Source organism: Peromyscus leucopus, chromosome 3 (genome assembly GCF_004664715.2).
Source record: "Peromyscus leucopus breed LL Stock chromosome 3, UCI_PerLeu_2.1, whole genome shotgun sequence".
NCBI lineage: Eukaryota > Metazoa > Chordata > Mammalia > Rodentia > Cricetidae > Peromyscus > Peromyscus leucopus.
This window is the reverse complement of record NC_051065.1, coordinates 141,988,952-142,061,040: the sequence shown is the minus strand read 5'-3', so window position 1 is coordinate 142,061,040 and position 72,089 is coordinate 141,988,952. Positions and strand designations below refer to the sequence as shown.

The 72,089-nt window shown below is 39.4% G+C and overlaps 1 protein-coding gene across 1 annotated transcript; it reads right to left on the bottom strand.

Moving 5' to 3' along the window:
- Positions 1 to 45,715: 45,715 nt before the first annotated feature.
- Positions 45,716 to 53,978, bottom strand: LOC114701399 (early activation antigen CD69-like). The gene is made up of 5 exons (XM_028881486.2): positions 53,809 to 53,978; positions 49,569 to 49,691; positions 48,359 to 48,558; positions 47,960 to 48,063; positions 45,716 to 46,714 (listed from the first exon to the last, which is right to left on the bottom strand). Exons 1-5 carry the CDS (start codon positions 53,870 to 53,872, stop codon positions 46,606 to 46,608), a joined length of 600 nt encoding a protein of 199 aa, XP_028737319.1. The 5' UTR covers positions 53,873 to 53,978; the 3' UTR covers positions 45,716 to 46,605.
- Positions 53,979 to 72,089: the final 18,111 nt, after the last annotated feature.

The window sequence follows — 72,089 nt, the reverse complement described above, 5'->3', positions numbered from 1 at the left end:
CATGTAGGCTACGCCTTATGGGACCAAAGACCTTCTCACAATGAAGGGTATTTACTTGTTCATCTCTCTCAAAGAGACTGTAGGTTGAAGAGAGAAGGAAATCTGATTATAGTGATTGGCACTAAACAAATTACTGAAGTCACTATTTCTTGAAAGAGTAATTGAGAGGCTGGATAGATGGATCAATGGTTAGAAGTAATGGCTGCTGTTGTGAAGAACATAGGTTTTGTTGCTCATACCCACATGGAGTATTATAAATCATTCTACCAAATGGGAATATTGAATTTGTTATGCAGCATGGCTTATTTTCCTATTTTACATGTATGGTGTTTTGCCTACACATATATCAATGTACCAAAGGTGTGTCTAGAGGTTGCAGAGGGCAGAAGAAGATGTCAGATCCCCCCTGGAACTACAGCCAGAGGTGGTTGGGAGCTGCCATGTAGGTGCTGGGAATTGAACGTAGATCCACAATTATCTGTGACTCTAATTCCAGGGCTCTGCTGCTCTGCTCTGGCATCCTTGGGCACAGTACACATGTGGTACGCTTACATACATGCAGACAAAACACTTGAACACATAAAATTAAAATGAATAAAAAAATCTGAAAAAGTAAATGAGTGTTTCAGCTCATTTTATACTCCCCTCTTCAGTGCTGATGGGCTCAGCCATTCGCTAAGAAAAAACCTGTTTTAATCCCAAAATAAGGACTTGCTCTTATTTATGATGCAGTTTTCTGGTCACTTTCTTTATTCCAGACTAAGTTATTCATGCTACTCCCTAGGTGCCTCAAAAATATAATTCTCCTCAGAAATAGCTGTGACCAAACAAACACTACTTTTCTCTTCTCCATACTCACTTAAATTTTCAGAATGGCATCCAAATCTTCTTTTGCTCTGTTTTTGTTTAGCAAATCCCAAGTTTTATATTGGAAGAGAGAGAGCAAATTATATCCTGTTAGATAAACTATGACCAGAAATGTTTACTAAGTATCAGCTGATAAGCTTCATTTTATTTCCACAGCCCTCTACAACATTCATATGACAATGCACATTCTGAAATTATAGTTTTGCTACTTTGAGACTGCTTGCTAAATTTCTCTAAGCCATTCATTCAACTCAGAGTTCCAACAGCGAGGTATGGAAATTTAATAGAAAACAAGAAACTTTCCCTTTCCAATGCATTGCTCTGTCAGGACAGGTTTCAAATACTCACGGGAGTCTTCTCCGCCTTTCTTCTGGTACCTGACCGATGCTTTTCTCAGGCCCTGAAAAAGCAAGATGTTCCCAAGGGACTCTAATGCTCTCTCCTCAGCCCAGCTTGGCCCGCTGGACTTCTGTTCTCTGTGGGATCAGAAGTAACTGGCAGTGAGTGACTCGTACATATGTACACTATTAGGAAATGGGAGGGGAAAGAGAGCTGAGCTAGCAACCCCAAACCTCAGGACTCAGAAAAGTCCAAACCCTAATTGTGAGTCAGGTGAGAAAGGGGAAGAGAAGCAAAACCATAATAGTGTAAGGGAAAAGCTCCAAGTGCACAGGTGAGAAGTGGGGGGGGGGAGGCTTCATCAGTTCACTCAGCTGAGTGCCCAGGAAAGCTACAAATGATACCCTAGAGTCCTTAACTGCTCCATCACACCGGGAAAGCCATTATCCACCCTTCACTTAGTTACATTCTCATCTACCTTTAAAATAATTGTCCATTCTCACAGAGGAGGAGATAAAGTTTATTTGGGGACCCTTCATACACACATATTATTCGGGCTTTCATATGTAGACCCTTCTGATTATCTTCCTAAATCCCTGTCGTTTGAAAGTCAGCATCTAAAATCTTCTGTGTAAAAGAATGGGACAGACCTAGGCACTCTGCATAGATGTTACAGTTGTGTAGCTTGGTTCTCTTGTGGGACTCCTGACAGTGGGAGCAGGGGCTGTCTCTGAATCTTTTACTGGCTTTGGTATCCTATTCCTCGTGCTGCGTTGCCTTGCCCAGCCTTAATACATGGGGAGGTGCTTAGTCTTACTGCAACTTGATATGCCATGTGTGGTTGATATCCTTGGGAGGCCAGCCTTTTCCTGAACAGAAACAGAGGAGGAGTGGGTTGGGGGGTGGGAACAGAGGTGGGCTTGGAAGAGGAACTGGGAGGAAAGGAGGGAAGGGAAACTGTAGTCTGGATAAAAAAGGAAGAAATTAAGGAAGAAAAAAGGAAGGAAAGAAGGAAAAAAGGAAGGGAAAAAGGAAGGAAGAATTTCATTCTAAGTTAGGGAAAGGAAAAGTGATTATATCTCCAAGTTATTGCCCAACCCAGTATTTCCCTTCAGCTAGTGAATATGAGCAATACATTTTAAAATAGTAAAGAAGAACTGGAGAGATAGCTCAGCTGTGGCTCTTGCCGAGGATCTGGGTTCAATTTCCAGCCCCAGAGGATCTGCTGATCTCTGCACATACACATGCCTGGTGTACTGACATATGCGCAGGCAGAACACCACAGACAAAAACCAAAAAACCAAAAAAGTAAGCAGCACAGTGTAGCAAGCACGGTATCCCATTTGGTGAACTGTTTTACAATTTTGCTTCTTTATTAAAAGTTATTTATCTTATATTTTTGGTTGTGAGCCTAGCCTTTAATGGCTGATGGGGAAACCTGCAGAGACAACCAAACCAAACTAGTGGGAATTCATGAAAGTTGGATCAATGGCTGTGGAGCCTGCATGGGACTGGACCAGGCCCTCTGCATGGTGAGACAGTTGTGTAGCTTGATCTGCTTGGGCCCCCCCCCTGGTGGTAAGATCAGAATCCATCTCTGGTGTATGAGTGGGCTTTTTGGGGCCCACTACCTATGATAGGACACCTCCTGCAGCCTTGAGGCAGGGGAGGGGGGGCTTGGACTTACCTCTACTGGATGTGCCTCCCCATGGGAGGCCTTGCCTTCTTGTGGCGGAGTGGGGGGTGGGTTGGGAGGGGGAGGCTGGGGGGCGGGAGGAGGGAAGATCTTTGGTGTGTAAAATAAATGAAAAAATTCTTAATAAAAAAGTTAATTATCTATTAATATATAATTAAGCACTTAGGGCTGGAAAGATGGCTCGGTGGTTAAGAGTTCTTGCTGCTCTTGCAGAGGACCAGAATTGGGTTGCCAGTATCCATATCATGCTGCTCACAACAACCAATAATGCTAGCAATCAGGGGATCTGATGCCTTCTTCTGACCTCTGCCATAAGCACCTGTACCATAAGCACCTGCACACATGTATGCATATACAGAGACACATAAATAAAAGGAAAATAAAATAAGAGCTAAGCACAAATATACAAGCAATTTTTTCTAGAAAACTTTGAATTCCAAGGATCAACAAGTGCATAAATACATGCCTCAAGCACAGTGGTAAAACAATATTTACTGTCCTGTGTTGTAATCGGAGGCTTTTCTCTATCCCATCCCATTCTGAAGCTGTTTCTAAATAATCACTCAGGGGCTTATATTAATTATAAATGCTTAGCAGATGGCTCAGGCTAATTACTAACTAGCTCTTATTTATAAGTTAACCTATTTCTATTAATCTTTGTATCACTACATGGCCCATGGATCACCAGTGCTCTGTCATCTTGCTCCTTCTGCATCTGCTGGCATCTACTGCTGGCTCTGCCCTTCTTCTCCCTGTATCTCTGCTGGAATTTCCAACCTGGCTCTATCCTGCCTTGCTATAGGCCAAAGCAGCTTCTTCATTAACCAATGGTAATAAAACATAATCACAGCACACAGAAAGATATCCCACAGCACTGTGTCTTAAGCTCCACATGTGGAATATGGAAGTGATGTATTTTTTCCTATTACTCCCACAGATATCATCGTAAATACTAATTACTGTATTTAAAAACACAGCATTTATTAAAATATTCAACATATGGAGGGCTCATTTCACTACATAATTCACTACATGTTTCACTACAATGGATTGCTCAGTTGGTATATTTGAAAACAGAGGAAAAAAGCTTGAGTTTTGAGGAGGGTTTATACGAGCGAGAATTGTTGAAACCAAGGTTGGATAAAGCACAGGGACAAATAGCCAAACGAATGGAAACACATGAACTATGAACCAAAGGCTGAGGGGCCCCCAACTGGATCAGGTCCTCTGAATAGGTGAGACAGTTGATTGGCTTGATCTGTTTGGGAGGCATCTAGGCAGTGAGTGGTACCAAGTCCTGTGCTCACTGCATGAGTTGGCTATTTAAAATGAGTCATTCATTTTCCTGCTACAAAATCAAATGAGAGCAAATTTTGCATATAAAGGTCAGGCGCTGGGCCTGTCTTGCCCTACAGCATTGACATTTGGGTAATCAAGGATTCAGTCCTCCGTTTTAGTTAGTGGAGATAGAAGAACAGATGTCAGAAACCTTATTCATTGAGGCAGTTGGACTCTATCAGTACAACGGAGTTTGGCTCCACTGCTATGTTTGTCCCAGGTGACAATATGTGCTGTCACTGGCAGAAGTGTGACCCTTTTATCAGAGAGCAGCCTGTGTTTTTGTCCTTGGTAATAAGCTCATTATCCGCCCAGGCCCGTGCAAGATGAAGCTCTCCCCTCTCTATGAAGCTGTTTTCATCAGTAACTCAGAGCCCTCAGACTCAGTCATTACCTTCCACAGTTTCATTTGATTGGCCAGTTTTAAGAGAACTGACACACAGAGAATAAAGGAAAGGATAAAGCAGTCACTGCTCCAGGCCATGATCCATGATGTTCTGGAAATTGTGTGTGTGTGTGTGTGTGTGTGTGTGTGTGTGTGTGTGTGTGTGTATCGGGGGGCAGGCTTTGTGTAAACAAAGGTTTTACCAGCTTGGGGGAGAGGGCTTAAAACATTTTCATAAAAGTTTTATAAGGTGGGGGAGATAAAAAGATTTGAATTTCTTGTTGTAAATACAAGTTTTATACTTGATATATATATATATATATTTGAGAGAAAAGACTCACATTTAATGTTTTTTTACATAGAAGTAGAAATGTGTCCCCCAGTGACAACTCATGCCACACACTCAGTAGAAATAAGGAAACAGCTCTTCAGTGAAAGTTCGCATCTGACTCTGGCTAGTGCCCAGAGAGGAGCGGGTACCAAACAGAAGATTTTACTAACTCATGTGCACCTTTGGCTTACACATTCTACATACGCTGTCATCCTTAAATCTCTGTTAGGTTCCAGCTCCAGGTTACACTTTAAAAATTTAAGTAGAGACAGGAAACTGAAAATCTGGCCTCACAGCAGAGAAATTGCCAGAATTACTTTTTAGTATACCAGTGCTGTTCCTTTCAAATAGCTGTTACCTCAGATTTCTCTTGCTCATCTGGCAGAATTATACTTTTTTAGAAAGAAGATAATGGGGTGGGGTGGGGCCTTTATGGCATGAAGGACTTGCAGATGGTAGTCACTATGGGCTGCCCCCTTGAGTTACCCATTAGAGCAATGTTCTCTGAAAGAGAAATGGGCCTAATAGCTGGTTCTACATCAGGGTTATTTAATTTGTTATGGGAATGGAGTCTAATTGCTGTTCAGCCAATCCTAGCAAACCAACATTTACACTCTAGCCTCCTAAGTTTTTACTAATCTCCAACATGCCTGGATAGCATGCTACTTATTTTTGGAGTATTTTGAAGGCAACGCCCCCCTTAACAAATCTGTTTTGTGTGACTTAAAGTCACCGAAGCAAGTCTATTTGAAAATCCTTTATAACAACAATTCTCTTACTTTGAATTTCTTCCATATCAACATATGTGTGGAATTTAGCCTGAGACATTGCCCAAACAATATTCTGAAAATATTTCCTGACATTTGATGAGATTTGAAAAGCTATCATACTAAAAAGGCTGAATATTGCTGTCATCGTCAGGTCTATAATGCATGCTAGCAACTTTTTATAGGTTCTGGACTGGAATGGGAAAAAATGATATTTAAACCTGTATGCAAAGTGTTGTGTGACTATGAGTGCCTGGCACCTGACCTAACTCCTCAGATAAAGCCTGCCCAGTGCAAGAGCAAGCCTCTGTGAAACTCAAGGAGACCCTACTCTTCCTGACAGAGATAGAAATGTGAGCTTCTTCACTGGAAAGCAACCAGCTTTTGTCCGTGCTCTCCTCACCACCCTGAGGTTTGCAGCATAGACACTCTTGGGTCCTGTTTGTGTCTTATCACATAGTAATTTCTCAGTCTCAGACACAGTCTTATTTGCAGCCATAGATACAAGATGTATATGCCTTAGTTTACCAGTTCGTCTCTTCTAGATCTTAGTAGATGCTCTGTATATCTGTTTAATCATATTCTTAATTCATAAACTCCCCTGTCATTTTAGAATCTGTGTTTAACAATCTAAATCTCAAATCTCACTTGCTTTAAAGTCCTTTTAAATGCATATTTTAAATTGGAACTTGTCAATGCATAGACTACCGTTTGTATGAACCCTCATAGTTGGGAAGAGGTGCTTTTGTATCTGGCATAAACAATAAGCTTGCTAGCAAAAAGAACAGCTACTTGTATCTCACCTCCAGGATGAACCAATTACATGGAATGCTTAGGAGAGGGCTCTCAGTTTGGTTCATTCTTTATTTGTTTTATATTCTCCTCTGTCTACGAAATTCTTCGGAGATAGATTCCATGGTTTTACCCCATACTCATTCTCCTTTTTATGGGCAAATTACATTTCACATTAATGCTAGAAAAGCAAATGCTTTTGAAGATATAAAACCAGCTTTGCTTCATTTCATTTCAGTGTATAGATGGGGCCTGAACAGCAAAGTCTGCTTGTGTTAATTCTATAAATCACAGACCTCTACAATGTAGTTAAGATCCCACTCTCCTCTGGATGTCTGGTAGGAGATGGCTCACTGTGCAGGTTTGGGAGGAGAAAGTTTTTGAGAAATTCTGAGAAGGTAGGCTTATTATGCAACTTCTTTGGTCTTCAAATCCACAGTGAAAGAAGCTGTGATTTCTCCACAGCTTTTTCCTCTTTTCTCTGCTGGGAAGAGAACAAAGGGAATTTCCCAAGGGACAGCAGCAGTTTCTTAGTCTGCCACACACAGACTGGAAGCAGAAGTTTGATTTTTATCAGTTTTCAGAATAGAAGTTAATCTGTTCCCATGCACATCCCATCTCGTCCTCTTTCCTCACTGTTCACCAACCCATGAACAATGGCATTTCATGCCCAGGTTCCTCTGTTATATATGATTGCTTCAGAGTTAGAAACATCATTCGTCTAAAGGGGTATTATTTTATTAATTCTAATATTTATTTTATTTTAAATTGTGTGTGTGTGTGTGTGTGTGTGTGTGTGTGTGTGTGTGCAGGTGATTGAGGAGACAAAAGACGCCCCTTATTGCTGGTTAGAGGCAATTTTAAGCCCCTGGCCATAGGTGCATGGAACTGAACCCAGGTTCTCAGCTAGAGCAGTACACACTTTTAACTGCAGACACATCTCTCCAGCCCCTATTTTATTTATTGAACAAAACAGAAAATAACTACTGAGTATACACTGACTATAATGAATGGGACAAAATCATTTTTTAAATGTTGGGGTGTGTTTTCACCTGATTTTATCTAAATTTGCAGTAGAGTTCTGTTTATCAAGTTGGTCTTCAGAAAGATTGTGTCTTAAGGGAAGTTTCAAGACCACCATAGGCATGTGTACAGTGGGAAAGATCTTTACAAGAGAGATATTCCTGTCTCCTCCACTTAAGTCAAAGCACCTCTGGTTTCCATGTGGAATTAATTCCATTATCTAACAAGCTTAAACACCTATGAGTTAGAGGAAAATTAGAGTGATGAGGTTGGATCAGTTGTCAATAGAGTTAAAAGTACTAAAAGTATGTAGTAAATCCCAAGTCCATGAGGATCTGCTGGCCACAGCAGCATCTATCCTGGAGCACACTCTAGCTGTCTCCCACACATCTCATCCATTCTTCAGGAATCACTCTACCACCCTACTCCACAGATCACATCAATCATTTCCAAGAGTCAACTTCGGGAAGGCTTGAGTCAAGGAATGTGGAAGAGGAAAGAAAAATCTGGTCTGAGAAAAACCAAGACAGTGTGCAGAAGTGAGCTGGTTCATCAAAAGAGAGGGACTACAGCTCTGAGGTTGGGAAGCTTAAGCAAGTATCTGCCACCCAGAGAAAGCAATCCCTCAAACCTCACCATCTCAGGGGAACCTAGCTCTGCCCACACAAAGGTTCTCAAGTAGGCGAGATGTCCACATCCCTCCAGAGCCTGAACCACAGAAAGCCCTGGGGGTGGAAGGCTTAATTCCCTAACCACAGGGAGATGGATTGTACCTAGCCAAGAAGACCTAGAGTACCAGACCAGGAAGTTTGCAGGTCTTTCTCATCTGAAAGGTAATACAAACTCCAATTAACTAATCTGCTACAAGGTTCCCTTCCCTTGTGCTGTAGAACAAATCAATCCTAGGGAAATGATGATCTATCTTTTCATTAAGGGAAAAAGAATTTGGACCAACACAATATTTCAGATTACTACCCTTTGGTTTTCTGTTTTGTTGTTATTGATGTTGCTTTGTTTTGCTTTTGGTCTGTTCCAGTTGCTATTCAGGTTGACCTGGCTTCATAAGCAATTTGACCTTTAACATTTGCATCTTTAATATCCTTTTAAAGTTTTGTGTTTTTAGTGTTTTAACTATAATATAACATGGGCAGTTGCTTTTCTGGTCCTGACTATTTGGTGTTTATAGGTCTCTTGTCTGTGCATGGGAATCAGGCCTCTTGTGTCTAGATGGGCATTCCTTTCTCTAGGTTTGGAAAACTTTTTTCTGTGATTTTGTTGAAAATATCTCTTATACCTTTGTTATAGCATTCTTTTTCTTCTATCCTTATAATCCAAAAGTTAGGTGTACAGGATGTTCCACAGCTCTCTCACTTTGTGTTTCCTCTAAAAATTCAGCCTTGGCTTCACTGGGATCCAATTTGTCTTCCTTGTTTTCCACCCCTGACAATTTTCTACATGATATGTTCTGTTGCTGAGGATTTTCACTGAAGGTTTTATTTATCTTATTGAAGTTTTCATTTCCAGCATAATTTCAGTTTGGATTTTCTTCAGCAATTATATCTCTATTTTCATGTCTAGGATTGAGTTACTTATCTTACTTACCTTTTTATTTTTGTTCTTTTGTAATTTATTCATGTCTTCTTTGATTGTTTGAGGCACTGAAAGGAGAAACCAAAGAATATACTAAACAATGGAATCAATCCTCATGCTTCTAGATTGGAAGAATTAATATTGTGAGTATAATATGCAGATTCAATGCAATTCCAATCAAAAATAACAAACAGAACTGGTTTGTGAACAATCAAAAAATTCACATAGGAACACAAAAGACTGTGATTAGCCACATCTAAGGAGAGAGCACATTGCTGGAGGCATCATGATACCTGATCTCAAATTGCACTACATAGTTACAGTGACAAAGATAGCATAGTTCTATCACAATGACAGACATGTAAAGCAGGGGAACAGAACATAATTCAGAAATAAACACACTGGGAAAACTAGATAACCACTTGCAGACTATCTTTCATCCCTTATTAAACAAAACAAAGCAACAATAACAAAAACAAAGCAGACCAAATACCTTGATTTAAAAATGTGTAACACAGAAATTTCTAGAGAAAAAAAATGGAAGTACACTCCAAGAGATACATACAGGCAGGAAATTACTGAAAGGGACTAGAGATGGCTCAGTAGGTAAAATGCCTAATACTCAAGTGTGGGACCATAATTTAGATGTCCAGAAGCCATGTATGTAAAAGATAGATGGGCATAGAAGCCCACCTATGATCCCAGTCCTCAGAAGAAAGGGCAGGGGACCCCTGTTCAAGCTGGCTCACTAGACTGTAGTGGGGAGTTCTGAGTTCTGCTGGGGGACGTCTTTCTGTACACTGTGAATATATGTTGTTTCCATTGGTTAACAAATAAGCTGATTTGGCCTATGGCAAGGCAGCTTAGAGGCAGGTGGGAAATCCAAGGAGAGAGACAGGAAGAAGAAAGGCAGAGGCGGGAGAGACGCTGCCAGCCACTTCCAGGAGAAGCAAGATGTAAAAGTACCAGTAACCACAAGCCATGTGGCAAAGTATAGATTTATAGAAATGGGTTAATTTGAGATGTAAGAGCTAGCTAGTGAGAAGCCTGAGTCATTGGGCCATATAGTTTGAAAATAATATAAGCCTCTGTGTGTTTATTTGGGACCAAGCAGCTGAGGGACTCAGGTGGGAGAGATTTGTCCAGATAGCAGGGCCTGAGCAGGACCAGGTGGGACACAGGAAAACTTCTAGCTACAGAGTTCAGCCAGAAATTCTGCCTCTATTTGAGTAGAGAGCAATCAGAAAGACAACTGACTTCAACCTCTGTTCTCCATATACACACTCACCTGTACCCACATATGTGCCCACACACAACTGATCACAGGGACTCATGTGTGTACATACCATATACACATATATATGAAGAAAAACACCCAGAAACTAAAAACAATTTCTGAATAGTGCTCCATTAGCACATAAATACCCCAAGAATAAACAAATAGGACTACATGAAATTAAAAAGTTTCCACATAGCAAATAAAACTATCAGCAGAATAAACAGTCTACAGAATGAAAGAAAAAATCTTTGCCAGTGATAGTTCAGGATGGGGAAGATAGGTGGAATTTATAAAGAAGTGAAAAATTAAACACCAGAATTCCTTAAGTATCTAAGGAAATGAGCAGGCAATTCTTTATTGTTATTATTATTTGTTGTCATTGTTATTTATTTGTTTGTTTGTTTTTGAGATAGGGTTTCTCTGTGTAGCCCTGGCTGTCCTAGTACTTGCTCTGAAGACCAGAATGGCATTGAACTCACAGAGATCTGCCTGTCTCTGCCTCCCAAATGCTAGGATTAAAGGTGAGCACCACAAGCACACAGTGGGCAGATAGTTCTTAGGAAAAGAAGCAGAAATGAACAGTGAGTTGTTGAGAAATAAGAATATTCCTTTACACTGTATGAAGATGTGTTACTGTGATTGGCTTAATAAAGAGTTGAATGTCCAATAACCAGGCAAGAAGAGGTTAGGTAAGACTTCTGGGGGACAGAGAAGACTCCAGGAAGAAGAAAGGTGGGGTTGCAAGACAGACACACAGCAACATGAGCAGTATGGAGAGGTGAGGTAATAAGCCATACAACAGTGTGTAGATTAAAATAAATGAATTAATTAGAGTTATAAGAGCTAGTGGAACAAATCTAATCTAAGGCCAAGCTTTCATATTAATAATAAGTTTCTGTGTTATTATTTGGGAGCTGGTGGTATAGAGGTAGACTTGCTATAGTGAGTGTTTTGAAAAGTACTCAACATCATTAGCCAAAGGTAAATGAAAACTATAACAACCTTGAAATACCAAATCACTCCAACCAGAATGGCTGTCATAATGAAAACTGACAACAAATGCTGGTGAGGATGTAGAGAAAGAGGAGCCCTTATTCACTGCTGGTGGGAACAAAAACTAGATTGACTATCATGGAAACCAACATAGAGTTTCTCCAAAAATCAAATACAGAACTTTCATATCATTCAGCATTCATATGCTCAAAGTACTCCATATCCTACCACAGCGATATGTGAACATCTATGTACATTGCTGCTCTACAGTGGAAAGGAATGGAACCAGCCTAGATGTTTACCAATTGATACATGAAAGGATAATAAAAATATGGTTCATACACACAATGGAATTTTACTCAGCTGTAAAGAAAAATGAAATTTGGAGGAAGACAGGTGGATCTGGATATCGTTATCTTAAACATGGTGATGCAAACTCAGAAAGACAAACAGTACACGTTTCTCTCATATTTGGATCCTAGCTCACAATGTATGTGTGTATGTATAAAATGGTTGAGTGTGAACAAAAGCTAAAATCTAGAAAGAAGACCAAGATTATGGGGAAAAGAGAAGATGAGGAAGGAGGCAGAAAGGACGCTCAAAAGTAGTAATGAAAGTGTGTGAGTGGGTATACAAGAGGATGTAAGGGATGAGGGAAATGAGAGGGAAGAGAATTGTTATATAAGATTTCAAAAAAGTGCCGGGCGGTGGTGGCGCACGCCTTTAATCCCAGCACTCGGGAGGCAGAGCCAGGCGGATCTCTGTGAGTTCAAGGCCAGCCTGGGCTACCAAGTGAGCTCCAGGAAAGGCGCAAAGCTACGCAGAGAAACCCTGTCTCGAAAAAAAAAAAAAAAAGATTTCAAAAAAGTATGCCAATATGTAGTATAGGTAACCATTTGTCCCATTTACCAGGGAATTTCCTTAGACCTAATATTCCAGCCCTTTTTTGAGGACGAGGGGCAATATATTTTTCTCTGTAATGTATTTTCCTTCCCACTGAAATTACAGTGACATTGTCAGGGCTCAGGAAGAGTGGAATATTAGCCAACGGCCAGGAGGGGATTAGAACAATGGGGTATTCATCAGAATCATCTGGATTGCTCACCCAACTGAAGAGACAAGCAATAATCATATCAACTGGGCTGGTTTATAGCAGCTTTCTGCAAGTCCCAGGCTCTGATTTTGTAGGCCTACCTGGGGCTGACATGATCACCTTTGGAGCAGTTTGTAGTCTGCAGTGATTTCTGGATGGTGTCTACCAACTGAGTGGAACTCTGCCAAGACAGATATGGATTAGGGACAGAAGTTAAATGACTTAGAGGAAACACATATTTGGAACTTCCCCTTCAGGACTAGGCAATAGCAGGGAAGCTTAGGCTGTTGATTGACAGTACTTATCTGGAGTCAATTTGACATGTGAGAGGTGGATCTAACTCTTATGATTTTTATGACTCCCTAACTCTTACTACCATGTTTGTAATTTGTATTGAAATCCATATTGTAATAGTAGTTAGTGCTTTACTGGTTTATCAAACTCCATTGATTAATGCTGAAACTTTGAACATTTGAAATCATAGTATAACTATAGCATAGAGTAATTTGTACTTATACATCTTAAGTCATTGTTTTAGATCGTTGTGATTTATTTAGACTTTTGAAATCCTCAAATGTTTATAATTTAAATTATTTTTAGACCTTTATAATTTATGTAAACTTTAAAATTTTTATCCAGTTGTTTGCCATTAGATAAACATAAGTGGTTTATTACTAAGAGCAATTGTTTACAAAACAAGTTTCTTTAAACACTAAAAGTTACATCTGAAACTCATTCATCCTGTAACATGAAGCCTGTTAGTAAGGCAAACGTGTTTGTGAGTTTGCCCTTTTAATCAGATGACCTAATAGCTCTAGAAAAGAAAAACCTAGTCTTTATAATATGAAATGCATTGACCAGGCAGCAGTTGCTAAACTGATGAAGCTACAGTTATCTGTCAACACCATCAGAGATCCGAGAAGGATAAATTATAGAAGGAAGTATAATCTAAATGGCTTATGTAGCATTTGAAATGATAGAGCCTTATCCATTACCTAGTTGGTTGCCTTAGGCTCCAGTGGCCTTGATGGTTTCATTGGGGGCAGTGTTTGTAGGTCTTTGGCTGTCATATAGGACAGCATTCTTCAGCAACTACACAGGACAGCATTGACCTTTGGATGCCAGACCCAGGTTTGAGATATTTTCCTGTAGAGGAGGAACCTGAAAGACTGATCTTTCTTTGACAAAGCAGAGTAGGGCAGTCAACCCAACAGTGTCCACAGTTTGTTCAGGGTCCTGGCAGAAGAGGATGCAGTATGGTCCAGTGGTTAGCATGACCATAATCCAGGTGAAATCGTCATGCCCTATCTGTCTTCTTTGGAGACTTTATTGGGAACTCTATCTGTCATAGAAAGCTTTTTCCATTAAGTATTTTAAATGCAATATTCTTCAGATATCTAAAAAGTTTTAAGTGCTATCTGTTAAGAATACCTGATTTCAAATAAAGTTTACTTGTTTTTAGTTACTTGTCCTAGGTTTAACATTGAAAACATATACAGAAGACTAAATAAAGCTTGTTTCTGTAAACAAATTACATTTGTAAGAAATTTGATCATTTATAAGGTGACTATTAATCTGCATGTCTTAATTATCTTTAACAGTTTACAGTTAGTAGCTTTTTATAAGATTAGAATTTTACAGTTTTATTCTTGTTAAGTTTAACCTTAAAATACTTACATTTCTTGAACTGAAGTGTTTTTTTTTCCTGTATGAAAATAAAATTTTAAATCTTAAATGTAGTCCATAGGGAGACTGACAACTTTACTTTCCTGGTCCTTTCATGGTGCACCATTGCAGAACATCATAGTTTCTTGTATGATTAAGTTTATTAAAATAGCTAAAGCATAACAAGTTAGCAAATACAAGGAGTCTAGACTTTTAACAAATCTCTGTTAACTTGAATAGACCATAGATAAGGAGCGATTCTCTTCACCAGACTGCTTAGGTCATTGGCTTACAGCATCATAAGATAGGAATATCCCAGTTTCCACTGTTTAATAGTTGTGGCCCTAGTTTAGTTGGCCAGCAATTGTGCTGAGTTTTTGGGATTCCAGTGTAGCCTTGAACCTTTCTTGGGGTGAGCCATTAAACACAAGACCCATGATTGGGGTTGACATAATTCAGTTAACAAAATCAGTCAGAAGCAAAACTATAGGGGTTAAAAAAGCAAGATCAACACATTTGAACATTTGCCTCAAACTGTAAGCATTGATGGATTAGGTCTTCATTTAAGACTATCTCTGTAGCTTTCTAATTATTAACCTTGTGTTAAAGTTTTAAGTCAGGTTTTGATACAGATTCTACAGATTTTTAACCATACCCAATAAATTTATAAATCCTGAGGTATAACTCAGCAAAAGTTTTAGGCAATTAGATGAAACTGATCATCTAATTTTGCTCGCCTAACATAAGACAGAGACTTTCAACTCCAGAGCTAGCTTTGCAAAACAGTAGAACAGCATAAAACAATATTTCAACATCATGACAAGCTAATACCTGGAAGAAGTCAGGAACCTTCCAGAGGTCAAGCTGAGGCTCAAGGAGTCTTGGTGATAATTGGCTTTTGATTATTAGCTGTTTCCTACTATGAATTTCTCGTGTGCTATTGTAGCTTTTCCATCATTCTTTGGGTACAATTTCCCCTCTACTAAGAAATACTTAGGTAAGCTTCTGAGCAGTAACACAGCCAGGATCTCTAATTTCAGGCCTTTCTGTAATTATTGTCATTAACAACATCTGGCCAGAACCATCCCTGGAGGGATGAAAGTATCTCATCAGAGATACCTCTGTACTCTCTAAGAATAGACCTAAGCATCCAGACTATCTGTTTGAGAAGGCTGGCTGGTGTGCTAATTAAGCTTAATTTTCTCCTTTCCAAAGTCTTATCTCTAGCTTTAGATCCACTCATAACAATTAACTTAGAACTAAAGGGTTCTAGCTTACAGGTACATCTAGCTATGATGGAAGTTGCCTAGCCAAGTTGTCTAGCGGCTGAGCACACTTGCCATAAATGGCAACAGCAGAGATAGCTTGAAGAGATAAGAGTCAAAGCAATAAAAGGGCAGTTTTATTTTCAGAGAGGAGGAGATGGAGAAGAGAAAAGAGAATGGAATAACTAGAAGGGTAAGAACTGGAGAGGAATGAACTGAGATGGGGAAGAACTAGGGAAGACTGGAAGAGAGAGCTAGAGCAACAAGATGGAAGATGAGGAAGAGCCAGATGGGGAAGAACAAGATAAGGAAGAACAAGAAGAGAAAGAAGGAGATGAGAGAGGAGCTAAGATGGGAAAGAACTAGATGGGTAAGAACCTAGATGGGGCAGAACTAAGATGAGAGAATTAAGATAGAACTTAGGGGACAGCAGATAAATGTAGAGAGAAATCAGGCAAGAAAAAAGCTAGGCATGAGAACAGAAAAAAAGCAGCGTAGAGAGAAAACTGACTCAGAAGAATAAAGTATATGGACTAATGAGTTTCATGTAGGTAGATTCATTTCTTATCATCAAAGATTAAATTATCAGCTGGTTGTAGATTCTTCCTGGACCCTGGAAGGGGATTATCACCTAACATAAGACAGAGACTTTCAACTCCAGAGCTAGCTTTACAATACAGTAGAATAGCATAAAACAACATTTCAAAATTACTCATACTCCAAAGAAACTTGAACCCCTGCTTCAATTAAGTCAATCCACTGAACAGAAAACTCAGCAATAAGGAATTCTGAGCGTTGACGATCAAAGCAACCATGGCAAGCAGCGGTGGTGGATTTCGGCCTGGGTAGGGGGGAGTACACAAAGGGTGAACACAGGGTGACATGCTAGGGGTGGGGTGCCAGCACTGTCCCAGCCTGGCAGCGTGGGAGTGGTGGCAGCTAGATCTCCCAAGTCTACCTGTAACTGGCACGTAAACATGCAAAGAGAGAGTGAAAATGAAACCAATACACATTACTCGCCCCAGGAAGAACACACAAAGACAAAACAGAAGACAAGACACAGAACAAAATAACAACAATTTGGGGCACTCAGAGGTTCACCAGTTTGACCAAAGAAATTTTCTCAACAAATAGGAGGTTTTTTTCAGTTGTTTCCCCACACCACCCAGACACCTAGAAATCACCTGAGGCTTCTTACATGTCAAATTTCCCTGGCTCAGTCAGTCTTTCCAAGTTCCACTGAGGCTCCTAGTATGCCTGGTATTCCAGCTTGGCCCCCAGTGTTGTGAGACATCCTTATGGTTCCTTGACTCTGTTGTGCAGCCTAGGAATTGAAACCCTGTCAACGGGTGCTCAGGTGCCAGGCCTCTCTGGTTTTCTCAGCCCTCAGCATACCCAGGGCATCCCCAGGATCCCACAGCAGGTCAGAAAGATAACTGGTGGTTCTGTCAAAACTCCTGATTAACCAGAAATAACCAGAGGGCCATGGGACATCTCCTTTTGTCCTGGATGGAGAAATGCCAGGTCTTTCCAGATCCCTTACATCCCCAGATCAGGGTCCCATAGAACCAGAACAGAACCAGAAACCAGATGTTACAGAAGAAATTAAAAGCTTGTATAGAGCGATATCCACAGCAGACAGATACACAACAGAGTGGCAGGGACTCTGAGAGAAGTGGCAGAGAAGCCCAATTGGCAGAGTTAGGGTCCTTTATTATAAGTCCCTGAAGGTTTCATCACATGGGCACATAGACTCTCAGATTCCCCAGCAGGAGGCAGGGGTGGGGGTGGGGTGGGGAGCAGAATGTGTAACCTACAACCAGTATCATTTGATGCAAACCCAGTTCCCATGTGAGAAATCAGGGCTCATGGAAGTCTGTCCACTAGAGAGTCACAGGAAGTGCTTTCAATGTGGTATCTGTCAGAACCTGGAGAAGGAGGGGCTGCTGCACGGACTGTGACCTGATAACAGACAGGTCTGGATGCTAATGACTCATTCTTCCAGTGAACTCATTAGCATGCCTGTTTGGTCTTACATTTGTTTTGTGCTACAGGAGATGCACACTGTTTCTCAGCCTGGGCATTTGTACCTCATGCCTACAATCACTTGTGAGGGAGGATGAGGAAGGAGGAAGGCACTGTGTTTGTTTGTTTGTTTCCTCAATTAGCATCTGCAATGCCTCTTGTGTCCACTCTACTAAGCATCCTGTATTGTCTACTTTACTAAGCATATGGTATTATTCTTATTTAAGAAAATATAGTTGCCTTTGTCTCAGGTCTTTTGTTATGTTCCTATAATCTTTTAATTTCCTGAAAGATAAGACTGATAGAATTTTTTTTTGTCATTTGATTATATCTCTGACTTTGGACACATGCATTTCTAAAATACTTAGAATTACCTGAGTGTTGGGAGTGCAACTATCTATTGCTGTTCATATCCAACCCCTTTCAACTATACCTGAAGTTTCACTAATAAGGTGAATTTTGGTGTGTCCCTAAGTAGCTCATGGTAAAGGCTGGTCGCCAGAAGGCCTACCATGTGATGAGAGTATTGGCCATGTAAGTCTTACCCTTGTCCTCCAGGGAGGGAAGAAGGGTTGGAAATTGACTTCATTACTGACAAGGATCTAATCATCTTTATTCCCACAATGAATCCTTCATTAAACCTCTAAACAATGGGATTCAGGGAGCTTCAAGACAAATAGAGGGGTGTCTGTGTGTGTGTGTGTGTGTGTGTGTGTGTGTGTGTGTGTGTGTGTGTCTCCAGTGGGGCACACAGCTCCAAAGAGACTGGCCAGAGCTTTTTTTATATACCTTTTCATTTCTATTACTTTTTAATATTCTTTACAATAAATTGACAATAGTATGTAAACCTTTTCCCTTAAGTTCCATGAATTATTCTAGCAAATTACCATACTCAATAAGTGGAGTATAGAAACCCCATCAGTTTGTCAGAACTATGTGTCTTAATTAGGGTTTCTATTGCTGTGATAAAACACCATGACCAAAAGTAACTTGGGAGAGGAGAGAGTTTATTTTATCTTACACTTCCAGGCAACAGTCACTGAAGGAAATTAGGAAAGGAATGGAAATAGAGTAGAAATCTGGGGGCCTGAGTCCATGATGGGGAGTGCTGCTTAATGGCTTGCTCCTCCTTCTTGCTCAGCTTGCCTTCTGAGAGCACCCAGGACTGTCACTCCAGTGCTGGCATTGCCTACAGCGAGATGAGCTCTCCCATATCAAACATCAATTAAAAAAAAAAGAAATGTACTACAGGCTTTCCTCAGGCCAGTCTAATGGGGGCATTTTCTAAACTGAGATTCCCTTTTCCAAAATGACTCTAGCTTATGCCACACTGATATAAAACCAATTAACTTACAGTTAGCAACTGAAGTGGGCACAGATTTTTGGGCATGAATCTTAGGGTCTATGAAGTGCGAAGTTTGACACTATAGCATGAGTGATTAATGTAAAAATTTAATTAGGTCATTAGATATCTGGTTGGCGTCCATAGTTGGAGAATTGGTTACTGGTGTGGAAAAAAACAAAACAGAACAAAACAAAAATTCCACTCAGAAGTGTTCTGAGTGAAAATGCTTCACCAATGACTTTGTGGCCCATAGGAGAGTTCTGGTTCATGGAAATGTAGCTTGGGAAGAGAATGGAGGGTGAGGAAGTGCTGGTTCCTGGAAAGAACTGTTGGTTGATCAGATTCCCGAGAATGTGGTTCACTGGGCACATAGGATATGGAAAATAATAAAAAGCTGAACAACATTCTTTGACTATTGTTATCTAAAACAGTTAAGGTGGATGTTTAGAAAGTGCTTGGGTCAGTTCTTGATGTCAGACCAAGCTGAGATTTCGGTTAAACCTGACCACTAGCCCCAAAGCTGCCCACAGTGGAAAGTTTGTGCCGTGACAGCAAGAGGTAGCCTCTGGTGGCCAAGAAAGTAGTAGCTGTGGGAGGATGAACAGCTACTGAAACTGAAAGTGTGCTGCGAAAGAGTTGCATCATTGTAAACTTACTTATTTCTCACTCTTTGAAACAGGATCTAACTCAGCCCAGACTCATCTGGAACTCACCATAGCTCAGGTTGGCCTTCATCTGGCAGCCATCCTCCTGCTTCAGCTTCCCAAGCACTGAGATTACAGTGATCAGGCCTGGCTTGCATTTTTACAGCCAAATACTTCTGAAGAAATTTTAATAAAACAAACTGTGGAAATACATAATTCAAGAACAGTGTGTGTGTGTGTGTGTGTGTGTGTGTGTGTGTGTGTGTGTGTGTGTATGCAGATCTGAAGTTGAAATTGGGTATCTTCCTCAGTCACTCAACTAGACGTCTTGTTTTCCCAAGGCTCTGTCACTGAGGCTCACCCATTTGCTTTACCAGCAAGCCCTAGGAATCCTCTGCCTCACCACCTTAACACTAAAATTAGACAAAGACACCTTGAGAAGAGAAAATTATGAGCAAATATTTCTGATAAGCATAGGTATATAAACCCTCTGTAGAACAGCAGTAAGGAAATTCATTAACATATTATAACGATTATGCATCATAATGAAGTAAAATTTATCCCTGAGATATAAATTAGGCTTAAAAAATGGGATTTAATAACTGTATTACAGCACATTAACAGAATGAAAAATAAAATGATAAAAGATAAAACAATTATCTCAATGAATATAGACAGTTCACTTAAAGAATAACTTTGTTTAAAAATCTAAAAAATATTTATTTTATTTTATGTGTATGAGAGTTTTGCTTGCATGTATATATGTGCACTACATCCATACTCCTTCCATAAAGAGTGCCCTTGGAGGTCAAAAAGAAGGTTATATACCTTGGAACTGGAGTTATGAATGGCTGTTGCTGCAAGCCACAAAAATATATAAAGTAGGATTTCAGCCGATTATGACAAGCTAATACATGGAAGAAGCCAAGGGCTTTCCAGAGGTGAAGCTGAGGCTCAAGGAGTCTTGGTGATATTGGCTTTTGATTATCAGCCATTTCCTACTATGAATTTCTCATGTGCTATTGTAGGTTTTCCATCATTCTTTGGGCACAATTTCCCCTCTCCTAAGGAATATTTAGATAACCTTCTGAGCAGTAACACAGCCAGGACCCTTAATTTCAGGTCTTTCTGTAATTATTGTCATTAGCAGCATCTGGCCACGATGATCCATGGAGGGATGAAAGTATCTCATCAGAGATACCTCTGCACTCTCTAAGAACAGACTTAAGCATCCAGACTATGTTTAAGAAGGCCTGGCAGATGTGCTAATCAAGCTTAACTTCTCTTTTCTAAACTTATCTCTAGTTTTAGATCCACCCTTAACAATTAACTCAGAACTAAAGGGTTCAAACTTACAGGTACATCCAGCTGTGATGGAAGTTGCCTAGTCAAGTTGCCTAGCGACTGAACACACTTGCCATAAATGACAGGAGCAGAGATAGCTTGGAGACATAAGGGCCAAAGGGATAAAAGGGCAGTTTTACTTTCAGAGAGGGATGAGAGGGAGAAGAAAAAAGAGAATGGAAGAACTAGATGGGTAACAGAACTAGAGAGGAATGAATTGAAATGGGGAAGAACTAGGGAAGAATGGAAGAGAGAGTTAGAGCAACAAGATGGAAGATGAGGAAGAGCCAGATGGGGAAGAACAAGAAGAGATGAGAGAATTAAGATAGAACTTAGAGGATATCAGATAAATGGAGAGAGAAATCAGGCAAGAAAAAAGCTAGGCATGAGAGCAGAATAGAAGCTGTGTAGAGAGAAAACTGACTCAGAAGAATAAAGTATATGGACTAAAAAGCTTTGTGTACGTAGATTCATTTTTTATCATTAAAGATTAAATTATCGGTAGACGGGCCCAGCAGTGGCAGCCGACAGGGATACTCAGACCCGACGGCAGCCGGCAGAGACATTCAGGCCCAGCGGCAGCCCACAGAGGTAGATGGGCCCAGCGGCGGCCTGCTGAGGTAAACGGACCCGGCGGCAGCAGCCGACAGGGACATTCAGGCCCGGCGGCAGCCGGCAGAGACATTCAGGCCCAGCGGCGGCCCACAGAGGTACACAGGCCCGGCGGCAGAGACAAGCAGACGCAGGTAGGCCTGCGGCGGCCTGTGGAGGTAGACGGGCCCAGCAGCGGCCCGCTGAGGTAAACGGGCCCGGCGGCAGCGGCCGACAGGGACATTCAGTCCCGGCGGCAGCGGCTGACAGGGACATTCAGTCCCAGCTGCAGCCTGCAGAGACATTCAGGCCCGGTGGCGGCCTCCAGAGGCAGACAGGCCCAGCGGCAGCTGACAGGGACATACAGGCCCAGTGGCGGACTGCAGAGGTAAACAGGCCCAGGGACGGAGACAAGCAGACGCAGCTTGGAACAGGGACGCCCCTAACCCCAACATCTGGGGAAGAAGCTATCTCGGTGGGTCAGAACCAGAACGAATCTGAACACTCCGTCTGAGAACAACCCAGGGCCCAGCTGCTGATCCTGTGAAACCCAACAATTTGGAGGTGTTGGTGAGACTACCCTGCTCAGCTGAAACCCATCTGGGAGAGGATTCAGATGCCTACAGTTTAAAGTCTGAGGAATCAAGATCAGCTGAGGAGTTGACAAATGAACAAAACGTGACCTGGGAACACAGAAGAAGGCGCTACCCAGACACCAAACCAGATCACCAGAATCATAAGTATATAATTCACCGATCGAAATCAGCTGCCCCTGAAGAAATAGCCCAATAGCACCAATTTAACCAAGAACCACTACTAAACCAAGACTAAAAATTAGAACAAGAGAGGCACTCTCAGACACAGACACCACCTGCACCTCACAGAGGAAGAGATGAGTAGACGCCAGTGCAAAAATACAGGCAACAACATAAAGACCTATATGGCAACATCAGAACCTAGTGATTCTACACCTGCAAGACCTAAACATACCATGACAGAAGAAACAGAAGAAATCAACCCTAAAAATGACATTAAGAAGATGATAGAGGCCCTTAAAGAAGAAATAAAACATTCCCTCAATGAGGAAATAAAAACTTTCCTTAAAGAGGAATTGAAAAACTACCTTAAAGAGGAAATAAAAACTTTCCTTAAAGAGGAAATAAAAAACTCCCTTAAAGAGGAAATAAAAACTTCCCTTAAAGAGGAAATGAAAAACTCCATTAAAGAGGAAATAAAAAACTCCCTTAAAGAAATGGAAGAAAAAACGAACAAAAAATGGGAAGAAATCAAAGAAAGCCAAGAAAAAGCAATTAAACAGATGAAAGAAACATTCCAAGATCTGAAAAATGAATTTGAGACAATAAAGAAAACACATGCTGAGGGAATGCTGGAAATAGAAACCCTGACAAAACGAACAGGAACTACAGAAACAAGCATAACCAACCGATTGCAAGAAATGGAACAGAGAATCTCTGACGCTGAAGACATGATAGAGAAAATAGATTCGTCAGTCAAAGAAAACAATAAAGACAAAAAAGTCCTAACACAAAACGTCCAGGAAATTTGGGACACCATGAAAAGACCAAACCTAAGAATAATAGGGATAGAAGAAGGAGAAGAATACCAACTCAAAGGCACAGAAAATATATTCAACAAAATCATAGAAGAAAACTTTCCTAACCTAAAGAAAGAAATACCTATGAAGATACAAGAAGCTTACAGAACACCAAATAGGCTGGATCCAAAAAAAAAGTCCCCTCGCCACATAATAATCAAAACACTAAACACACAGAATAAAGAAAAAATATTAAGGGCTGCAAAGGAAAAGGACCAAGTAACATATAAAGGCAAACCCATCAGAATAACACCAGACTACTCAATAGAGACTATGAAAGCTAGAAGATCATGGACAAACCTCATGCAGACACTAAGAGACCACGGATGCCAACCCAGACTATTATACCCAGCAAAACTCTCAATCACCATAGGCGGAGTAAACAAAATATTCCAGGATAAAACCAGATTTAATCAATACCTGTCCACAAACCCAGCCCTACAGAAAGCACTAGAAGGGAAAATTCAACCCAAAGAAGCTAAACACATCCATGAAAAATCAAGCAATAGATAATCCTACACCAACATACACCACAGAAGGACAACACAACACAACCAAAAAAATAACAGGAATTAACAATCACTGGTCATTAATATCCATCAATATCAATGGTCTCAACTCACCTATAAAAAGACACAGGCTAACAGAATGGATAAGAAAACAGGACCCATCCATATGCTGCATACAAGAAACACACCTTAACTCCAAAGACAGACACTACCTCCGAGTAAAAGGCTGGGAAAAGGTTTTCCAAGCAAATGGACCTAAAAAACAAGCTGGTGTAGCTATCCTAATATCTAATAAAATAGACTTCAAACTAAAATCAATCAAAAGAGACCAGGATGGACATTACATATTCATCACGGGAAAAATCCACCAAGATGAAGTCTCGATTCTAAACATTTATGCTCCAAATACAAAAGCACCCACATTCATAAAAGAAACACTACTAAAGTTTAAAACGCACATCAAACCCCACACATTAGTAGTGGGAGATTTTAACACACCACTCTCACCAAAAGATAGATCTACCAGACTGAAACTTAACAAAGAAATAAAGGACCTAACAGATGTTATGACTCAAATGGACCTAATAGATATCTACAGAATATTCCATCCTAACACAAAAGAATATACCTTCTTCTCAGCACCCCATGGAACCTTCTCAAAAATTGACCACATGCTTGGACACAAAACAAATCTCAACAGATACAAAAAAATTGGAATAACCTCCTGTATCTTATCAGACCACCATGCCTTAAAATTAGAACTCAATAACAACAAAAAGTATAGAAAACCCACAAACTCATGGAAACTGAATAATGCCCACCTGAAACATCAATGGGTCAAGGAAGAAATAAAGACAGAAATTAAAGAGTTCCTAGAATTCAATGAAAATGAAAGTACAACATACCCAAACTTATGGGACACTATGAAAGCAGTGCTAAGAGGAAAATTCATAGCTCTAAATGCACACATAAAGAAGATGGAGCAATCCCATACCAAGGAATTAACAGCACAACTGAAAGCTCTAGAACAAAAAGAAACAAACTCACCCAGGAGAAATAGACGCCAGGAAATAATCAAATTGAGGGCTGAAATCAACGAAATAGAAAACAAGAGAACAATACAAAAAATCAATGAAACAAAGAGTTGGTTCTTTGAAAAAATCAACAAGATAGACAAACCACTAGCCAAATTAACCAAAAGGCAAAGAGAGAGCACCCAAATTCACAAAATCAGAAATGAAAAGGGAGACATAACAACAGACAATGAGGAAATCCAGAGAATCATCAGATCATACTTCAAAAACCTGTACTCCACAAAAATGGAAAACCAGGAAGAAATGGACAATTTTCTGGATAAATACCAAATACCAAAATTAAATCAAGACCAGATAAACCATTTAAATAGACCAATAACACCTAAAGAAATAGAAACAGTCATCAAAAGTCTCCCAACTAAAAAAAGCCCAGGACCAGATGGTTTCAGTGCAGAATTCTACCAGACTTTCAAAGTAGAACTAATACCAATCCTCTTCAAAGTGTTCCACACAATAGAAACAGAAGGAACACTACCAAACTCTTTTTATGAGGCTACAATTACCCTGATACCCAAACCACACAAAGATGCAACAAAGAAAGAGAACTACAGACCAATCTCCCTCATGAACATTGATGCAAAAATACTCAACAAAATATTGGCAAACCGAATCCAAGAATACATCAAAACAATCATCCATCACGACCAAGTAGGATTCATCCCAGGGATGCAAGGATGGTTCAACATACGGAAATCAGTCAATGTAATACACCATATAAACAAACTGAAAGAAAAAAACCACATGATCATCTCCCTAGATGCTGAAAAAGCCTTTGACAAAATCCAACACCCCTTCATGATAAAGGTCTTAGAAAGAATAGGAATACAAGGAACATTTCTAAACATAATAAAAGCAATTTATAGCAAGCCAACAGCAAACATCAAATTAAATGGAGAGAAACTCAAAGCGATACCACTAAATTCAGGAACAAGACAAGGCTGTCCACTCTCCCCATATTTATTCAATATAGTACTAGAAGTTCTAGCTAGAGCAATAAGACAACAAAAGGAGATCAAAGGGATACAAATTGGCAAGGAAGAAGTCAAACTTTCACTATTTGCAGATGATATGATAGTATACATAAGTGACCCCAAAAACTCTACCAGGGAACTTATACAGCTGATAAACTCCTTCAGTAAAGTGGCAGGATACAAGATCAACTCAAAAAAATCAGTAGCCCTCCTATACACAAATGATAAAAGGGCTGAGAAAGAAGTCAGAGAAACATCACCCTTTACAATAGCCACAAATAATATAAAATACCTTGGGATAACACTAACTAAACAAGTGAAAGACCTTTTTGATAAGAACTTTAAATCTCTAAAGAAAGAAATTGAAGAAGATATTAGAAAATGGAAGGATCTCCCATGCTCATGGGTAGGTAGGATTAACATAGTAAAAATGGCAATCTTACCAAAAGCAATCTACAGATTCAATGCAATCCCCATCAAAATCCCAACACAATTCTTCACAGACTTGGAAAGAAAAATACTCAACTTTATATGGAAAAACAAAAGACCCAGGATAGCTAAAAGAATCCTATATGATAAAGCAACCCTTGGAGGCATCACCATCCCGGACCTCAAACTCTACTATAGAGCCATAGTAATAAAAACAGCTTGGTACTGGTATAAAAACAGACATACGGACCAATGGAATCGAATTGAAGACCCTGACATTAATCCATGCACATATGAACACCTGGTTTTTGACAAAGGAGCCAAAACTATACAATGGAACAAAGAAAGTATCTTCAACAAATGGTGCTGGCATAACTGGATGTCAATATGTAAAAGATTACAAATAGATCCATATCTGTCACCATGCACAAAACTCAAGTCCAAGTGGATCAAAGACCTAAACATAAATCCAGTTACACTAAACTTAATAGAAAAGAAAATAGGAAGCACTCTTGAACGCATTGGCACTGGAGACCATTTCCTAAATAAAACACCGACAGCACAGACCCTGAGCACAACCATTAATAAATGGGACCTCTCAAAACTGAGAAGCTTTTGCAGGGCAAAAGACACAGTCAATAAGACAAAAAGACAGCCAACAGATTGGGAAAAGATCTTCACCAATCCCACATCTGACAGAGGATTAATCTCCACAATATATAAAGAACTCAAGAAACTAGACATCAAAGCACTGAACAGTCCAATTAAAAAATGGGCTAAAGAGCTAAACAGAGAATTCACAAAACAAGAACTACAAATGGCTGAAAGACATTTAAAGAAATGCTCAACATCCTTAATCATCAGAGAAATGCAAATCAAAACGACTCTGAGATACCACCTTACACCTGTTAGAATGGCTAAGATCAAAAACACCAATGACAACCAATGTTGGAGAGGATGTGGAGCAAAGGGAACACTCCTCCACTGTTGGTGGGAATGTAAACTTGTACAACCACTGTGGAAATCAGTATGGCGGTTTCTCAGAAAATTAGGAATCGAACTACCTCAAGACCCAGCCATACCACTCTTGGGCATATACCCAAAGAATGCTGATACATACCATAAAGATACATGCTCATCTATGTTCATAGCAGCACTATTTGTAATAGCCAGAACCTGGAAACAGCCTAGATGCCCATCAACGGAAGAATGGATGAAAAAAATGTGGTACATATACACAATGGAGTACTACTCAGCAGAGAAAAACAATGAAAGCATGAAATTTGCAGGCAAATGGATGGAACTAGAAAAAATCATCCTGAGTGAGGTAACCCAAACCCAGAAAGACAGTTATGGTATGTACTCACTCATTGGTGGATTCTAGATATAAAATGAACAATCAGACCACAACCCATAGAACCATAAAGGCTATATATATATATATAGCATGGAGGTCCCTAGGACGACTGTGGCTTATAATAAATTTCAGTTTTACTCAATTATTGAAAAAAAATAGCCAAATGAATAGAAACACATGAACTATGAACCAAAGGCTGAGGGGCCCCCAGCTGGACCAGGCCCTCTGAATAGGTGAGACAGTTGATTGGCATGATCAGTTTGGGAGGCATCTAGGCAGTGGGACCAAGTCCTGTGCTCAATGCATGAATTGGCTGTTTGAAACCAGGAACTTATGCAGGGACACTTGGCTTAGTCTGGGAGGAAGGGACTGGACCTCCCTGGACTGAGTCTACCAAGTTGATCACAGTCCTCGGGGGAGGACTTGTCCTGGAGGAGGTGGGAATGGAGGGTGGGCTGGGGGTAAGGGGAGGGGGGAGAATAGGGGAACCCATGGCTGATATGTAGAATTGAATGGTATTGTAAAATAAAAAATATATATCACAAAAAAAATTAAAAAAAAAAAGCCCACTGGAAAAAAAAAAAAAAAAAAAGATTAAATTATCAGCTTGTAGATTCTTCCTAGACCCTGGGAGGGGATTATCGAGGGGCTGGACCCCCATAGTTCCTTACAGGCTGTGAACTATTGTGTTGGTGTTGATAACCAAACCCAGGTTCTCTGCAAGAACAACAAGCACTCTTAACTGATGGGCCATTTTTCCAGGTCCCATCCTTTCTTTATAACAAGTCTGAAGTACTTGGCATTCACAGGCACTTTCCACAGCTCACCTAATGTAATCACTTCAGGAAAACCAAATTCTCCATGTAACAACTAAAAGAAGGTAAGATGTCAACCAAAGGCCAGCTATCCTTTGGTGATCCAGGGAAGTAAGGGACCCTTTAGAACAGTGGTTCTCAACCCCTTTGGTTGGGTCAAATATCAGAAACCTGTATATCAGGTAGTATTTACATTACAATTCAAAACAGTAGTAAATTTACAGTTACGAAGTAGCAACAAAATACTTTTATGGTTAGAGTCACCACAACATAAGGAACTATATTAAAGGGCATTAGGAAGGTTGAGAACCACTGCCTTAGGAGATCATGGCTTATGGAAGGAAAGTAGGCCATTCACTGAGGAGGAGGTGCTCTTGAAGGGGGATGTTGTGATCCTCATCCTTTCCCTGTCTGTGCTTCCTGACCACCATGATATTAGATATATCATTAAATCCATTACTATCCTTCCCTTGTGTGTTGTGACTATTGTATTACAATTAATCTATATTAGTCCATTAAATGGGTAACAGAATTTATTAAGATATAAATTGAGGAAATACACTCACTATTACAGAATGGAGTAGACAGCAGAAGTTGTCCACTAATCTGACTGGGAGCAAGTAAAAAGTAAACAATTTGAGTCAGGGATACAGCTCAATGCTAAGTGCTTCTTTGGCATGTGTAAGGTCCCAGGTTCAATTATCAGCACTGTGAAAACAAACTCCAATCCCCCACAAGAAAATCTAGTTTGCTTTTAGACATATTCTCTCTATGTATCTCTGCCTGTCCTGTAACTTGCTATGTATAGCAAGCAAGCTAGCCTTGAATTCACAGAGAGCTGTCTGCCTCTGATTCCCAAGTTCTAGTATTAAAGGAGTGCAACACCACACCTGTCCTTAAAAAACAAAATCAAAACACACTTTAAAATTTCCTTTGTTTCCTAAACTTCTTATCTGATGTCTTGTCATTCTGAGACCCCACCCCCCTTTTCCCTCTGCACTTTCCTCTTTTGTGACAGAATGCAACACATGATGTTTGTCCAGTGATGTCAGCAGTTGCTCCCGGTGTCTCAGAAAACTGTAAAGATAACATGGGAAATTCCTAAATGTCATTTTACATTTACACAGTCTTTGCTCCCCCCTTTACAGACATGCAATCCTTTACTTGGATGATCTGTATATTTGAAGAAAGAAAATATTCAAAACTGTTGTTTAGTGGCTCCATCTGCTGGAAGGAGTATGCACTACCTAGTTTTATTACAGGACACACAGGAGCAAGGGCAATTTAGACACAGTCCCTAGAAATTTCTGCAAAGACTGCAGGAAACTTAGCACATGCATAAACCATTTTAAGTTGTATTGTAAAAGTTCAGAGAAGGAGGAATTGTGACCCTTTGGGCTTTCCTTCTCTTTGTCACCTTGTACCTTCTGCCTCTCAGAAGGAAATTTCATTCACTGGGCAGTCTGGCTTCTGCACCCAGATCATCTACTCTAGTACCAGGCCCTGCCTTAGACCTTGCCCATCTACTGCCATAATGAGATTTTATGTAACTATGGGAGTGCTGGCATCTTCCTGGGAGATGGTGTTCCTCCAGCATAACAGTGTATTTGGAGGAACTCAGATTCATCTCTTGTGTTTCCACTTTCCTATCTATATTGGGTTTAGGAAGTTGTTATTCAGCTATTCCCTCCAAGATGGAAACTATTCAAAATACCTTCAGGAAGTCCCTGAAACTGATCAGATTCACTAGGCCCCTCCCTGCCACAGTAAGCAATAAAAGCTGAGAGACCCCTCAGATGGAAGAAAGCTGAGCTACAAAGAAGACAGACCCCAGAAAAGCTGGCCTGCCAAGAAGACAGACAAACTGAGCTGCAAAGAAGATTCTCAGAGGAGTAGAGCTACAAAGAAGACTCTGAGACAGGACCAGCTGCCAGGAAGGAGTAGAAACCAGCTGAGCTGCCTGGAGCAGGTTTAGACCAACTGAGTCACTTGGAAAGGGTACTCTCCAACCTGTTGAACTACCTGCAGGTACTGCAGTGTCTCCAGGTTCCCAGCTTTGTCAGCTGCCCCCCATTCTGGGGTGAGCTTTAGCAATGCATCTGTCTTTGAGTCATTTCTGTTCCTGTAAGTAACTTCCCACCTACACTCCTGAAAGTAGCCCCAATACAACTCATTGGTTCACCAAGTTGGACTTTGGTGGTATCCATACTTGGATTGTTCCACTCACCAGAGTAACGGTCCCTGGCTACCTGATAATCAATGGAGTTAGGACTTTGATGTCTCCCTGACAGCCTGCCCACTGGGATTCTAACTCCATGTTATGGCTAATCAGAATGAATAATGGGTACAGACATACTCAGCAACTAGCCGAGCCTATGACTTGACATCTGATCTGTGAAGTGAAAGCTACCACATAGGAGAGGCCTCTAGAATTACCTCTACCAAGCAGATAAATCAAGAGCAACAGTGCTGGAAAAATTGCAGAAGTTTGTATGACCATCAAGAGTGAAATAATACAGGGTGATGATTTCTTGCAAATTCTCATCAGTACACCATCCTCTCAAGCAAGGACCAGGGAAAATCACAGAAAAGAGAGTGGGAGCATAATGAAACTGCCACCCAGATAGACACGGCCACTGGAACCATGAACATACAGCAGCTAGGGTCCCTGCACAAGGCTAAGCCATCCAACTTCCCACCCTGGAGAGTGGAGGAGGTGGTGACCCCTAACCCTTCCCGAGGAGCTAATGATTTCTGAAGGAGGGGGTGTCACTTTCTCTAATGGTATAGCCAATGGGAGGATAAGTGAGAAAAAGAAGGATTCAGAAGGAAAAGAAGGGAGTACCGGGGAATAATGGGGTGAATCTAATCACAATACATTGCACTGTATAAATGTATGGAATTGTCAGGAGTAAAAAAAAAAATTTTTTTTTAAATTTTGGCTCACGGTTTGAGAGCACAGTCCATCATGGAGGGAGGGAAGGACAGCTGTAGCTGTGTCAGGAGGAGCTGAGGCAGCTGTCACATCAACAGGAAGCAGAAAGGGATGAATGCTTGTGCTCGCTTACTTCCTCTTTCTTAACACCAGCCCATGGCATGATGCTCTCTTCAGTGGGCCCTTTCTCCTCAGTTAAGCCTCTTCAGAAACACTCTTATAGGCCAATCACTAAGTAATCCATATCTCATAGTTCAGGACCTTCAAGACATCTGAACATGTTCGAATGCACTGTTGGGGAAGCTCTTCTTTGAAGATAATTTCACTACAATATAGTCTAAAATAACCAGATGAAACACCTTAGAGCTTATAAGAAATGATGAAAACCGATGACAGAGGTGTTCGGTTAGAAGAACAATGGTGTATGTGGGAGAGAACAAAAGGCAGAGTTGCCTTCAAGGCTACTACTGCTTTATGTCAGTGCTAGAATACAAAGACCAAGATGCTAGAACTGCTGAAGGCAATTCTGTGATTGGCCATTCTCCCATTAGTATTGAAAGGCCTCAGCAATAGCTTCCTCTTCCCCCTTGTGGTTGAACATACGACCTCCTCTGGGTAAGAAGGTACTCTTCCTTTTTCTGTTAGAAACCACATTAACTGGGCTGTGGATACCATTTCAGAACAGAGTGCTTACCCAGCATGCCCAAGGTCCTGCATTTAGTCTTTAGTATCCCTCCCCAACACACTTGGACTTTCATTAACTGAAGTCAACTAAAGCTATAAAGAAAAATCAACGAACACTTCTGGAAATGAGCCAAAGTGTCAATCTGTTGATAGGAAATTCAAAGAGCATTCTTAGTCACACAAAATTTTATCAACTCAAATAATCACATGTATTATAACTAATGATGTTTAAGTGATTTTAAGGAATAAAAAAAAGAAAAGTGTTCATTTGATAAGAGACCATCAAAAGTTAATCCGAAGGTTTGAAAATGGGTAGCTTCTTACAATTGAAAACTATAATAATAACCATTAAGATCAGATACCTGCAGTTCTAGCATTCAGGAGGCTGAGACAGGAGGATTATACGTTTGAGGCCAAGCTTAGAAAAAACTAATGGTATGATAATAATAACAATCTTATAATTAGAGGCAGTGCTGGGCTACATAGTAAGAATTTGCCTCAACAAAGCTAAGCAGATAAAACAAACCCCTCAATGGATGAGTTAGCAGAGTAGACAAGAATAAAGAGATCACATGTGAACTGGAAAGTACGTTGGAAAATGTTGCCAACAAATCAGCACAGATCAGCAGCAACAAGAGCAGCACGAGAAGTTAAAAGAAATGGAGAGGGAAAACGCTTGATGTTCATCTGATCTCAACAGCAAAAGGAAAGAGAACATAGAGAAAGCATTTGGAATGATGCCTGAACAGACATGTCAACTTTCATTTCACGCACCTCAAGCCTAATTATTAACATCAATTACATTCATATTTGGCATACTTTCTTAACGGATTCATCCTAGGCCTCTTGGAAAAGTGGTTTGCTTATCAAAACAGCAGAAGAGGAGTCGGACAATTTGATGGAACTTAAACTTGGATTTGTATTTACTGCCACCATATTTCTAAGCCCTAAGGACTACATCGTGTTTCTGCTTTGGGGATAATGTCCCATGAGATGCCCTCCTGGTCCCCTAGTTAAAGGAAAACATCAACGCAGGTGGTATAAGATTCCTTAAGACTGTTGTGACTGAGGGCTTGGAGATATCAGAATCCACGTCAGAGACTTAATGAAGCCCCAGAAGTTGTTTGTAAGTTTAAATTCTTTTACCTAATATTCTCAGAATGTTCAGAAGAATAGGGGTATGTAAATCTTTCTAATAGATGTATTGATGGGTGCTCAAAAGAAAAAAAATTAAGTAGTTATTCAACATATAGTGAAAATGAAATAAAACAAATACTCTAAGAAAACATGGAATCCACTGAATGGAGTATTTTCTTGCCTTTTAAAAGTATACAAATATGATCTGGAGAGCCAGATTTGTGGTTAAGAGCGTATGCTGCTCTTCCAGAGAACCCCAGTTGGGTTCCCAGCACTGACACTGGGAAGCTTATAACTGAATGTGACACCAGTTCCAAGGGACCCCACACTCTTCTGGACTCTTCAGGGTCTTACACACATGAGTACAAACCTCTTTCCACTCCCACACAATTCAACACAATAAAATAAATATTTAATGAGGAAACGTGTGCAAAAACAGTAACATGAAAGAGCAAGGGCAAGACTAATGTGAAATCACCATTTAACTTTTTCTGTGCTGTAACGATTAAAAATGAACTTTAAGGAGGGCTATTTAAAATATTTTGAAACTGCACATTCTCCAGTAGGAAAAAAAAAATCAAAACAATCATTTTATTGGAACATCTTTAAATCCACTTAAAGCTTAATACAAAAATTCGTTTTTCTTTTCGACCTTTGGTCTTGGGGTATTTTCCTAAGGAATGGCGCTGAGCCCTGAAACAGTGAGGTAACCATCTCCCACAGGGATATATGGAGGAAGGATCTCCTCATTCAGATAAATCTCAAGGAAAACTGACATGGCTATGTATGCTTGCTTATTCAGGAATCAAACCACACAAAAGAATGTTACTTATGGAGGAGGTAGCTCAGTCGTTAAGAGCATATACAGAGTTCAGTTCCCAGCAACAAAATGTCCTGCACCCCAACTACCTGTAACTACAGCTTCAAGTGATCCAATGCCCTCTTCTGGCCTCTATGGGTACTGCATGTATATACACAGCTGCCCCCAGCCCCCACATAATTAAAAATAAAAATAAATCTTAAAACATGTGGTCTGTGAAGGTAGTTGTTCCTGGCTGATTTTCCCCAGGACAACCCATCATTTATGATTAATTAACTACTTCATACACTCTACAAAATAGAACTGCAAAATCGAGAAGCAAGGCACAACATAAAATAGAATTTCCAAGTGGAAGAGCAAAAGATGTTCAACCTCAGTTGTAACAAAACAAGTACAAATAATTTGAACTACAAACATATGCCCCCTCGACTCAATCAATATTTATAAAATGTAAAATTATCAAATTTGGCAAATGTGTGGAACCATGGGAAGTCACATAGCACTCCTGTCAAAGTGGATTGAAATAACTACTCTAGAAATGTATTCAGTGCTGGGTGGTAGTGGCTCACACCTTTAATTCTAGCACTTGGGAAGCAGAGACAAGTGAATCTCTATGAGTTTGAGGCCAGCCTGATCTACAGAGTGAGTTCCATGGCAGTCAGAGCTGTACAGGGAAACCCTGTCTTGAAAACCACACCCTCCAAATGTATTTAGCATTAAGTATTATAATTGAGCAAACTGAGACCATATAATGAAGATATAGCATCAAAAGAAATTAGCATATACATAGCCCTAAGGAACTGAACAACAATAGCAACAGAAGCACTGTTTGAAATATTAAACAGCAGAAACCAATCCACATATCTATCAGTCTTTCCTAGTCACACAAGAAAACACTATGTAACAATGTACAATATTCTAACAACACAAGATGAGTATGTGTAGGATATCAGATACACTATGTTTAATTACCATGGTAATGTTACTATAGTGATGTACATAGCCATGTTTGTATTTAATACTAAGCAACATATAATTTCATTACATCCATTGATTTTAACCAACAGCAATGGTAGTTTACCCTTTTACACACATGAACACCATAAAGTAACTGTAACTGCTCACCGATAAACATGCAATGCTCACAACACATGCAGCCTGAGCTGACCGTATTGCAGGGAGGAACACTGGAGTAGCTGATGCATGACTTCAGGTGTCTAGAACCACATAAATAAAAATACAATCTTAAAAAGACTCCTTTTTTAAAAACAAATTGGCAATTGATAGATATTTCCACATATGCGTATGAGGTGCATATAATGAATTATACTGCACAGTGTGCAATGACCAAATAAAGCTAATTAACACAACCATCACTTTAAATCCTTTTCTTCTTAATGTGAAAGCATTGAAATTTACCCCCTTAGCCATTTTGAAATGTTCATATATCATTATTACTCATCGTCACCAATATATTTTCAACCTTATTTTGTGTATATAAGTATGTGAGCAGTTAGTTAAGGGACATGTGTGGCAGTTAGTTTTCAGGAACTGATTCTCTCCTTCCACCATATGACTCTTATTTCCACATAGTGTTTCTTCCACTAAATGGGTCTGGGGGATTGAACTCAGATCATTAGGCTTGGCAGCAGTCTCCCTTAGTTACTGATCCATGTCTGTAGCCAACCAATCATGTTTCACATGGAAACCTACGTAAAATAAACGTGCAGTGATTCTATGCTGCCACTAGAGAGCGCTGCAGTTTCGTGCACTTGAACATCAGAGGTGTTTTGAAAGCAAACTCATTTTTAGTATTTGTAATTTGTCACTGGAAAATACATTTGTGCTTTAAATAATGAAATTATTAATTTGGGAATCTATATTTGTGTTTGTTTAAATTAAATATTTTCTTATGATTTTATAAGATTTGAAGTTACAAAGAAACAGAAAACTATCACTTAAGGAAAAATGTAGCATTTTGTCTTTCTCAGCATATAAAAATATAAAGATATTTTAGTACATGTAATATTGAGCATGAGACCTAATCTTTCATATACACACATGTTCTTCATTATCATCTTTTTATTTATTTCTTAAAAATATTTCATTTTACATACTAACCACAGTATCCTCCCTTCCCCCACTCTCCCCGGCACCTCCCCCACCCCCACCTGCTCATCCACTTCTCATAGCATGTAAGGCCTCCCTTGGGGAGTCAACACAGGCTGGCATACCATACCAAGTTGGGGCAGGACCAAGGCCCTCCCCACTGCATCAAGGCTGAGCACGGTATCCTACTATAGGGAATGGGTTCCAAAATGCCAGTTCATGTACACAGGGTAAGTCCTGGTCCCACTACCAGGGGCCCCACAAACAGATCAAGCCACACAACTGTCACCTACATTCAGAGGGCCTAGTTTGGTCGTATGCAGGTTCCCCAACTGTCAGTCCAGAGTCTGTGAGCTCCCACTAGCTCAGATCAGCTATCTCTGTGATTTTTCCCATCATGATCTTGATACGCCTTGCTCCTATAATTCCTCTTCCCTCTCTTCAACTGAACTCCGGGAGCTCAGCCCAGTGCTTGGCTGTGGGTCTTTGAATCTGCTTCCACCAGTTACTGGATGTAGGTTCTATGATGACAATTAGGGTAGTCACCAATCTGATTACAGGGGAAGTCTACATTAGGCACCCTCTCCACAATTGCTAGGAGTCTTAGTTGGGGTCATTCTTGTGGGTTCCCTAGCATCAGGTTTCTTCATAATCCCATAAGGGCTCCCGTGGTTAAGATATCTCTTTCATTGTGCTCCCTCTCTGTCCCTCCCCTAACTCATCTCAATCCCTCATGTTCCCATCCCCCAGTCCCTCCTCTCTACCCTACTCCCAGTTTACTCAGGAGAGCTTAACTATTTCCACTTCCTGGAATGATCCATGTGTATCCCTCTTAGGGTCCTCCTTTTTACCTAGATTCTCTGGGGTTGAGGATTGTAGGCTGGCTATCCTTTGCTTTGCATCTAATATTCACTTATGAGTGAGTACATACCATGTTTGTGCTGTGGGATGTCTTGCTGTACGCTGTGAGTATATACTGTTGCCATTAGCTAGTAAATAACTGCATTGGCCTATTGCAGGGTAGGATAGAGCCAGGCGGGAAAATCCAAAGAGATGACAAGAGGAGAAAGGAGAGTGGGAGGAGACACCGAACTGCCATCCTAGAAGCAACAGGTAAGGGGACGCAGGTAAAGCCATGGGCATATGCCAAGACATAGATTAATAGAAATGGGTTAATTTAAGATGAAAGAGCTAAACCAGGCAGCGGTGGTGTATGCCATTAATCCCAGCACTCAGGAGGCAGAGCTGGGTGAATCTCTGTGAGTTTGAGGCCAGCCTGGTCTACAGAGCAAGATCCAGGATATCCCTCTACATGTTTGTCTTTTTGGGCCTGGGTTGCCTCACTCAGGGCGATTTTTTTTTTCTAGTTCCATCCGTTTGCCTACAGATTTCACAATGTCATTATTTTCTATGGCTGAGTAATATTCCATTGTGTAAATGTACCACATTTTCTTTATCCATTCTTCAGTTGACAGGCATCTAGGTTGTTTCCAGGTTCAATAATGCTGCTATGAACATATGAGCAAATGTCCTTATGATATGGCTGAGGGCCTTTTGGGTATAAGCCCAAGAGTGGTATTGCTGGGTCTTGAGGTAGGTTGAGTCCCAATTTTCTGAGAAACCACCATACTGATTTTCAGGGTGGCTATACAAGATTATATTCCCATCAGCGGTGGAGAAGTGTTCCTCTCACTCCATATCCTCTCCAACATAAGCTGTCATCAGTGTTTTTTATCTTAGCAATTCTGACAGGTGTAAGATGATAGTGTTTCGGAGTCGTTTTAATTTGCATTTCCCTGATGCCTAAGGATGTTGAACAATTCCTTAAATGTCTTTTGGCCATTTGAGATACCTCTGTTAAGAATTCTCTGTTTAGATTTGTAGCCCACTTTTTTTAAAAGTTGGATTATTTAGTATTTTGATGTCTAGTTCCTTGAGTTATTTATTTACTTTTGGAGATTAGCCCTCTGGCACATGGGGAGTTGGTGAATAGCTTTTCCCATTCTGTAGGCTGCTGTTTTGTCTTATTTACTGTGTCCTTTGCCTTATAGAAGCTTCTCAGTTTCAGGAGGTCCCATTTATCAATTGTTGCTCTCAGTGTCTATGCTTCTGGTTTTATATTTAGGAGGTAGTCTCTTGTGTCAATGCATTCAAGGCTGCTTCCTACTCTCTCTTCTCTCAGGTTCAGTGTAACTGGATTTATGTTGAGGTCTTTGATCCATTTGGACTTGAGTTTTGTGCATGGTGGTAGATATGGATTTATTTGTGTTCTTCTACATGTCAACGTCCAGTTATGCCAGCACCATTTGTTGAAGATGCTTTCTTTTTTCCATTGTACAATTTTGGCTTCTTTGTTAAAAAATTAGGTGTTCGTAGGTGTGTAGATTAATGTCAAGGTCTTCAATTTGATTCCATTGATCCTGGTGTCTGTTTTTATGCCAGTATCAAGCTCTTTTTATTACTGTAGCTCTAGAGTAGAGCTTGAGTCAGGGATTGTGATGACTCTGGAAGTTCATTTATTAAATGGGATTGTTTTGGCTAGCCTGGGTTTTTTGTTTTTCATATGAAGTTGAGTATTGTCCTTTTGAGAATTGGAATTTTGATGGGGATTGGACTGAATCTGTAGATTGCTTTTGGTAAGGTTGCCATTTTTACTATGTTGACCCCACCTATCCAAGAGCATGGGAAATCTTTCCATTTTCTGATATCTTCTTCAATTTCTTTCTTCAAAGACTTAAAGTTCTTGCCATACAGTCTTTCACTTGTTTGGTTTGGTTAGAGTTATCCCAAGATATTTTATGTTATTTGTGGCTATTGTAAAGGGTGATGTTTATCTGATTTCTTTTTATCCATTATCATTTGTATATAGGAGGACTACTGATTTTGATATTTTTTAAAAATTAATCTTGTATCCTGCCACATTATTGTAAGAGTTCCCTGGTAGAATTTTTGGAGTCACTTATATATACTATCATGTCATCTGCAAATAGTGAAAGTTTGACTTCTTCCTTACTAATTTGTATCCCCTTGATCTTTTTTATTGTCTTATCACTCTAGCTATAACTTAGAGTACTATATTGAATAGATATGGAGAGGGTGGACAGTCTTGTCTTGTTCCTGATTTTAGTGGAATTGCTTTGAGTTTCTCTTTGTTTAGTTTGATATTGGCTGTTGGCTTGCTGTATATTGCCTTTGTTATATTTAGTTATGTTCCTTGCATCCCTGATGTCTCCAAGACATTTATCTTGATGGGGTGTTAGATTTTGTCAAAAGCTCTTTCAGTATCTAATGAGATGATCACATGTTTTTTTTTTTTCCCATTCAGTTTGTTTATATGGTGGATTACTTTGACAGATTTTCATGTGTGGACAATTACTACATCTCTGGGATGAAGCCTACTTGATCATGGTGGATTTTTTTTTTTAATGTGTTCTTGGATTCAGTTTGCCAGTATTTTATTGAGTATTTTTCCATCAATGTTCATGAGGGATATTGTTCTGTAATTCTCTTTCTTAGTTGCGTCTTTGTATTGTTAGGGTATCAGGGTAACTGTAGCCTCATGAAAAGAGTTTGGCAATGTTCCTTCTGTTTCTATTGTGTGGAACAATTTGAGGAGTATTGGTATTAGCTCTTCTTTGGAATTCTGGTAGAATTCTGCACTGAAACCATCTGGCCTTGGGCTTTTTTTGGTTGGGAGATTTTGATGACTGCTTCTATTTCCTTAGAGCTAATAGGTTTATTTAAATTGTTTATCTGATCTTGATTTAATTTTGTTGTGTGGTACCTATTCAGAAAATTGTCCGTGTCTTTTTAATTTTCCAATTTTGTGAAGTACAGGTTTTTGAAGTATGACCTAATGGTTCTCTGAAATTCCTCAGTGTCTGTTGTTATGTCCTCCTTTTAATTTCTGATTTTGCTAATTTGGATATTCTTTTTCTGCCTTTTGGTTAGTTTGGATAGGGTTTGTCTATCTTGTTGATTTTCTTGAAGAACTAACTCTTTGTTTCATTGATTCTTTGTATTTTTCTCTTTGTTTATATTTTATTGATTTAAGTCCTCAATTTGGTTATTTCCTGTCATCTACTCCTTCTGAGTGAGTTTGCTTCTTTTTATTCTAGAGCTTTCAGGTGTGCTGTTAAGTCACTAGTGTGAGATTTCTCCACTTTCTATGTAGGAACTTATTGTTATGAACTTTCCTCTTAGCACTTCTTTCATATTATCCTATAAGTTTAGGTATATTGTGCATTTATTTTCATTGAATTCTAGGAAATCTTTAATTTCTTTCTTTCTTTATTTCTTCCTTGACACAGTGATGATTCAGCTGAGTTTTGTTCTGTTTCCATGAGTTTGTAGGTTTTCTGCAATTTGTGTTGTTGTTGAATTCTAACTTTAAGTCATGGTGATCCAATAAGATACAGGGGATTATTCCAGTGTTTTGTATCTGTTGAGGCTTGCTCTGTTACTAAGTATGTGGTAAATTTTAGAGAAGGTTCCATGAGGTACTGAGAAGAAGGTATATTTTTTTGTGTTTGGGTGAAATGTTCTATCGAGTCTGTTAGGTCCATTTGAATATTTCCCTTATTTCTCTGCTAAGTTTCTGTCTGGCAGACCTATCCAGTGGTTTGAGTGGTGTATTGAAGTCTCCCACTATTAGTGTATGGGGTTTGATGTGTGATTTAGGCTTTAGTAATGTTTCTTTTACAAATGTAGGTGCCCTGTTATTTGGGGCATAAATGTTCAGAATTGAGATTTCATCTTGATCGATTTTTTTCCTGTGATGAATATGAAATTTCCTTCTCAAATTCTTTTGATTAATTTTAGTTTGAAGTCTATTTTGTCAAATATTAGGATAGCTACACCAGCTTGTTTCTTAGGTCCATTTGATTAGAAACCAATCCTTTACTCTGAGATAATGTCTGTCTCTGAAGTTGAGGTGTATTTCTTGTGTGCAGCAGAAGGATGGATCCTAATTTTGTACCCATTCTGTTAGCTTTGTCTTTTTATAGGTGAATTGAGTCCATTGATATTAAGAGATATTAATGACCAGTGATTGGTAATTCATGTTATTTTTGTTTTTGTTGATAGTGTGTATATTGCCCTTCTTTGGGAAGATTATCTATTGCCTGTGTTTTTGTGGGTGAACCTAACTTCCTTGGGCTGGAGTTTTCCTTCTAGTACTTTCTGTAGGGCTGGATTTGTGGATGTGTATCGTTTAAATCTGGTTTTGTCATAGAATACCTTATTTTCTCTGTCTATGGTGATAGAAAGTTTTGCTGGTTATAGTAGTCTGGGCTCGCATCTGTGGTCTCTTAGTGTCTACAGAACATCTGTCCAGAACCTTCTGACACTCTGAGTTTCCATTGAAAAGCTGGGTGTAATTCTGATAGATCTGCTTTTATACGTTACTTGACATTTTTCCTTTGCTGATCTTAATATTCTTTCTTTATTCTGTATGTTTAGCGTTTTGATTATCATGTGGGACTTTTTATTTTTGTTCTAGTCTATTTGATGTTCTGTAAGCTTCTTGTACCTTCATAGTCATGTCCTTTTTTAGGATGGGAAAGTTTTCTTCTATGATTTTGTTGAATATATTTTCTGTGCCTTTGAGCTGGAATGCCTCTCCTTCTTCTATCTGTATTATTCTTAAGTTTGGTCTTTTCATGGTATCCCACATTTCCTGGATATTTTGTGTTAAGAATTTGCTGGATTTAACATATTCTTCGCCGGGCAGTGGTGGTGCACGCCTTTAATCCCAGCACTCGGGAGGCAGAGCCAGGCGGATCTCTGTGAGTTCGAGGCCAGCCTGGGCTACCAAGTGAGCTCCAGGAAAGGCGCAAAGCTACACAGAGAAACCCTGTCTCGGAAAACCAAAAAAAAAAAAACCAAAAAACAACAACAACAACAAAAAAAAAAACCATATTCTTCAACTGATGAATCTATTTCCTCTATCATATCTTTGATACCTGACATTCTGTCTTCCATCTCTTGTATCCTGTTGGTTATACCTGCAGCTGTAGTTCTTGTTCATGTACTTAGATTTTCCTTTTCTAGAATTCCCTCGGTTTGTGTTTTCTTTATTATCTCTATTTCAATTTTCAAGTCTTGAACTGTTTCCTTCACTTGCATGATTTATTTTTCCTGTCTTTCTTTAAGGGATTTATTGATTTCTTCCATTTTCTGCTTGTCTTTTCCTTGATTTCTTTAAGGGATTTTTCATTTCCTCTTTAAAGGCCTCTATCATCTTCATAAAATTATCTTTAAGTTCATTTTCTTCTGCTTCATCTGGGTTGGGATGTTTAGGTCTTGCTGTTGTAGGACCACTAGCTTCTGGTGATGCCATATTGCTCTTTATGATGCTGAATGTATTCTTACACTGCCGTCTACCTATTTCTTCTTCCAATCTGTACAGATGGAACCTGTGTCTCCAGGAGTCCCTCTTCCTCAAATCAGTGCAGGTGGGGGCTGTGGCTCTGGTGGTCACTGGTGCCATGGGGGATGGTTGTGGGGAAAGGATGCTGCTGCTGCCTGGTTTCTGGTGCTGTGGTGAGTGGGGGAGGGGTGCAGTATGTGCTTCCCGGGGCCTAGGAGTTAGAGAGCTGGGCTGTCCAGCCAGGAGCTCAGAGACTCGCCTCTAATCAGTACAGGGGACGGTTGGTAAGGGGACAAGGAAGGATCCTTCATTATCATCTTATAAGATATTTTATTTATTTATTATGATGTGTATGGTGTATATGTGTGAGCACACATTTGTCATGGTACATGGAACATCTTGCCAGCTCTCATTATCATAGTTTAATGTCAGGGTATCCTTTCCTCATATTTCAGAATCAAATTTATTTAACTGAATCATTACTTTTGGTGAAGAAGGTGGTTTCTGATTTTTACTGCTAGAAATTGACATTGCATATCAAAGAATAATTTTTTTAATTTTTCTTTCTCTCTCCAAAGTAGTCATATCACAGAAAATGTATTAATCATTTTTGATATTGTTTCCAAAAATTAAACTAAGCTAACTCACACCCCTTATAGCTGATTTTTTTTTTGACTGTACATTTTCCAACACAATCCCCCTAGATTTTCATGCTCGTTTTAATTTCAGTTACATATTCATGTTGTAAATCTTCTCAGGATAATGAAATTTGAGAGTCAGTTTATAAAACATCATTATCATTATGATGTTGATATTGTAGAAGGTTTTTTTTTCCACTTGTGGAGGTCAGAGGACAACTCTCGGGAGTCAGTTCTCTCCTTCCTCCTTGAGTTCTAGGGAGTGAACTTAGGTGGTCAGATTGCTCAGCAAGCCATTTCTTCCACCATGGTGGTACCTCATAGACTCAATACTGTAAAAACTTCGAATTACTAAATATTAACATTTCAATGGTACTCTTTCCCTTCAAGGACAGTTCATGTCTACTATTTATCCCTACGGCTGTATAGAATAAGCAGGAGGCATATTCCCTTTGAGAAGGAAGAAACTAAAATTCTTCTGGAAAATTCAAAATAAGGCACAGAACACTGATAGTGGACATATTATTGCAATCACTTAAGGTGAGTGTAGCTTATATATTTATTGTAAAATTAGACAGAAGTTTGACTATGGAAGATAAGAGTTCTATACTTCAAAAGGGTTTCAATGGCATCCTATACCATCTCTGTCACAACCATAATCACACAATTATTGATTTTATTTCCTGTTTCACAAGTAGATAAACTCTACACATTTTCATGCTGTATTTGTTGGATTTTCTCTTTTTCCTTTTTATTTACTCTCCTTTCATACAATACATCCTGACCACAGCTTCCCTTCTCTCTGCTCCTCCCAGTTTTCCCCCACACACACACCTCCCCTATCCTCCACATCCACTGCTCCTCATTTTCTCTTCAGAAAAGAGCAGGAGCCTAGTGATATCAGCTGAACACAGGATAACAGGATGTAATAAAACTAGACACACACACTCATTTATAAGTGGATATTAGTTGTTGGATATTTTAACTCTAGTACTACATGTTTGTTAAATGAGTCTTTAAATTCATTAGAAAACAAACAAGTATGCTATACAGAAGTAGACATGCTTGAAATACATGATACTTTATACAACACTAAAATTTTGTTGATATAGTGTTTCATGTGCAAATTTTTTAACATTTAATTATTAACTGACTGTTGTGAACTTGGTTCTGTTTTAAGGTCAATTTTGCATACTAAGCTTGTGATTAGTTTCAGCTTAATCTCTAATTCTAAAATAGGTAGCTAGTCAGTGGATGGCAGAAATGCAACTTAGGTCAGCTGGCTTTCATCCTGTGGTTTTGAAGAGTAACTTTTCCATTTATACATCCACACCATGCAAATTGCAAGACTATTTTTCAACATGACCCAAGATCAGGCTGCAGTTATTAATAATAGAACATTCAAGTGGTGAGGCCACCTATTTCATTCTGTAGCTGTGGAACCGAGGAGCTCAGTGGTTAATAAACTTCAACTTATTTTTCATTAAGAATTCTAAACCCAGCCGGCCGTTGGTGGCACACGCCTTTAATCCCAGCAGACTCAGGAGGCAGATCCAGGCGAATCTCTGTGAGTTCGAGGCCAGCCTGGGCTACCAAGTGAGTTCCAGGAAAGGCGCAAAGCTACACAAAGAAACCCTGTGTCGAAAAACCAAAAAAAAAAAAAAAATTCTAAACCCGTCTTCTTTTTCTATATGTCATGGGGGTGACCACAGTTTAAAGATACTGAAGAGGTTATCCATTTTCAAATGTCAGAAAAGGAGAGATTGCAGCATTCATTCATGAAACAGTTCTGGGATTGATTGAAGGTTTTCCTGACAGAAATAGCCTTTGAAGGACATCTATTACCCACTTGGTCAATCAACCCATGTAAATAGCTATAATGTATACAGTAAAAAAAAAGATGTTTTTAAAACAGAGTTGAAAGGATGGTTTCATAACATTGGATACATGGACCAAAGATTCAGAGCATGCAAAAATAAAATATATCATTTTAGCATGAATGTGTGAACATGTATTAAAAAGTATTATAAAGCTAGGATTTTGCTATGTGGAGCACTTTTAAAAAGGCATTCTACATGTTTTCTGTTTTCTAATACGATGTAACTTAGTTATTTTTTGAGAAATCCATGAATATATATATATATATAAAGTATTCTAATCATATTCCCCCACCACCCTCTCCTCCAACTCCCCCAAACTCCGTATCCTTTTCCTTTTTCTTTTTTTGTATCTCATGAGTCCAATCAATGTTGTCCATAAATGCATGAGTACAGGATCATTCACTGGAGCATAGTCAATTACTGGGGACGTACTTGGGATTAAAAACTGACTGTCCCTCCCCTGGCAGCCATCAACTGTCAGTAGCTCCTCAGGCAGGAGTGATGACTCCTGAACCCTTCTACCATCCTGCTGAGATGTGAGCAGGCTTGTCTTGTGCAGGAAAGCACAGCTGCTGTGAGTTCATGAGTACCGTGGTTCTCTCATGACCTGAAGACACTGTTTGGCCCCACCTCTCCTTGACCTCTGGCTCTAACAATTTTTCTATCCCGTCTTCCATGATGTTTCCTGAACCTTTCTGGGGAGAGTGTTTATTTTGTGGTTGAACACTCCACAGCCACCCATTCTCTACATTCTGACCAGTTTGGAGACTTGTATTAACCATTGCCCACTGCACAAAGAATCTTCTCTGATGAGGTCTGGGAGCTGCACTAATCTATGGGTTTAAAGATCCCTCTTGGAAAGTGGTGTGATGCTATAACACAACATAACTTTGAATACAATTTAGTGAGCGCCTCTGGAAACCACTGTGTTGATTCTTTTATTTTCACATACATAGATACATCTTAAAATTATACAGAGATTTAAAATACAAACAAATACATAAACACTTTATTGCACATAGGAAATACATTTAACAAAGTACGACATGGACTTGGACAGACACAAATACATTATTGACAAGATTGGAATTCCAGGGTCAATCCACATGGTGTAGGTCCTAACAGAGATCTGCCACAACACATATTGCACTTTTTCTTTCAATACTTTGAAATTTGCTTTACATATATTCCTCATATGTTATGCTTTTGTCTCTTTATTGAAAAGCACTATGGAGAAGATTTTTAAAGACAAAGAAATATGTACCACTGAAAATGAACTGTATACACTGAGTAAGTTAAAGAAAAGGTCACCCTTATTCTTTGGGGAAAACCTATTGACAAAATAATGTGGCAAAGTTCGTAAATAGAGGGAGCTACTGCAAAGCTTGGCTTCCTAAGCATTGGTCTACTTAAAAATACTTTTTGAGTTTAAGAAAATCATGAATAGTCAAACTTTCCTGTATCTACAGTCAGCCTTTACTACCATGCAAACTCTTTCCAATAGTGCAAATGCATGAAGGCATTGGCTGTCGCAGTCATTCAGCAATAAATAGTAACTCTAAAGCTAGTCAGTTTATTCATTCCAGATCTAAAATATAAAGTGCATCTATAAGGCTTCATAGTCGTCCTCTCCTTTTTTGTGATTATCAGTTAGTGAGTGACATTTTCAGCTCATGGTCAAGGGAAACCCCAATACAGATCTTCCTGGAGTCTCTCCCTTGTGTCCCAGAGTCCTGTGCAGAAGAGTCCCAGGATAATGTAAAGTGGGTCTGTGAGGTCTTTGTGGAAAATTTGACCATAGAGTAGCATCCAGTCACACGACTTTCCTGTGGATCTATGGCTCAGTCATCTATAGAGCGGTGCTTACTTGTCATCTGGAGGGCTTGCTGCAGACCCAGTGTAAGTTCGCCTCACAGTCCACAGTAGTAATGGCTGTGTTGTTCAGAGACACGCACCTCTCAGACCCTGTCAGGTTGAACCTGTCAAGCCATAAAGAGACTCAGATTTACTTCCAGTCCGCCATTTCCAGCCAGCTACGTGAGAATAAACTTTGTAATGATCTCTGCCTTTTCTATTTGTTCCTTGAGTAGGAAGCACAAACACAAGTCTTTAATGTGTAGAGACAGTCTGTTGTCTAACATGGGAAGGGAATCCTGATGGAGAAAGTAGATAGAGCTAAAGGCTTTATTTTTCTGATTTTAGTGGGTGTCCCAGTACAGGAGCAGTTCATTATCATTTTTTTTAGTTCATAGATCCTTCAAGAAGCACAGTTTTAGTAGAAAATTTGTTAATAAAGAAAAATGGAAAAAAAAAGAAGCAGCACAGTTTTAGGGGGCTTAGGGCATGATAAGATTCATAGCTCATTTCATCAAATACTGCTATTATATTTAAATCATAGGTAGTTCTTTTGTATTCCTTTGTAGCCGAGCTATAAGTATACAACTATGGGATACATACTAAAAATCTCTTTACCAGAAATACAATTTGGTTTTTGTTTTTCAAGAAAGGGTCTCCCTATATAGACCAGGCTGGGCTAGGGCTCGCAGAGATTCACCTGCCTCTGCCTCCTGAGTGTTGAGTCTAAAGGTGTACACCACTGTACCTCATTTAGAAATATAGATTTTAATACTGATATTGTATCAGTTATTATAAAAACGTTAAGAGAGTGAGAAATTCATTCATTCTGAGATTTTAGATGTTAAAGATCAACACTAAATTTATGGAATGCCTCTCAAATCTTTAAATCTAACTTAATGATGGGTAACAACAGTATCTTTATTGCTTGGGGGCGAATTTTCCTTAGGTTCATAGACATTTATAAATAGGCACTAAAATATTGTCCTCTGTCCCTGAACTAGGAAAGGAAGTGAGATAAGCTATTCTTTCCCAACAACTGTTGCATCAGCCATCATCAGAAGTGATCTTGGACTATGTCCAAGCTCATTAAGACTATTTGCTCACATTAGTGTTTGCCAAGACAAAGTTAAGTTATTAAAAGGAGTTTTTGAGTGAATTTTAATAATAAAGGGTGTCTCTAAATAATTCTAAGAGAAGTGATGAGAGTTGTGTGATGAAGAACTGAGCCTCCAGGACCAACAGAGTTTAAAAAAGAAAGGGGAAAAAAAGCAAAAATAAAGTAAGATAAAATAAAAATGAAAGAAAAGTTTTTGGCTTTTTAAACAAGTGTCAGCCTAGAGAGGACACCGAGATTTCTTGCAACTTACCAGTTGTTAAATTCTTTGCCGTTTGCCCATTTCCATGTCTGATTAGCTTCTTTGTTCAGCCCGATCCAGTGTTCCTGTCCACCAGCGTGTCGTTTCAGAAATACCTTAAAACACAATGAAGTTGTGTTACAAACTTAACTGAGCATCGTGGCTAAGCTAATCATTGTCAGCTGTGCTCCTCTTAATTACTGGTCTCTGAAACCAGGCAATCAAACCACACTGAAAAACTATACAGCAGACTTTCATTTTGACCTTTTAGATGGTTCATATGGCCCCCGTGACTAAATTTTCCTGCATGTGAGATTAGGTACCCCGTTTCCACTTAGAAAAGAACACAGCGAAACCATAGATGATCTAAATAAAATAGCAGCATTTGATGAAATCAGTTGCCAATCTTACCAGGTCTTTTTCGGAATCAATAACAGCAACAGTAGCTCCATCTTTAGAGCAAGAGTTTTGGGCCAAGGCCCAACTGTTGGTTGTGGTGGAGAAAAAGTAGCATTTCCTCTGGTATGCAACCCACTCATCCTCGCAGGAAGCAACATGACGGTCAGATGATGCTGGGCTCTTATACAGGCCCGGGCAATTGTACTGGCCCACTGTGCACAGAAAGATAATTTATTTTAGTAACAGAAGAGACCTAACCCTCTCCACAGGTAAACCTAGTCTAGGGGATGCTCTGCTCTTAGTAAAGAAAAAGACCTCAATTATCATCTGTCCAATGCCCAGTGTCCCTCATCACAGGAAGGGGCATGAGTGGAGGACTGTGTTCTCTTGGTCATTATACCAGAAAGTGTCAGGGAAGTGGGGAAATCTCAAAAATAACATTTGGGCTAAAAGGGGAAGTGTATTGTAAGTTCTAAGTGAGAACTTAGATCTAAATGCTCACACACAGGCATCAGAAGGCAGTCTTGGGTGCAGATTGTGAGATAAAAGAATGAAGGACTCATTTCAGGCAGAGGATAAAGTACATGGGGAGGTCTGGGAGGAGGTGGAGGAAGAAAAGTGTGATCACAAGATATTATATGATTTTTTTCCATTAAAAAATACAATAAGATGAATGGTTTGGGGGGTATTTCTTCAAATTCAACATTTCTTATTGGTAAAAGAGAGATGTGTCTTGGCATGCATGGGAGCACAGCATGACCCAGCCAGCTCTGGGAGTCCTGGCAGTCGTAATAATTCAGTTTCTAGTCTGTTGGGTTGAGATAAAAGACAAAAATATTGGCCACTTGTTGATCAATGTATAGGTTAGATACCTGTTTTTCTTGTCAACCATGAATGAAAAGTCCACATTTTTTCTAATTATATGTCTATTCACAAATTTGTGTGTGTGTGTGTGTGTGTGTGTGTGTGTAAACATGCTCTCTTCTATGTAATGTATAAATCAGACACTTCTTATATTTATAAAAATTGTTGCAGCTATCATTCAGGGAGCATGGATTGTATTTTTTGCTGATCATAAAACTGGCCATTTATGGTGTATGAGATGTTTCTAAGTCGATCAGGAGGCCTGATTAACTAGACCAGGGTAAGACCCATTCATTTCAGTTGTATGTGAATGCTTACTGCTAGCAGGCTTTGAGAGAATTCGTGAAGTATGACTCACCATTCAAGGCAACTAGAGCTATAATTAAGGAAGTAATGAAGAACACAGTCAGCACAGCACAAGGGATAGGAACTTGGATGGATCCTTCATGATGCTTCTCAAAACGTATACTGGTGCCATGGTCTGAAAAGGGAGGGAAGTGACTATTAATTCAGGATGTAAGATGGAGCACTTGATATCTCTTAAGAAATACAAAATTAAAAATAGTAATGTGTTGTCCCACTATAATATAACATAAAATGTTAATAGTCAATTTTACCAAATTCCGAGCACATTTGTAAAATGTTTTGCTGTTTAGAAATAAAGCAAAACAGCAAAATGTTGACATAATACACACTCTCTCTCTCTCTCTCTCTATATATATATATATATATATATATATATATATATATATATATATTTAGTGGGTATAATGGGTATATTTCACAGCTATAAAAAATTCAAGCATATCATTATTTTCTTGTTTTAAGTACAATATAAGATGTCTTAAGCACCCAGTTGCTGTAGTAGACATATAAAAGGAGCATTGTGGCTATAGTTCCTTAGTCTCCTTGGAGTTTGCTACTGTTTACAAGAGATGAAATACATGGGATAAATGTGAGCAATGCAATAAAGTGAAATGTTAAATTTATGCATAAATATCTAAAAGTAGAATAAAATAAAAAAATTTAAAAACTTGCTTATGATTTTTTGGTAATGCTAGTACAGATATGCAACAATTGGAAACTTTTATATATTAATGCAAAGAGAGTAATTGAAAAATACTTTGAAAATCATTTTTCTACGATGCTATTTATAAATAGGGACTGCAGAGATGCCTTAATGGTTAAGAGCATATACTGCTCTTGTAGAGGACCTGTATTTGGTTTCCAGCACCCATGTCAGGCAGCTCACAACCACCTATAACTTCAGCTCTAAAGGGTCCAGTGCCCTCTTCGGGCTTCTGAAGACACCTGTACACACATGACTTATACTCACACAGACACAAATAAAAAACAATGTTATGCACATACCACTGTATGATACGGACAGTCTTTTACACAGACACAGACAGACACACACACACACCACCTCCAAGAGAAATAAAACATGTTCTTAAAATGCCTTTAACAAGAATATTCATAGGATTATCACTAATACCAAGTCCTGAAAATAATCAAAATATCTATCAAGACAAGAATGAATAAATTCATTTTGGCATACCCATATAAAATAACTCTTAGCTATTAAAACAAACTCTGATGCATACAATATGATGAATCTAAGAAAATAATGTTAAATGAAAAAAATGTATTTGTTAAAGATTGCATGATATGTATTTCCATATAAGTGACACTTTAGAGTAGCCAAAAAAAGGTGTGGTGTCAGATAAGAGTCAGTGTTTGCATTTGTGCTTGTGGAAATGGGACCTACAAATGTCCTAGGGTGATGAGAATATTCAAATATTGATGGGATTTGTGGCTACCCAACTGTCATGTTATCACACTACTTCTGTGATGTGTTCATTCATTGCATATAAATTATACCACAGTTAGAATGATGATATAAGAATGAACAGTGAAACATTTAATTTTCTAAGAGAGATTAAAATAATAAAAGAAACACAACAGTGTTCTAAACATATATATTGAGCAGAATTTTTTCCTTTTACATTTCTGTATAAAGGTTGAGCAGAGTCACAGTTATCTTTAACTAATAAGAAATGTTTCTAGCCAAGCAGTGGTGGCACATGCCTTTAATCCCAGCATTTAAGCGGTAGAGGCAGGTAGATCTCCAAGAGTTAGAGGCCAGCCTGGACTATAGAGTGAGTTCCAGAACAGCTAGGATTATACAAAGAAACCATGTCTTGAAAAACAAAACAATAACAACAAAACTCCCAAACAAACAAGCAACAACAAGAGAAATGTTTTTATGTCAGAATTTGGATAGGTAGAAATATGTCTGCTCTAACATGTTAAATGACTAGAAAGAGAGAGAAGTCAGTCTTTGACTTCAGATTTTGGATTTCATTCTTTGCAAGATGAACCCTCAAGATTCAAAACAAGAATGCCCTTGTAAATTCCCAAATTCACCAGCATGATTTAAAAAAAAAAAAAAAGTTCACAGAAGCTGCAGTGTGAAATTGTTCCTTGAGTGACCTTGTAACTGACAGTGAAAATCGGTCTCCTCCATTGTAATCCAACATGCAGGAGGCTGGTGTAGGAGGATAGTGAGTTTGCAGCTAGCTTTGTCTGCCAGGTGAGAACCTGTCTCAATTTTTTTCTCATTATAAAAACATTTAACTTTTCAATGTGGGTGACTTTTTATAACTAAAGGAGTATTTCTGAAGACTGTATCTTGGAATTTGTAAATTATTTTTTCTTTTTTGTAAAACATTTCCTTACAGATAAGCTTGGAGAGGAGGCACAGTTTGGCTAGTATCATCAACTCGTGAATTTTCCAGGAGCTCCCTCCACCCCTTCAATGAAAATCTGTTTTCAGATCTTCCAAGAGAAGACTTTATCAATCCTGTCAGGGTCTATTTTCTCCTGCCTCCCTTTTTACACCCATACACTATTATCTTCAGAGGTGGTATTTGGCAGGTTGAGTAATAAGTTCAGAGATGGGTCTAGTTTCACTTTTCAACATATGGTAGTCAACCACACTGTTTGGACTCAATTCATCAACAAATCTGGCTCCAAAGCAAACACATGTACACCCAAAACAACACCTAGATCTCAGCTAGCTCAACCCAACCACCCACCTGGTGGATAGAGTGTGGAGACAAACTCCCACGTGATGCTTTATTTCCATCACTGAGGGTCATTGCTAACCACAGTTCAACCCATCACCTAGGCAACAAAACATCCCCCTAACAGCACACTTCTGAGGCCTGTGCATTAATGGAGAGCTTGAAAACAGATCCACCCATTTACCACTTTTCAATTGCCCGAGAGGAGCCTGCTGATTCCTTTGCTGCTAAGGTTATGGCAAAGAGAGCAAAAGTTAAACATACAAGGATAGATGGGGCTGATCCCAGGTCAGGATGGGATTTTCTGCATTAGGTCCTTCTTTCATTCTGCTATTGGTTATAGTTTCATTATTATCTGTTTTATTTATTTATTTTTTCATTTTAAGTGAGACATACAGGTATGGGTAACTTAGGTATCTAAAAATGAATATTGCATACTACTTAATCTGTACTTGACTTCATGATCTCAAAAAAGGGATGAGTTTTTAAAAGTTATGGAGGCTTTTTTTTTTTTTTTTTTTTTTTTTTTACAATACACCAACATGACAGAGAAACACTCAGAAAATAATTCCCTCCTCACCAACTGTCTTTGCTGTGTTGGGTATATCATATCCTTGTATTAACTGGATAACTCTTGCTTACAAATTACTCTAATTCCCAAGTACTAAGTGCTTGAGGGCTTTTCATTACTCAGACATAAACAGAATGGGGTAATCCTGACAATAGGAAGCATAATGTGTGTAGAACAGATAGAAGAGAGGGAAATGTTCAAAGTGATCATGTTTTGATAAAAATGAAGAAAAATGAATAGTTGTTATAGAATTTGAAGTGAGTCATTGGAGGAGAGAAATAGGATAAGATGGAAGGAGGGAGTCCTAAAGAGAAGGTCATGGTAGAAGATGACATTTTAAAGAAAGGCTGGGTGGGATACATTCTAATAAATCACCATTTGACACTGTGAATGTTCATGTGTGTGTGTGTGTGTGTGTGTGTGTGTGTGTGTGTGTGTGTGTAGTTGTTTTCTCTGAGACTAGAGAGCTGTGTGCTTCCAGCCACTGAATGATTCATATGAGAGCACTGAAGAAGCAAGACACACAAAAAGCAGGCAAATGTGCAAGGAAAAACCAAGAACGTAACTGCTCATGTGGAAAACAGCTCTTCCTAAAGAGGGGTAAGACATCCAGAATTATGCATAGGTGGTTATGGGAAAATGATGGAGTATAACTAGGCTAAGACAGAGAAGTTTCATTTAAGTTTAGTAGTTGAAATGATATAAATTGATTCAAAGGAAAAGTCATTTAAAGATCTTCTGAAATTCATATAGCTCTCTCAAATATAGGTATTCTATCTTCTCCCAGCCAGAAGAGGTATTTACCTATGTCTGTTTTCTCTTTTACTGACTGAAATAAAACCTAACGAAGTCCTCCAAAGATATCTCTCCATTCTGCACTCTATTCCGTACATCAAATGTAGAGATCATACCAGAATGCTAGAAATCACATGACTTACCCTTCTGCCCTCTCTCCAGATGTGATGAGCTGTTTTCTGTTACGGAGCAATCTTCAGAATTCATCTTTTTTCACCCCTCAAGATTCCCTAGTTTCTGTGGTGTATCTCAAGAGGTCTGCAGTGAGCCCTTGCTGAAGCTGCCTTGTTCAGTGTCTTGGTCTCTGAGGCGTTTCAGCCTTTATACCTAATTAGTCTGGCTCCGCCCCTTCCTCCCACCTCCTATCTTGTTCAATTCTGCCAGTTCTCTTTAATTTATGCTCCAGTGGCCCAGACACTTCCCCGTGTGTTGTTGTGGTGAGCTGTGGGTTTTCCCTGTCTGAAATGTGCTTTCTCACAAATGTAGCCTCAGGAGGAAGAGATAAATTGGATTTTCCCAGAATTGAAGACATCTTTCCCCAAATTTTTAGAAAACTCAAATAACTTAGGAAATAGCATAATCTAAGCAAAGAGTTAAAGGTTTGAGATTGCTATATTTGATATGGAAAAACACTGGAAGAGAGGGTGAACTTTTTTATGTGATCTTAAGCATGCATTTCTTTGTACGTATAGCTACTGGCATTTATTGAATATCTATTATGTACCAGGCACTGTTGGTGACCCAAAGGTGTGCTGTTGAGTAGGGATTTTCAAATCTCTATCCTCGTGGCTCTCTCTCCAACTTGGACAGGTTTTATTTAGGAAATTATGAATTTCAAAAGTGTGACATTCACTTCTTTCCCCCCGGGGACTAGTTCTTTCAAGTGTCATTTAGTCAGGAGTTGCTTTAGTGCAGGAAACAGAAAGCTTGTGGTCTGGAACTTCCTCGCCGTGTTCTAAAACTGTTTATCTTCGGTTATCTATTTCATCGTCCCTTGCTCATTTTCTTGTCATCCTCCACTGTCAGACTTCCTTTGTTTCACTGCAGAACATCTCTTTGTATCCCCCCATCCTGTAGGTTATTTATTTCAGGTGTCTGTGGCCTCAGATATTTGAAATGTGATTCCGATACATGTACCTCCCCACCGTACCTATCCCATCCAGGTAAGTTATTAAGCACAACACAAAACAGAGTAAGAAAGTGTCCATTTGGTGACTCAAGTGTGAGAATAAAAAAAGATAAAAGTATCACTTTGGTTAATAACCTTGGTACCCAAAGATCACAGTCACTCCTGGGTCAAAGCTGTCTGGTTTGCAGAATAAAGCCTTAGTGAAGATGCTACATTTAGGTAGATTGGAAGTTACCATGCAGACAACTGAGGCGAGCCAGCAGATGCATTTGTCTGCTTGAGACCCAGACAGGTACATGTTGATCCTAGTGCCACTTTGTTCCCGGTAGCTTTCCTGCACAGAAGCTGGGGTGACATTTATAAGTACGTTGTATCATCTTGGTGAGTCATTCAGCTCACCAGTTCTTCCTACCAAAGGTGCCCTAAAATCCAAAGGCCTCCCCACAGCCAAGAGGACTCCGGCCACCTCCTCTACCACTCTCCCGCTCCAACAGAAACCTTCTTTCCAAGAGTGCCCAGCAGCACGCCACTGCAGGGGCTTTAGGTCTTTGGGTTGTTTCTGAGTGGTTCTTTCTCCATGAGCGTACTTGCCATGCTTTCCAGTAACTAATTAGTTAAGTCAGTGCCAAGTGAAATGTAGAAGGGTCTAGATACAATGAGGAAGAACTCCCATTAACACCAAGAACAGTGCTCTTCTAACTCACACCTGTTGAATGGGATGAGGTCTTAATAGAGTTCAGGTACTGAAAAAACAAAAAACAAAAAACGAATCATCACAGTGAGAATCATCACAGCCAACTTCTCTTATAAGCTGGTCCTTAACTAAGTTCTTTAAAGGCAAGATGCAGCTCACTAGAGTATTTTTAAAAAGCATTTCTTTACCTTTAGTTAAACTTTAAGAGATTTTTATTTTATTATACATTTATGTGTGTGTGTGAGTCATGTATGCACCTGTTGGTTCCCACAGAGACCAGAAGGTTCCCTGGAGCTGGAGTCACAGGCAGTGTGAGCTTCCTGAGACAGTTCTGAGAACTGAACTCTGGTCCTCTGCAAGAGCAGCAAGTAGTTTGTACTGCTGAGCCATCACTACTGAGACACCTCTCTAGCCCCACACTTACTTTATTTATTTATTTATTTATTTATTTATTTATTTATTTATTTATTTATTTATTTATTCATTCATTTATTCATTTATTTGTGTGTGTGTGTGTGTGTGTGTGTGTGTGTGTGTGTGTGTGTGTGTGTGGTCATAGTGCACTTGTGGAGGTCAGAGGACAACTTGCAGGAGTCACGTCGCATTGGTTCTTTCCCTGCCACGTAGTTTCAGGGGATCAGACTTGGCTCATTAGACTTAGTGGCAAGCGCCTCTATCTACTGAGTCATTTCAGCAGCCCCTCACTTGAGTTTTGTTGCAGACACCAACAGCAATCAAGAAGTTTGCAGTTTCACTGATATGACTGGCATGTGATGTCTGTAATTATCTATGCTCGGTGATAAATGGTGCAGATTCCAATTACACCGTGCAGCAATGTACTTATTTTTCCTTTTTTATTGAACATTTTTATCACATGTATTGATTTATTGGAGGAGAGTGGGGCATGTGCCATGGCATGTGTCCTGAGATCAGAGGATAATTTGTGAGAGCTGATTCTCTCCTTCTACCATATGTGGGTCCCGGGTATAGAATTTGGGTCCTAGGGCCTGGCAACAAGCACCTTGACCTGACAAGCCATCTAGCTGGTGTGTGTTATTGGAAATTCACATGATCAATTCATGATTTAAAAATCTCTATATTTTCCATCCTCCAAACCATCTGAAGACACAGTGCATCCTGCACTTAAGACTCCTGTCTCTTCTAGCTACACCTCCTCTCCTCCTCTTCCTCCCCCCAACACACACCCTGCCTCAGGAATCTATATGGTCTAGAAGGAAAAATTTACAGCTGTGGGCTCCTCCTCAGAATATTTGATGGTACCAGATCTCTGAATCAAGGTAGTAGAACAAAGTTAAAGCACAAGGTTTCTGTGTGGAGCTCCCTGAACCATTAGAACAGGACAATAAAAAAAAAAAAATGTGGCCATTTCTTGATTTAAAATGTTGGAGTCTTAGCCAGATGTGGTATCTAATGATCTAGCACATAGGACACTGAAGGAAGAGGATTGTCACAGTTTCAGGCCAGCCTGGGTTGCATACTGTGGTCCAACTGCCTTTGAGCCCACCTATGTTCCTGTAAGTAAGCCCTTACCCATGTGCCCATAAGTAACTTCCAATAAACACATTGGTTCATCAAATTGAACATGGATAGAGTAATTTCTTTAACATGCTGTTGGTGCCCTGTCTGGAGTGAATAGATGTTGCTTATGTGGCTCCAGGAAAAGTCACAGAACATGGTCTTGTTCCCAATTATCTCTCATCTTTTTTGAGTTGATTTGCTGTGTCCTATTGTTAATCTCAGCTGGGCCACACTTGGCCACTGGACTTACTGGATATTTTGGATAGGAGTGGGTTTTTTGTTTGTTTGTTTTTGTCCATCTGACATAAGATAGGGTCAGCTGAAAAGAAGGAACCTCAGAGAAAATGCCTCCATCAGACTGGCATATAGGCAAGCCTGTGGGTACTTTCTTGATTAATTATTGATGTGGGGCCTTTAATCCCAACACTCGGGAGGCAGAGCCAGGCAGATCTCTGTGAGTTCAAGGCCAGCCTGGTCTACAGAGTGAGATCCAGGACAGGCACCAAAACTACATAGAGAAACCCTGTCTCAATAAACCAAATAATAATAATAATAATAATAACAATAATAATAATAATAGATGTGGATGGCTGAGCCCACTATGGGCAGTGCACACTCCTGGGCAGGTGATCCTGGGTTATATAAGAAGGCAGGCTGAACACATCATGAGGAATAAGGCAGAAGCAGCACTCCTCCATGGTCTCTGCATCAGTTCCTGCTCTTTGTTTCTTGACTTGAGTTCATGCCCTGACTTCTCTTCATGGTGGACAGTGATTGGGAAGAGTAAGCCAAAGAAAGTTGGTCTTTCCCAACTGAGTTTTGGTTGGTTAGTTCTATCATAGCAAAAGAAAACAAACTAAGACATTCTTGCATCTTGCCCCTCGGTTGACAGCCAAAAAGAATGTTTCCACTGATGGTAGCAGCTGTAATTGCTGCTTTAATATTTCTTCAGACTCCCTTAGACTGGCTACAGATTTTACATTCAAACCTATGTTCTTGTCCCTGAAGTCTGAACATAGGATTCATGTTGTTTCTCTCTTGGCAATGGGCCTTTCATGCTATGTCTTTAAAGTCTGCTTTACTCTTGTTTGACAATCTTTTGGGGAAGAGATTATTCCTTGGTCATCCAGAGTCTTAGAAGTAGTCCCAGGGTGCAGCAACTGTAGTCACCTGCCCATGGCAGGGTCCTTCCAGGGAAAAGAAGTGAGGCAAGGGTACCGCAGAGCCTGGCATGATCCAGATCTGTGGGCGCCATGGGCCCTGGCCCCCGACTGTGAGTGGCTGCCGCCTTGCTTGCTGACCTTTACCAGATGTCCTCCCTATCAGATTCCCTGCCGGTCTCCTTCTCACCTAAGGATCACCGGAGAGCTTACCGGAGGTTCTTTGTTCCTACATCCTGTATTTGGTGTAAACAACTTAGATGCATCCTGTATTTGGTGTAAACAACTTAAATGCAAGAATGTAGAACATTGGGTCTAGAATGTAGACCATTGGTAGCGAACTTCTGCCCTCTGGGGATCCTCCATTTGTGTTGTAAGCCTGTATTTAAGGTTTCTTCCCTCTTTCAATAAACGGCATTCGGCATTCAGTCGTGGTGAGTGACTCGCTGTCTCTTGTCTCTATTTTTAATCCGCAGCCCTTCACTCGGACATGGTGAACGGGTATCGGTAATGCGGGCATTACCGCTACACAGATCAAGACGTGTCATGGTACAGCAATGCCTCAGTGACTCACTAGGTCCTTCCATGTCATTTGCTGCCTAGGTTCTGTAAGCTCCCTAAGGATGGGAAAGGTCCATCCAAACTTTCCCTTAAAATGTAACTACTGTTCAGGTATTAACTGCCCCAAAGCTCTTGTCTTCTATCATGTGGAACATGGAAATACTGTGCACCTCTACATGCCTTCATCTTCCTTTACAGCATTCTTAATATTTCATGTGACATCATTGTTTATCATCAGTTTTCCTTCTGAGATAGTTACCTGTTTGAGGGCAGGAACCTTGTGTGGCTTGCCCCTCCCTGTTTCTAATGTCTGCCATAGTAACTGGAACTTAGTGGGTTTTCAATGCATTCTTGCAGAATGAGTGAATGAATGGATGATTGCAAGTTCATAAAAAATAAGCAGAAAACTCTAAAATCTCCAAAGTGTGAGTGGTTGCTACTCAGGGAAGTTTGTAAGCCTGTGTAAGTAAGAACTACATGGATTTTGACTTCTGACAGACAGTGGGGGTAAGGTAACCCATGAATGATGCTGATGAATGCTGAGGGTGAAGTTAAGGTTCATAACTAGAGTAAAACCAAAACCAATTGATAATGACTTTTCTTTATATATACTGTTACTTACTTCACACAGTTTGATTAGTAAAAATTTATGAGATAATACTGCTATTAAAGATTTTATCATTATTTAAATTCTTCCTAGTCTTTGGGGTAAAAAGAGAGAGAAGAATATATATATATATATTCTGATTATATACACTCTGATATATATGATTGTGTATGTTTTATATGTGCATTCTGATTACTTTAGCCTTTTGCCTTTTTCTCATGCAAAGGAGGACTTTCAAAGAACTAATTAACACAAACTTTATATTCCAGTGTTCACATTTACTAGTATGTACCCTGTTCTGGCTAGTTTTATATCAATACAAGGTAGAGTCATCTGGGAAGGGAAAACTTCAATTGATAAATTGCCACCACCAGACTGACCCATGAGCAAGTCTGTGGGTTATTTTCTTGATAATTGATGTGGAAGAAACCAGCACACTGTGGGCAGTGCCATCCCTGAGCTGGTGGTCCTGGATGGTGTAAGAAAGCAGTCTGATGAAGCCATGGGGAGCAAGCCAGTACACAACATTATTCCACGGTCTCCGTTTCAGTTCCAGCCTTAAATTCCTGCCCTGACTTCCCTCCGTGATGCTCTGTGACCTGGGAGTTTAAAGATGGAATATATTGTTTCCTCCCCAGGTTATGTTTGATCATGATGCTTATCACAGCAATAGTAACCCTCAGTAAGACTTACCTTTCCCCCTCTGGTGAGTCTCATATGTGCTAGTTACTTCGCTTTGTCAAAATACATGACTGAAACAGTGTAAGGAAGGGTTTATGTTGGCTCATAGTTAGAGAAAATATATAGGCCATCTTGTTAGGAAGGGAATGACAGCAGAAGGATGAGGTGTCTGGTCACATCACAGAGAAAGAGAGAAAGAGAGAAAGGGAGAGAGAGACAGAGAGACAGAGAGAGAGAGATTGGTGCTCAGTCTACTTGGCCACTTAACTTCCTTTTTATTCACTCTGTGATCCCAACCCATGGAAGGTAGCCACCATTTAGGGCAGATCTTCTCTTATATTTTTGGTTGTAAGCCTAACCCTTAATGGCTGAGCAATCTCTCCAATCCACAGGGTGAGTCTTCTCATTGAGTTGAAGCTCTCTGGAAATGCCTTCACAGACATACCCAGAGGTCTGTTTCTTAGGTAACTAAGTCGAGTCAGGCTGTCAATGAAGATCAACCATCACACCATGTAAATGTGAAATCTGTTTCCCCTAACTAGGTACTATTTACCTTTGAAATCTGAATACTCCTTGATAGCTTGCCAGGTAAACAAAGTAAATAAATAAATTTTCCAAAGAGAGAATCTTCATTCATGTCTCACTTCCCCACAGACTCCACGCAGGTCAAATGTGTTGACTTTCATTCTGTTCCTTAAGGAAGTTAAACTTGTTTTCACTGTAGAGGGAGTGTTCTTGTTTTTGTTCTTTATGTTCTCAGTTGTTTTTTTCATGGCTCAGACTTCTTGTTTATATTTTATACCACACATTACCTCCAAAGCAAGACTTTCCCTAACCACCATGTAAAAAGTCTCCTGTTAACCTCTACCAGAGACTTCTCTGTTTCACTTAGTGCTTTACGCTAATATCTGAAGCTTTCTAGTTCTTCTACTTATGTAAGCCTTTAAAGTCATCATTGTCTGTCTCTCACCTCTAGACAGTAAGGTGTTTATGGCCAGGGACACATCTTTCCTGTTTATCAGCGATCTTTGATACCTCAATAGAGCCTAGAATACTGAAGGAACTCACCAGGAGCTGCTGAATGACACATGAAAGAATACAAGTCTTAATTCAAGACTTTGTTAACAGTGTACATCTGGGAAGTCTACATGACTCCACTCATCTTTGGCTTTGTTACCTGTAAATCAAAACTATTTCCAGCAGTTTCTAAGAGTTGCATGAAGAACAAACATGAACTTGAAAGTTAATATTCTATGGATGTTAGATATTTGTTGCTATATTATGGAATGGGTGTCTGGTATATGAAGGCTTTTAATTTCAGGAGAGGCACTAGGAGATGATAACTGAAAATTCTCAGCATCATTGCTGATGTGATGCAACATGTCTGCTGTGTGTCAGGAACTTGGGCAGACAGAGGAAGCTGCTGCATCCTTGTCAGCACCTCTAAGAGAGTTCTTCGTGCTAAGAGTCTCACTCAAGTGCTCTAGGTTTCTCGCTTCATTAACCACAACCAACTGCACTGATCTTCAACATACACACTTATTTATACATTCACATATATTTGTTATGTACAATATGGTTTATATACATTTCACAAATATGCCATTAGTCACAAATGATACCTGGAATTGTATATAATATGATAAATAACCTTAAACAATCATTATGACATCGATGTGTTCTCAAAATCTGAATATTCCAGGATAGTCTGGCAGGCAAGCCTTATTTTAAAAAGATTTGGTTTTCCAAGTAGGTTCTCATTTTCCCCTCATATTCTGCACAGGTCAACTGTACTGACTCTCCCTTTGTGCTTAAGGAAGTTAAATTTCTGTTCCCTGTAAAGGGCATGTTGCTACTTGCTTCCTTATGTTCAAAGATTGGTTTTCATGGCTAATTCGTCTTGTTTAAATTTAACACCACACAGCATCTTTGCAAAAAAGTCTCTCTCCTTAATCAAACACTTGCCTTTTTTTTATGAAGTCATTTATCCGTACTTGGCTTTTAAAGGAAAGACAAAATATTTTATTGAAGTCAATACTCATGTGAGTGGGAGAATGAAGTCACTACCAATAAAAAAATCACTAAGAATGTATCAGTGGGCCTCCTGCCTATCACTGGCCCTCATGTTCTTCACAATCTTCAAAAGCCTCAACTTTGTGGCAAAATTTGTTATCAACCATTTTCTCCTTCTTCTCCTGTCCCTCTCCTCATCCTCACTCTCTTCTCTCCTTTCCTTAGTTTTAAGAGGGTAGGCATCTTTGGTTCGTGCAAGGGAGGGAACCATGTGTAGAGGTTGACCAGCTCTTGTTTGGCTCATGTCTGCTGTCCTTCTGTAATTAGTAAAGACCACCATTGCACTTCCAAAAGGTTCCTGCTAGCTGCTATGAGTTTTATGGTAGCTCTACTAAAATTGATTTGTTAAACAAAAGGAACACAATAGATAGGGTCAGGATAACGTGTCAGAGAGATCTGGGAGCTAGGGCTTCGGTTACGTCCTTTGCATTCAGAACAAACTTTCTGAGCAATCAGTCCCAAAGGGTTTAAGTCTCTTTCAGTCTCTTTGTAAAACACGACATACATGACAGTGAAGTCATAGCCACCTTCCCATTTTTGTTCTACTTTGGATTTTTTTTAGACAGAGTCTCTCTCACATTATGTAGCTCTGGCTGACCTAGAACCCCTTATTAGCCCAGGCCGGTCACACCACAAAGTGTTAGGACTATATTTGCCACCATGCCTGACCTTTCCATTTCTTTAGGAATATTGTATGAGTCTCATTACATAAATAATATATAAAAATAAAGCGATATCCTTATGTTCATGATCATTTCTGTTGTGATAAGCACTTCATAATTGAGAAACCTGAGGCTTAGAGACACTGAGGCTTGGGCAAGAGTTGGGAGAGGTCATTCAGACACTAAGACCCGGTGCAGATCCCCCTCATGTGTGACCTTATATGAAGAATCCGGAGGGAGGTTTCGGAAAGGAAATGATGTAATGTGAGGCAGATGCAAAGTGGAGCAGGAAGGCAGCGTGTACAGTCCTTATCACGGCAGCTGCCTTAGTGGTACATATTCAAAGAAACCACAAACTTCCGACCTGAGACAGTTTCCGGTGACAAGCTGCTCATCATAGTTTAAAATAATTTTTTTTTTCTTTCACTGGGTGAATTAGGTATCGGAATGTCTTTAATCTTCTCATAGACCAGATTTTCAGTTTGTAATGTTGCATTAAATTAGTTCAAATTATGTAAATCAGTATCACTTGTTTTCACACCACAGGTGTGTTTGAAATGATTACCACACAGAGCCAGTAAAGGTGGCCATGAGTGAGTAAGTGGGGGATTTCCAGTTCTCAGCAATTTCCAGTCTTCTCTCCTCTGAGTTCATCAAGCTTTCTTTCTTTCCTCTTCTTCAGAACATTTCCCCAGACACAAAAACAAATTGGAAAGTATGAGTTGATGTATTTCTTCTTGATTTGTAGTGGTGAAATATAAAGCTCGTGTGCACATAAACATGGATTCTGAACACTTTGACTACTTTTGAAATTGAGTTGTACAGGAGAACTACGTCATAAAAAAGACATGGTGTTTAGCTATGCCGAGATCATTCCAAAATTTTATTTCAGGCACCTCACACACACAGAGCATGTTTAAGGATGACCCTCAAAAAAAAAATGGTGTGGAGATGGCAAACACAACACAGAAGTCCCAGACAGGTCAGAGCCAGGCTACTAAGTGACTGAGATGTGTCCCTTTGCATTTACCTCTTACTTAACAGGTGTGCAGTGAATTGAACAGCATGCTTGTCTTATATAGTGAGAGAAAACACGAAAGAAAGATAGTCAGCACTTGGACCTTCCCTGGGTTCCTATTCATTGGAATATTTCTCAGGTATGAGATGGGTATTCAAGGTTAAAGGAGATACAAAGAATCACAATAATGTACTATGAATAACTTTAAGCTACTGTACCCAACAATGTAAGTGAAAGGCATACTCCCAACCCCATTCTATCCAACTTTATCCATTGACACAGGAGGAATAAAAACAATTTGTTTTCTATAACTATTAAGGACATGTAACTTATAATTAAACATACCCTACTTAGAAAATAATCTCTTTTTTAATGTATTTTAATTATTTATATGTATGGGTGTTTTGTCTGCACACCAGTAGAGGGCATCAGATTCCATGGAACTACAGTATAGTCACCTGTGAGCAGCCATATGGGTGCTGGGAATTGATCTCAGGGCCTTTGGGAGAGGAATCAATGCTCTTAATCACTAAGCCCTCTCTCCAGCCTCAATAATTTCTTTCTTTTTTAAAAGGAAAAACAAAATAAAAATTTTCAGAGCCAGATGCTTTTCTATAGCTAGCTATTAATAATGAAATTTTAATAGTGAAATTGAAAATTGCAATTTATCAAAAATAGTAAATAAAACATTAGAAGATGAAAACCATGAATCAGAAATTGATCAGCCTATTTTACTAATAAAACAAGCTTAAATTCATCAACATTTATAAACAACTTGTAAACTAGGTCCATTGAAAAAGGAAATGTTTGTTTTCATTCAAAAGCCAGTCACCAAAACTTGCCTTATTAGGAAATTAAAGGGAAAATTATTTCAGAAGATGGAAGTTAAAATATTTGGTAACTGACCATTTATAATGAAATCCATAATTCATTAAGGATAAAATTGCCTTGAAGTGTAGGCTCTATACAGTAGGAATCATCTATAAACTATGTCGTGATTAGTGAACAACTGAGGACATTTTCTTGTGAAATCAGGAACAAGATAAGAGGTCACTATTTCAACTCTCTCTCTCTCTCTCTCTCTCTCTCTCTCTCTCTCTCTCTCTCACACACACACACACACACACACACACACACACACACACACACACACACAAACACATTTTTAGATAGGTTATCACTTTGTAGGTGAGTCTGGCCTTGAACTCATGAACTCAAACTCTCTCAGTGCTGGGATGACAGGGGAGCACTGCCATTTTGAATTCAGTACCTACCTCACTGTAAAATTAAGTGTATTCTGATGTAACAATTCAGTGATGCTAAAGAAAGAAAAAACAACACATTATGATTAGAGAGAAGACTTGAATTGTTAGTAATTTTTTTTTTGAGACAGAGTATCATTGAAGTTATGGAAGATTTCTTTGAATTTCTTCCCTTTGGGGTTTAATGATGAGGTCTTAGATTTATTTGGAGTTCATTTTTGCACAGGATGAGAAGTAAAGATATAGTTTTATTCCTATGTATGATATCTAGTTTCCTCTCTAGCATTTGTTGAAGATGTCACATTTCCAGTTGTATTTTTTTTAATTTTGTCAAGAATTGAGAGGCTACAGTCACATTGACTTATACAAAGGTGCTTTTTTCTCTGTCATTGATCAACATTTCTGTTTCTGTGCCAGTACCATGCTGATTTTATGACAGTTGCTCTAAAATATGGTTTAAAGTCAGGAATGATGGCACTTCTAGGAGTGTTGTTTTTCCACAGGATTGTTTTGGCTATCTGTTTTGTTGTTGTTGTTGTTGTTTGTTTGTTTGTTTGTTTTTAGCTTCCCTCTGGATTTTAAGGTGTCTTTTTTGTCCTTTGAGTCTTTCCTTTATTTTTTTAATTTTATTTTATAATTTAATTTAATTTTACATATCAGCCACGAATTCCCTTGTTCTCCCCTTTCCCACCTTCCCCCCAGCCCACCCCCCATTCCCATCTCCTCCAGAGCAAAGACTCCGCTGAGGATTGAGTTCAACTAGGTAGATTCAGTCCAGGCAGGTCCAGTCCCCTCCTCCCAGGCTGAGCCAAGTGTTTCTGTATAAGCCCCAGGTTCCAAACAGCCAGCACATGCACTGAGGACAGGTCCCAGTCCCACTGCCTGGATGACTCCCAAACAGATCAAGCTAATCAACTGATAAATAAAATGTGGTACATATACATAATGGAATACTACTCAGCAGAGAAAAACAGTGACATCATGAGGTTTACAGGCAAATGGATGGATCTAGAAAAAAAATCATCCTGAGTGGGGTAACCCTGACTCAGAAAGACAAACATGGTATGTACTCACTCATAGGATACTAGATGTAAAACAAAGATGACTACACTGCTACTCACAATTCCAGGGAGGCTACCTAGAAAACAGGACCCTAAGAAAGACACAGGGATCACCCAATGACAGAGAAATGGATGAGATCTACATGAACAACCTGGACGTGAGTGGGAGCAATGAAGGGCGAGGGTCAAGGGAAAGAGAGCAGGAGATCCCAGCTGGATCAAAAACAGAGAGGGAGAAAAAGGAATAAGAGACCATGATAAATGAAGACCACATGAGAATAGGAAGAAGCAAAGTGCTAGAGAGGTCCCCAGAAATCCACAAAGATACCTCCACAATAGACAATGGCAATGGTCGAGAGACAGCCTGAACTGACCTACTCTTGTGACAGGATGGCCAAACACCCTAATTGTCGTGCTAGAAATACCATCCAATGACTGAGGGAACCGGATGCAGAGATCCATGGCCAGGCCTCAGGTGGAGCTCCAGGAGTCCAATTGGCGAGAAAGAGGAGGGTTTGTATGAGCGAGAATTGTTGAGACCAAGGTTGGAAAAAGCACAGGGACAAATAGCCAAACAAATGGAAACACATGAACTATGAACCAATAGCTGAGGAGCCTCCATCTGGGTTAGGCCCTCTGGATAAGTGAGACAGTTGATTAGCTTTTTTTTCTATTTAAGTGATGAGTGGCACCAGAATTTTGACTAAGATTGCACTGAGTCTATATGTTGCTTTTGGTAGGATGTTTTCACCCTATAAATTCTTCAATTCATGAGCATGGGAGGTCTTTCCATCTTTAGTGTATTCTTCAAATTTTTTTCTTAGGTGTTTTAAAGGTTTTATTGCAGAGGCCTCTCACTCTTGGATAGGTTTCTTTCAATGTATTTTTTTGAGGCTATTGTGATTAAGATATTTTCATAATTTTTTTCTAAATATGTTTGTCATTGGTATAGAGGGAGGCTACTGGTTTTTGTATGTTAATTTCTGTATCCTGCCATATTGCTGAAATTGTTCATCGGTTTTTGGGTGGGATCTTTTGAGTCTCTGCATCATAGAATCACGTGTCTGCCAAGGAGATACTCTCACTTCTTTCTAATTGTAGCCCCCATATTTGCCTCTCTCATCTCAGGCTCAAGCTAAGACTTCACTGACTACGTTGAGTAAGAGGGCAGAAAATGGATATTCTAAACTTCTTGATTTTAGTGGTGATAGTTTGATGTTGGCCGTGGGTTTGCCATATATAGTCTTTATAATGCTAGGTATCCCTCCTGCCCCATCTCTAGTCTGTGTATGGTTTTTATGAAGAAATGTTGGATTTTTGTCAAATGCCTTTTCTGCATTTATAAAGATGATCATGTGATTCCATGAGGCTACTTATGTGATGAATTACATTCATTGGTTTATATGTTTTGAATGATCTTTGAATGATCTAGGATGGGACTGCCAGGGAAAAGGTAGAAAGTACTCTGCAAGATGCAGACACAGGTAAAGGCTTTCTAAATATATCCTGGAACAACAGTTGACACATGGCGTCTTATGAAATTAAAAGCTTTTGTTTCACAAGGGAAACTATAAATAAAGTGAAGTGACAGCCTACAGAACAGGAGAAAATCAGGCAGAGGATTAATATCCAGAATCCACAAAAAACTACAAAGACCTAAGCAATGTGAAAACAAAGAACCCAATTAAAACATAGGCTGTGGACCTCAACAGATATATTCACTTTCAAAATAAATTTAAATGGCTAAAAAAAAATTTAAGAATATTCAACATCATTAGCTGTCAACAAAATGCAAATTGTAACACTTTGAGATTCCACTCAGCCCAATCAGAATGGTTAAGATCAAGAAAACAAAAGACATTTGAGTTTTCTCTTTTGAGAATTCTCTTTCTAGATCTTGTAGTATCATTTGTTTTCTTAATGTTCAGTTTTTTTTAAGTTTGTTATATATTTTGGATATTATTCCTCTATCAGATATGTAGTTGGCAATTTTTTTTCCCCATTCTGTAGCCTGCCACTTTGGCTGAATGATGGTGTCCTGTGACATACAGAAGCTTTTCAATTTCATGAGTTCCCATTTATTAATTGTTGTTCTTAGTGCTTGTGCTGTTAGTGTTCTGTTCAGAAAATCTTTTCCTGTGCCAATGAGTTCAAGACTGCTCTCCACTTTCTCTTCTGTCAAATTCAATGTATCTAGCTTTATGTTGAGGTCTTTGATCCTTTGAAGTTGAGTTTCATGTAGGGTGATAAGTATGGAAATATTTGCATTCTTCTATGTGAAGCCATCCAATTTAACCAGCATCATTTGTTGAAGATACTGTGTTGGTTTTACAGGGTGTATTTCTGGCTTTTTTTTTTTAATCAAAATTCAGGTGTCCATAGAACTTATGTCTGGGTCTTCCATTTGATTCCATTGAACAATGTGTCTGTTTTTGAGCCAATAGCATGCTATTTTTGTTACTATAGCTTTGTAGTATAATTTGAGATTAGAGATGGTGATACCTCCAGCAGTTCTTTTATACTTCAGGAGTATTTTAGCTCTCCCTGGGGTTTTTATGTTTCCATGTGAAGCTGAAAGCTGTCCTTTAAGTTCTTTGAAGAATTCTCTTGGAATTTTGATGGAGAGTACATTGAATCTGTAGATTGCTTTTAGTAAGATCGTCATTTTTACTATATTAAATCCTACCAATCAAAATACTAACATTCTGCTAAATAAATAAATAAATAAAATGACTCCTTATGACATTTTTCTTTACTCATAGATCCATGCCTTCCTCAGACATTATTAAAGAAGCTTCCTTCTGCAGCAAATGGGAACAAATACAGAGACCCACTCTCTGACAATATACTGAGAGTGAGAGATTTTCGAACACTCGTTCCTAAAAGGTATGAACTCCATGAAATAACTTCCCTCCGGACTTAGGGAACTCTGCTGAAGAAGAGGCAGAAAAAATGTAAAAGGGATGAAGGACACCAAGGAATCAAGGTCTTCTAGACACTGCAGGGCTGGTATACATATGAACTCATAGAGACTGTGGTAACATGTACAGGGCCTGCATGGGTCTGTATTGGATGGTGTCCTAGAGCTGAAAGGAGAGGTGGACCCATGCACCCATCTCTAAACCAGAAGTTATCTCTTATTGATAGCCATTTGCAAATGAAAAATTAGTTTTCTCCAAGGGAAGCTCACCCGGGAAACAAATCACACTTAAGGTTAGTCACTATGCCCAGCAGTAGATGGCTAACACAAAATTGACTCAATGACATCATTGGAGGTTCTTTGCTTCATAATATTGTCAGGGTGTTCCCCCCACCATCTTTAAGGTCCTTTGTGTATATACAGCTAAATGTCCATCAGCTGGTGAGTAGTGAATGAAAACTTGATTCATATACACAACAGAGTTCTATTCAGCTGTAAGGAAAAATTAAATTATGAGGTTTGCAGGTATATAGCTAGACCTGGAAAATGTATGTTGAGTGAGATAACTCAGGCCCAGAAAGATGAATACCAAATGTTCCCTCTTATATGCAGATATTAGCCTTGAAACTACAGATTAGAGTGTTTAAGATACAGTAAGTGCAATCCATACTGGATTGGAGCTTACCACCTTAATGCACTTATATAACTTGAACATCTGTAAAGAACCTCTTCCTTATTATATTTCTTCCTTCTTTTTTAAATTAATTTGTTTGGTTTGATTTGACTTTAGTTTTGAGACTTAGTCTTTTCGGGGAGTAGTTGGCAAAAGGGATTAGTGTAGCTGACAATTTTATGGCACAATTTATCATGGCAGAGAAGTCATGCAGGAATATATTGCAACTAGTCACATCTACAGTCAAAAGCAGAGAGAGAGAGAGAGACAGAGACAGAGACAGAGAATCGCTTTCAGGTTGGATGATTCCATATTAAATAACCCAGTCAAAAAAAAATCCTCCACAGACTTGCCCACAGGCTAATCTGACCTAAACAGTCCCTCATTGAGTCTCTCTTCCCAAATGATTCTACATTCAGTTAAGGCAACAATCAATTAGCCATCACATATGGTAACCTAAGTTGAAAGTCCCTAGTGACATTTCATGTTCATAGGTTTGTCTGTGTGTTGTCATGCTTCTTAAAGTGTGGTGGTCTGGGTTGCCTGTAATGAAAGTCTGGTATTGTTCTGCATCAATAGAATAAACATCCAGTAGTTACAAAAAACAGAGAAGAGAGAACCAATTATTGCACAATGGCCAAATAAGGAATTTGGACACTGGAGTGCTTCTTCAGTGGGTCTTCAGCTTTCTCTTCTCGGTGTAGACTTCTTATCCTATCCCCAGGATTGCTTAATGACTTTAGTGATTTTATGTGCAATATACATTGATTCTGAGTTGAAAAAAATATAGTGTGTGTGTGTGTGTGTGTGTGTGTGTGTGTGTGTGTGTGTGTTAGGGTCTTTGAGGGAAAGGAAAACACAGATGATGTGAAAATAGAGGATGAAATGCTAGAGGTAGGAGGGTTTAATCAGGATTAAAAGTAGGAGTATAGGGGAAAGTTTGGGGCAAAAGATAACCAAAACAAAAACTGTATGGAAAAACCACACAGCAATCTATTACTGTATAAACTAAAAATATAATTGTAAGAAAGAGTTTCAAGGGAGGTATCCTGAGTGCTTTAAAACTTTACCATAGGAAGGCTCCCAAAGCAATAGATGTTATTACCATTTCTCTTGATTACCCACAAGAGCTACATGGTGAGATTACTGATATTCTGCCCAATGGACATGTAGCCTAACTGCTTCCTAAATACCTATGTTTATACACATAGGCTAGTGTTATTCTTAACTCATGTTAGAGAAGCTTCTTTTTGCGGAGGATGAAGGAGACACACAAATGTTCAAACTGAAGGGAGCTCATCCTGAAGGGAGACATTTATATCACCTCCCTAAAGTCCTAGGAAACATCACAGTAGAGAGACCAGAAGATGGTGAGAAGACCCCTGTGAGAAGCTCTCTGCTGGGTATGGCTTGGCTGAAACAATCGTGAACACACAGCAGCAGTGGTTACCTGCACAAGACCTTCATAAAAGAAAAAAGAAGACATGGCTGAGAGTGGAGCTAGTTTGGAAGAAGAATGGAGTTGGCAAGAGTGAGAGGACAGAACAGGGGTGCATATGATCACAATTCATTCTATTCATTCATGAAATTATAAAAACTGAATTAAAATGTTCCTTTTTTTTTAACCAATAGCAACATTGTATAAAGCAGTAGTGCATCTTTGTAACTGGTATATATTTTTAAATTTTTATCTATTTTTTTATGTTAAATGTCAGTGTTTTGCCTGTATGTAAGTGCACCACATGTGTGCAGTGCCCATGGAGACTAGAAGAGGGTATCAGATCCCCTGGAACTGGACTTTAATCATGACTGTGAGCTGTCCTATGGGTGCTGGGAACTGAACCTAGGTATTCTATAGGAGCAGTACGTGCTCGTAACTGCTGAGCCATCTCTCCAGCCTCTGTAATCAGGATATTGATATTGGTGCGATTCATCTAGAGAACAAATCTCTTTGTTGTCCTTCTAGATCCTAAACCATTCTCCTACTTCATTGTCTTTCACCCCTACCTTGGTCAATTAAGAACTAGCCCAACTCCATTCCAGAGGCAATGTGGTACATAATGTTCCTAGATGCAGTGACCCGGCTTCTCCACACGGTTTCCAGCCATTGGAATTGTCTGCTTTCTTTGTGTATTTTAGGTACTCTTGTAGTGTGCTGTGATACTGAATTTTGGTTTAACTTGTTTTCTTAATGCATAAGGGTACTAAACCATTAATGTTCCCATGTGTCTGTTCTCCAGAGCGAAATGCTTATCTTCTGCACAATTCTAAATAGTTTGTTTTATTATCTTGAGAAGTTCCTTGTATACTCTTGTATACTAGTCTTTATAGGGCATCTAGAAATATTACTAGTTTCTCCTTCCTGTCTTCCTCCTTCTCAGGAA

What these genes read in the sequence shown, in the direction of transcription:
- LOC114701399 (XM_028881486.2), bottom strand. Translation starts at nt 53,872, where the DNA reads ATGAATTCTGAAGATTGCTCCGTAACAGAAAACAGCTCATCACATCTG. An exon ending in TCTGGAGAGAGGGCAGAAGG is followed by an intron (nt 49,692 to 53,808) that starts GTAAGTCATGTG and finishes CTCCCTTTTCAG; the next exon opens with ACCATGGCACCAGTATACGT. An exon ending in TTGATTCCGAAAAAGACCTG is followed by an intron (nt 48,064 to 48,358) that starts GTAAGATTGGCA and finishes TTGTGTTTTAAG; the next exon opens with GTATTTCTGAAACGACACGC.